General features: G+C 38.6%; 1 long non-coding RNA gene across 1 annotated transcript; it reads left to right on the forward strand.

The window, feature by feature from the left end:
- Positions 1–33,805: 33,805 nt before the first annotated feature.
- On the forward strand, positions 33,806–41,733 carry LOC137269907 (uncharacterized). The gene is made up of 3 exons (XR_010955075.1): positions 33,806–33,894; positions 39,587–39,931; positions 41,656–41,733. It is a non-coding gene; the product is annotated as an uncharacterized lncRNA (long non-coding RNA).
- Positions 41,734–72,089: the final 30,356 nt, after the last annotated feature.

Here is a 72,089-nt window from a genome sequence, read left to right on the forward strand (position 1 = left end):
TTTATGCTGTTACACTTCTCCATTCACTTAAAATTATGCATAACCTTGTTATTTTATATTTTATTTTTTATATACTACTTTTCAATAAGGTTGGTTTTAAGTTTTGTAGTTTTGGAGATACTGGTGACATTTTTTTCAAAATATCAATCTTTACTTTTTTAAAAAAAAATTCCAACAATTAACATCATTATCGATTCATTACAACTTTTCCAGTTGTCAAACTAAGCACAATTCTTCTGTGAAATAGACCTATGAAGGTCTTGGGGTAGAATAGGCCTTCAGCGACCCATGCTTGCCATAAAAGGCAACTAACAGGATCGGGTGGTCAGACTCGCTGACTTGGTTGACACATGTCATCGGTTCCCAATGGCACAGATCGATGCTCATGTTGTTGATCACTGGATTGTCGATTATTTACAGACCACCGCCATATAGCAGGAATATTGCTGAGTGTGGCGTAAAACTAAACTCATTCACTCACTCACTCAGAGAAATATGTGACAAAGAGTAGCAATATTTATCACAAATATATATTGGTCTCATAGAGTACACACTTCACTAAGGTTGCACAGTGTTCGCGAATAGGGTCTGACCCTCTGACAAATCTGGCATATTCCCCAGTGGTCAGGTAGAAATCACCAACCCGTAAGCCCCAGTGTCTGACTCAATATTTCACAATGTCTTTGTGTCAAGTTGTTATTTGTGGCATGTGACACTTGTTTGCTATTTATTTATCTTATGTTTGTTATCATATAATGTTAGAAATTTCAATGTCAGTTATAAGAAATGTTAAATATATAATGTTTGTTGAACTTAATTCTGTGGGTCCTGTGAATTTTCAGTGGGTCAGACAGACATCTGAAACTTACAGGACCCAATGTCATGTTACTTTGATGTACACCATCGTGAACACTGGTTGCATGGATTGATAGAAGCATCTAACTCATTTACATAATCACCTTATGCATACCATACATTACATCTCTATCAGAAATATTTGCAGAAAAATAAATACTGAAATGAGCAAAAGTAGCAAAAACCTTCTTTAAATAACTTTTCCTTCAGCAAAAAAATGGGGCGATGGGGTAGCCTATTGGTTAAAGTGTTTACTCACGGTGGAGACCCGGGTTTGATTCCCCACATGGGTACAATGTGATATTGCTGGAATATTGCTAAAAGTGGCTTAAAACTAAACTCAGTCAATCAATTCAGCAAAAACCTTATCCAGTTTTGTAGTTGTTATTACTAAGACTTAAGTACCTATCTCTTCTACAGATTAGCTGTTGTAATCAACATTTGCCTAGTTCATTAAATGAAAATGCATGCAAACTTGCGATTTATGACAAACATTATACTGACAAATATTAAACAGTAACTAATTTCATAGTTGGTATTTTATGATTGTTTTTCAGCTACTAAAATATTAATGTGAACAACTTTTAGCTGTAATTCAGACAAAATAAGCTTAAACTAAGCTTATTTATATTGTTCCACTTGCCATGTTGACAGGATTGAGAACAGTGTTTGCCCATGACATGAAAATCTAGGAGTTGGCTTTCTAATATGAGAGGGAGTCATGGATATGTTTTGTGGAGTCAACTTCAGTATGGAACTTTCATCAAGACATCAATTGTGATTGATTAAATACAATAAATAAACAAAGCAAAGCAGGTCAAATAAACAAAGTAATTTTAAACAAAGGCAAATTACAAGCTTAGATTGTCTGAACTTATGGTCCAGTAGCATTGCATCAACAGTGATGCAAGCTTTTAAATTCACTGCATATATATATATGAGATAGTTTGTGCATCAAATATGCATGTTTTCTGTGTAAGGTCAAACACTGGCTGAGACTGGAGTTGTAAAGTGATGTGTGATTGAATGGGTTAAACACCTGGAGCTCTAATCACATTATACAACACATTAAGCAACACAGAGGCCAGCCTGAACCTTAGGGATGTAAATATTCCCAAAAGGGAAACAATTTGCATGTACTTTTATCAAGTAAAATTTCTCCACCAAATTCATTTTGAAACCTATTATCAGCTTATTAAACTGTTGACAGATATCCACAATGTTTAAACAAGGACCCTTTAAAAGAACATCAACCATATTTTGGATATTGGCAGAATCTGATGATAATTTGATAACAGTAAAACCCAAAGTGTCTCTGCATTGATACTAAATATCCTGCCACATGATTATGTGTAAAAGTACACTACATCTGCAGAAAGAAAAGAACATAAATTGGTTTTTATTTCCATCTTTGAGCAGTGCACGCTTAAAGGAATCATAAGTGTGGAAAATTATTTCATCCTAAAAGGCTGTAGGGTAGCCTAGTGGGTAAAGTTTCATCACTTGTCACAACAAAGACTCTGGTTTGATGTACCAAATGGGCACAATGTGTGAAGTCTGTGTCTGGTGTCCATGCCATGATAATGCTGGAATTTTGTTTTAAGCATCGTAAAACTAAACCCACTCTCTCATCACAATACTTCATGGTTTACAACTTTTATTGATGAGAAATAATGTTACAGCATTTTTGGTATGAATACACAATGCTAAATAGAAAGTGGTCAAATGTATCCTGTTATATTTGTAGTTACACTTTTTCTGTGAAGCACCTATGTAAGTACTTTTGTTAATAGACAGTCACATGATGTTTAGCTGCCGTAGAAATTGGCAGCTTATTTGAGCTTATATGATTGTATGACCAACACCCATGGAACTGAAGGGCAGTTAGGAGGATTAGATGGTCAGAATTGCAAGTTGATGCATATCCCAGTTGTGTAGATTAATACACATGAAATCATTCCTTCATTATTTATGCACCATTGCCACATAGTTTGAATATTAATGAGTGTATTGTTAAACAACAAACAACATGTGACTGACACTTATTTTTCTGCTTACAACAATCTATCTCTATTATCGACAGTGCGTGATTATTGGACCAAGTCATGTCTATGTAGAATTTAAATTAAAACATTAGCAGAATTGTATGATTTCTTTTGGAAATATTTTACGAATCTATTTACTTAAGCAAAGTCACTGGCTCTGTTGTTCTGTTTGTGATGCCAAGTCATTTCTTTTTTTGTAGAATCAAGTCCATCAAGAACCCACACAATCCTGCACAGGTTGAAAGCCACAGTTAATATATGCTCTGCATGTGCAGTGTGTCAACCCCTGAAGAGTTTCTGTTCTTCAGTGCTTTTTGAACTCTGATCAGAAGAAATGGACCAACAAAGATCTGGATGTCAACCGATGACTAAATCATCCCTGTGGTGGACCTTCCTCACAGAGCTGTTCAAGTTGTCCAGACCTGAGAGGGTAGCAGGGGTGTGTTCGGATGAGCTGTTCAGATAGGCCAAAAACTTTGTTACTCTTCATTTCTACTCAGGTGGCAGACATAAGAGAGAGTACAATATGAACAATGGGATAAGCAAGATAAAGGTACAATTTATCTTTAAGATTTAAAGGCCAATAATGTAAAGATCCGACTGCATATGTATGTATATATATATATATATATGTGTATGGTTGTGAACCAGGATTAGAGAGAGATGTTTTTGTACCAAACAAGACAGTGCATGTAGTTAGGGAGACCTCACATTATACATCACTGTATTCCAGCATAAGGGCAGCCGGACTTTATATACAGTTGTAAGCCAACATTATAGAAACTAGAGAGCATATATTGTTGTAGACCAGCATCACAAAGACCAGACATTATCTATTCTTGAAAACCAGCATTTGGAAGACCAAACAGTATATGTAGTTGTATACTAGCATTTGGGAATCCAGGATTAAGGAGTCCAGACAGAAAATATGGTTGAACATTGGCAATATGAAGACCAGACTGAATACACAGTTATATATCAGGGATGTTGAAACCAGGCAGTGTGTATAGTTGTATGCCAGCATTAGAGAGACCAGACTGCATACATAGCTGTATACAATAATTATCGAGACCACGCTATATATACAGTAGTATAGAAGCTGTAGAAAGACCAAACACTATATACACTTGTATACGAGCATTACTGAGTATAGACTGAATGTATAGTTGAATACAGGCAATATGGGAATCAGGTAGTCTGTATAGTTGTATACCAGCATTAGACAGACTAGGCTATATATGCAGTTGTGTACCAGCATTAGGGAGACCAGACAGTGTATATAGTTCTATACCAGTATATATAGTTGTATACCAGCATTAGACAGACTAGGCTATATATGCAGTTGTGTACCAGCATTAGGGAGACCAGACAGTGTATATAGTTCTATACCAGTATATATAGTTGTATACCAGCATTAGACAGACTAGGCTATATATGCAGTTGTGTACCAGCATTAGGGAGACCAGACAGTGTATATAGTTCTATACCAGTATATATAGTTGTATACCAGCATTAGACAGACTAGGCTATATATGCAGTTGTGTACCAGCATTAGGGAGACCAGACAGTGTATATAGTTCTATACCAGTATATATAGTTGTATACCAGCATTAGACAGACTAGGCTATATATGCAGTTGTGTACCAGCATTAGGGAGACCAGACAGTGTATATAGTTCTATACCAGTATATATAGTTGTATACCAGCATTAGACAGACTAGGCTATATATGCAGTTGTGTACCAGCATTAGGGAGACCAGACAGTGTATATAGTTCTATACCAGTATATATAGTTGTATACCAGCATTAGACAGACTAGGCTATATATTTGCAGTTGTGTACCAGCATTAGGGAGACCAGACAGTGTATATAGTTCTATACCAGTATATATAGTTGTATACCAGCATTAGACAGACTAGACTGTATATGCTGTTGTATTACAGCATTAGAGACACCTGACAGTATGCACAGTTGTATGCCAGCTTTAGGCAGATCAGACAGTATGTACAGTTGCATACGACTATTTTAGGGACCAGAAAGTATGTACCATTGTATACCAGCGTAAGAGAGACCAAACTGTATAGTTGTGTACCACAATTAGGGAGACCAAACTGTATATACAGTTGCATGCCAGCTTTAGGGAGACCAGAAAGTATGTATTGTTGTGTGCTAGCATTAGGGAGTTCTGACAGAATAAGTTGTTCAATACCAGCAATATGAATCTGTGTTTAGTTGTATATCAGCAATATGGAGACAAGGCAGTATACTAGTATCTGGTTGTATACCAGCTTTAGGGAGTCAAGACAGTATGTACAGTTGTATGCCAGCATTAGGAAGTCCAGACAGAATATATTGTTGTATTCCAGCTTTAGAGAGACTAGACAGAATATATACTTGTATACCAGCATTAGGAAGTCCTGTTTGAATATATGTTTGTATACCAGCTTTACGGAAACCAGACAGAATATCTAATGGTATACTATCTTTAGGGACACCAGGCTGAATATATAGTTGTATGCCAGCATTAGGAAGTCCAGACAGAATATATGTTTGTATACCAGCTTTGGGGAGTCCAGACATACTGTATAGTTGTACACCAACTTTAGGGAGACCAGACAGAACATATGGTTGTATACCAACTTTATGGAGTCCAGACATAATATATAGTTATATACCAGCATTAGGAAGTCCTGACAGAATATATGGTTGTATACCAGCTTTAGGGAGACCAAACAGAATATATATATGTATACCAGCTTTAGGGAGACCAGACAGACTATGTGGTTGTTAAAAAGCTTTAGGGAGTCCAGACAGAATATATGGTTGTATACTGACATCAGGAAGTCCAGAGAGAATATATACTTGTATACCAGCTGTGGGAAGTCCTGACAAAATATATGTTTATATACCAGCTTCAGGGAGTCCAGAGTACTGTCCTCTATAGATACATTGGTCTAATCACTAGTTTTACATTCTACTCTGTGATATCCTAGTTAGTTTTACTGTCCTTTGTTGACGGGTTGTCACAATGTATGTACTAATAATTCAGTAGTATTTATATAGTTAATCATTCTCGTCACGATATGACTTCAATATTGCCGATGTGACGTTAAATATTATCGCACTCACTCACTCATTTAGGGAATCCAGACAGAATATATAGTTGTATACCAGCTTTTGGGAGACCAGACAGAAAATATAGTTGTATAGCAGCTTTAGGGAGTCCATACATAATGTATAGTTGTATACAAGCTTTAGGGAGTCAAGACAGTGTATATAGTTGTATACCAGCATTAGGGAGTCCTGACAAAATATATGTTTGTATACCAGCATTAGGGAGTCCAGACAGAATATGTGGTTGTATACCGACATTAGGAAGTCCAGACAGTGTATATAGTTCTATACCAGTATATATACTTGCATACCAGCATTAGAAGGACTAGACTATATGTATGTAGTTTTATACCAGCATTATGGAGATCAAACAGTGCACAGTCATTCTTAGCCTTGGATGACCCCTCACGTTCTTAGACATACATTTTAATGTGCTAGACAGTTTGATAAGTCACTGCTGACTGGTATAAGAGAGACCAGACTCAATATATGCATGTCTACATATTATGTCTACATGCAGCTGTATGGCAACATGAGAGAGACCAGACAGTATGTGTAGTTGTAGACCAGATTGCAAGAGAACAGACTCTATATATAGGTGTATACCACCATTATAAGAAAGACCAGACAGTATGTGTAGTTGTAGACTAGCTTGCGAGAGACCAGACTGTATATATAGGTGTATACCACCATTATAAGAAAGACCAGACTGCATGTATAGTTGTATACCAGCATAAGAGTGACCAGACTGTATACATGTATTTAGTTGTATGCCAGCACAGGACTCGATTTAGTGCTTTGTTACTTGCACTGGTGCAACCCAGTATTACAAGTTGCACCTCATTGTTAGTCTACCTTCCACCAGGGGCAAGTCCATTTTTGAGTAGGTAAACTTCTGAGCAAAACATCTAAATAATTCAAAAGCATATTTCTTTCATTGCACATTGCAATGGAAGCAGTGCATGTGGAATTTGTCTGGTGCCACTAGGTTTTTATCATAGGTTGAAACTGGTGCTGGAAGGATAACACATCTAACAGCTAACCCTGCAGCATGAGAGAGATTAGACAGTATATGTAGTGTACATTTGCTGTAGAAATAAATGTTCAGTCTATTAAAATAATATGCATGTTCTTTTGTATATCCTTTTGTTTTCTTTTCGAGTTGGGTAAATACTTTCTTTTGAGCACTAGTTTAGTAAGACAGCAATGAGCAATCAACATATTGTCAGCTAATTCCATGAAGGAAGGATGTTGTGTTTATGACACACTCCGGCGCAGCGATGACTTACCCTAACATCACTGCCACAGGCTAATTTACATATCACGTGACCAGACTTTCTCTTGTTTGTAAACAAATGCACATATTCGTAAATAAGCTGAGACTGGCATAACGCCAGCATTTGGAGAGGTTTTCATATTATTTTACACTGCCAAGTAAACATTCTTCTACAACTCTGCCAATAATGTTTATAACAACACATATTTATATTTCAAACCGGCTGCATCATTTTTTCTCCATAAGGCTTCCATGACAGCATGTGGAGCCAATCCATGTAACCCATGTAAACAAAGGACGCTGCGCAAATCGAAATAGTGTTACAGGCTTTAGGATATTTTCTCAGTGAAACTGAACCATTTTAACAACGATATTATAATTAGATGTGTAGACTCATAAAAAATAAAACAGTTATGAAATGTGCACATTATATTGAATAACCTGTGTAAGATGTGAGGAATCGTCACATCTCTCTGGCCTGTGGCAGAGATACTATGCTGGCTCGCCGCATGGAACTCTGGGTGGGAGAGTGACTTTATGACAGAATATAGATGTATTCAGTAATTATTAGTCAATCCTGAAACATAAACATCATGTTTTGACACATCAACTGTGCAAGAGAAAAGCAATTAATTATTCAACATGTTATCTTTTTTAAATTCTGCTGATTATTTCTCTTGCTATACTTCCATGTCTGTATTACATGTAATACATTTGCCACGTACCTTAATTCATAATGTTCAGTGTTTACTGAAAATCTATACATGAGAACCCTTGTCGGGTAATCTGAGTGGTGTCACCACTAATTATGCCTTTTATTACTGATCAAAGTAAATGATGACAAAAAAAACAGGTGTAGGTTTTTATCACCAAACAATTGTAGGATTGTAGGACAAAAATCCTTTAGGACAAAAACCCATGAGGACAAACCCCCATGAGGACAAACCCCCAAAATGAAGGCTGGTGGACAACACCCACTAACCCCAACATGTTTGAACTACTGAGTGATTGGCTCAGGTGTTTTTACTGAATCACTAAACCATAGAGATTTACAGGCTTCAGTAGTTAACTTAGTATTTAGTATGTGAAACCTATTTGGGATGAAGCTGCATTATTGATTATAATTAACTTAGTCATTTCTGTGGCATATTGGATGCTCTTGCCTTTCTCCCAGTGATTGAAATAATTTTTCAACTCAACCTGACAGCCAGGCTGGTGGCCCATATATGTTGCCTGCCCATCTTGAAAGTTGCCTGCCCACCTTTTTAACTTACTTTTTTGCAATAACTTACAAAAAAGGCACCATTTTGTAACAAGTACAAACGAGTAAGTAACCCTCTCTTAGCTTACTAAGCCAACCAGTTTTAGTGTCCTGTTGCTATCATCACTGGCTGAAGAGTTGTCCATGTATAATTATGGAATATACTGGTAGCTTTCATTGATCTTTCTTAAATCAAAATATAACATGACAATTAAAATGGAATGATCGGGAACTGAAAGTAGGTCAACCTTAAAAATTTCAGGGAGACAATCGGGCTGGTGGAGAGAATTTCCAGGCAGCCCCACTCAAAATTTACCGGCCACAGGCAGTCTGGCAGGCCGTTATTTCGATCACTGCTTTCTTCCCATGGAAGATATCATTGGCCATGACAGTGCTTCAGTGTGGCCTGTTGTCCGGCCTAGGGGTCCTAGAGAGACAGGTGCTTGTTGTCAGCTCTCCTCCACCAGTATGCCCAAGAAGCATGTCCAGCCAAGCGAACCATAAACCACAGGACTTCAAGGTTGTTGAGTCTATGTTCTGTTCGAAAAGATGCTAAGATCTCCATTGAAGTCTTTAATCTTCACTATTCATTTGGACCTTTAGTTTTAGAGGGTTTTGTGCCCCTTAGTTGGGGCTCTTGTCTTTGGGTACTCATCACAGGGATTTTTTGTCCACAGGGATTTTGTCTGCACACCCACCAAACACGGGCTACAACAAGGGAGTGGAAATAGTGATATCATGAGAAACTTAGGGTCCACACGGTTTCGAGAAAATCAACAAAACTTCATTGGTGCATACTGTTACATAATGATATTTTGTTACCCACATGGCATGAATTGATAAGTTTGTAAGGTAAATCCACCAGTAGAGACTAGGTTGCAGTGATCTTAACTGGGACAAATTTCATAGATAAATATCACAAAACACGGTCTGATCTTGTGGGCACTAAATTTAGATTCATATAATTATTTCTATACTTGTACCACATATAGTGAATTTAGAAATAAGTGTCTTTCACATCCACAGATATGGTCTAGAAACTATATCCTCTTTAGTAACATATTTAAAGTAATATAGCGCAAAGGATCTGTTAAAACTGTTCATCAGTTCATTACAAAAAAACAACCGATATACTTTAGCTGGTTTAATGACATTATGACTTCAAAATTTAGAATGTAAGAACTCTGTATGTTTACATATTCATTTGATTTTCATTGCAGCACTTATTATCATATTGTTAATTGCATCTTTGCTTTATTTCCTCACTTGCTCACTCACTCAATCATTCACATGTTAAGAAAACTGCTGAACTGGCAAACATGTGTAAGTTGAGCACCGACCTGATGATTGACTCCTATACTCATTGTGAGCAAAGGGGACAAAGTGTAGCAGGATGAGAGTGTTATAAATAAGTAAGGTGTGTGCAACTATGCGCAGAATCAATTTCATTCATCTGCTGTGCCAGATGAGTATGCCATGCACCCCGCGCTTCTCATAAAACATGCTCTGTGCAGGTCCAACTTATCCTTGTTTGCCAGTAATTTAGTATATTTCAACTTCTGTTAACCTCTTTGTGATCATGTTCCAAGACCTCATCTTGATTGAGTATATATCACATTATCAACTCCATCTTATAATAATAGTCTGCTTATATGGTGCTCCAGGCACATTAGCTGCTCACTGGGCTATGTATATTACTATTCCCGGTCATTGGACTCATGGTACAATCCGATACTTTTTAAACTCTGTGGGGATCATACAGCCATGCTGCCTGTCCAGCGCAATGAACTAATCACTCATATTGCCAGCACATCTTCAAAGGTAGAAATTTTGCAGTTGGGTGAATTGGGACATTGTGGGTTGTATTACCTTGTCCAAGGATACTACACAAATTTGCCCACTTTGGCACCTGAACCTTGGTGCCTCCACTGTGGATCAAACCCAGGCTTTCGGGGTGATAGGCAGCCACCTTACCACTGCACTATTGTGCTCCATCGATGGCAGCCCAGAATCTGAGCACTTACTTGAAACATCAGAAGGTTGTTTGCCAAATTGCCCAAATGAACACATAACTGACCTTGTATCCACCAACCTTGTATCCAGCAATATGTCTTCAGCAACTAATTTTGGCCAGTTAGGTGACTTGGTGTATGCATATCATTGTATCCTATTTATGTACATAAATGAACATGGTATCATTCACTGGATTCTCTGGTCCAGACTCAACTATTTTAACAGACTGCGATATGTCCAGCCACTGTTACACAGCCACATTAAATTGATTTTTAAACATATCTGGGTATTAATAAAGTTAATAAAGTTTTAAAGAGGAAAGTCAATTTCTGATACTAATAACAGAGTTACTGTTATCATAAAATATTACTGAGATATCGAGAAAGCATTTTGTTAAATCTCTAAATGTGTATGATATATGAAAATAAATTATCACTCAGTCATATCAAAACTAAGTTCAAGATATGATGAAAAGATTCATACCTATCCAAAAACACATGCCAGACGTTGACATTCAGGTAGAGATGTATTTGAATGAATTTTTAAAAATCTTCAAGTCTGACCATTTCTGAGATCTAATATCAAGATATCCTATGTGCATTCTTAAAATACTTTCTGTAAAATTACTAAAAATATATGTAAATCCTTCTGAACTGCGAATGGGAGAATTATGCCTGTAGTGGCCGTTCCTACAGTGGCCTCCGAGTTTACACGCCTTGTTTGTTATTTTGTCTCTCTTCACGTTGACAGTGAGCGTCAGGAGTATCATGAGTGTTGCGAGAGACAAACCAAGACTCGCACCGGTGCTAATCCGAACGACACAAGTCATTGTTACAACTGATAAGTGAAAATTTGGTAAGCAAAAATACCAGAGAGGTCATGTTGCCTGCGGCAAGTGTGTGTTCGGTGATGTTGAGAGAGAAGCCTGACAGTAGACACCAGTAGCCAGTAGAGATACTCAAACTTTGAACCCATCAATGAAACAGTGGACCAGGTTCAGTCATCCTTTTCCTGTTGCCTACAACCATTTGGACAACGATCCGTAATTATACACACCTCACTGACAATCACACAGAACACTTAATAGAGCCGATCACAGGTGCGCACCTAAATGCTATTGAAGTGGGTTTTTTAAATAATAATAATTAAAAATAATTAAAGCCACAGTATTCCTCAAAATTAAAGCTGAAAGCATAAAAATGACCGGTACATGTATTTCCGTAATGTTGTGCACAACACTGCACACAGGCCTCACAAAACCATAACAATATTAGGCAAGCGCGACCTCTGTAATGCAGTTGGGCAACAGTATTGCAACGCCACAGTTAAGCATATGGAGAGGTCGTGATTGCAACAATATTTTGAAACAGAAAGTTACAAAATATGTCTGAAAACTCCCTGTGACGTCACCGTGGCTGGGCGTGCTTTCCTCCAGTCCGGCCAGTATCCATGGGCAAACAGGGCAGTAGTGTTGCATCTAAAGGCTGCTTACAGCATACATGAAACATATGGAAAACGATTCATAGTTGTGACAATATTCTATTTTTGTTTCTTTTTAAATACGTAAAATTGTTCATAAATAATTACTGACACATTTGAACATATTTTAATTCTAGGGAAAGAAAACTGATTGGCAAACAATGTCAGTGGACTTAGAAATTAGGGAGTAACATTTACCTGACTCCGTTTTTTATATAACGTACGCAAAATGCAGTAGGAAACGGTAATATTTCATTATACAGCTTGTGTTAGTTATCTGAAACGCACCTTCATGTAAAGCATTTATAATTAGCGATTTCATAAGGTAGGCGGTCGCGTGACCTCATACTGCCGTCGCTACATCAACACAGAAATACAAGTTTAGCAAATAAACCAATTCACGAAGTCAAACCTGGATTTGGATGGCAAACTTGACGCAGATAATATCACGTACATACATACAACCTTTTCAATCGGAAAGTATTTGTAGCTGCGAAGTCGACAGGAATACTGGCAACGATTCCGGTCGAATCCCTTTTCGCCTGTAGATATCATGTAGGTAAATCTAGGGAGTGGAAAATGCACTCCTACTGAGAGAATGTAGCAGTAAGGCCTGTTTCACAATGTGCGAGATTCATCTCTTACATACTGTGACCTTTAATGAAATAGGAATGGCCCATAAAACAAAGAACAGAACAGCAGAGTAAATTACACTAAAATGGCAAACTATTGATTATATTATGGCGGAAAATAGTAGGCCGAATGAGTTTAATATTTGTATGATTTGTTTTCGAAATACGCGAAGATTTTTCATATCTTTCTACCTGTGAAGGCTAAAGAGTGATTAAAAGTGTGAAGAAAAATCCAAATATCAAAGTCAAAGAACGAATATTTTTTTCCTTTTTTGTTTTTACCATTACGTATCAAAGACTTGTGGTGAGTCTTACGCGGAACACCAAATTCATTCTTAAAAAGTTGCCCAAAAATCGTCTGCTTCTCTCTCGCACGCCAACGAAACCACACTAAGATTACGTAATTCTGTTGCCAGAGCACTGGCAGCGAGCCGCGGTGACGTCATGTTAGGTAAGATGTTGCACATATATAAAATGTGTAACAAGGTCGTCAGTTTGCTGATTTCTCGACATGCCGGTGCGTTACTGTCAATGTGCTCCCAGGCGACCCCTCAGTTCTTGCTAAATTTATATTGTTTGTGAGTCTACGAAGCGAGCGTTGTGGAAGCCTTGCAGGATTTAATCGGGTGGTTCGACACCTACCTCGCTTCCAAGATGGAGGATGATATTTGCATTTGTTTTCATAGAGTTCAAAACCCCAAAACGTATGACTAGTTGTAGTAAATGACTGATAACCAAAAGAATTTAGCCTGTCACAACTTGTGACATAACGACTTCTTTGTCGGAAGCGAGATTGTGATCGAAGTGACCAAAATATTTAAGTGCAGTTTTATATTGACACCCACATCGCTTCCAAGGGTGAAATTGTTATGTTAGAAGCAATGTGATGCAAACCCTATTGTTCACCAACAAATACATATTTTACTACCAGTAGAAAGTAGTTTCGATTTTGTAACTCGGTGTAAACAATCCTCAACAGCAATTTGATTATGGTTTGATTTCTTCAGGTTTGCAGATCAAAACTACTTAGTCAGTTTTAAATATATTTTTTAATCATGACCAAAAGGACTTTGCAAAACGATATATAACCATTGTGACAGCAAGTGATTTTAGACGGAATCGTCTATGAAAGCAAGTTATATATCGGAAAATAAGCAACGTAGGTATAAGATTAAATGGCAGTAGGTTGTGAAAAATGAAGCTCTCATATTTCAAAACAACTGTCACGACTGCAGATTTAGACAAACATACAAACTTATAAACAGGATCATCTATCCCCGGAAATGTAAATGAATACTACAACAACCCACAAAGGTATATATACCTCACATTACGTCACGGATGCGCGTCCCTCAGATGAAAAATTCGTTCGCGGGAGAAAATTGAGCACTGTTGTCAAAAAGGTCGATTGAAGGTAACTACATGTCGAGATGAGTAGCTTTACTGACCGGGTTTCATTTATAATGATGTCAAGAAATTATTTATGTGTTTATAAATAGAATATGTTTGAGTAGCATTTATAATGAAATGAGCAGGAAAATGCAATGGGAAACTGTAAAGTCATACATAACGTAAACCAATATTGTCAAAAGTTTCAACTTCAGCTGCGAAAACATTCATAATGGATAATATATACAATAGAACAGATTAACGATATCTGAAATGAATTGTTTGTAAATGGTTTAGGCAAAACGTTTAACATCACTAGACTTTTAACATCACCAGAAAGTTGACACAAGTTATTCACCAAAAGACATATACAATGGGGTACCTTTATTTACAGATAGTAATTTTCTCATAAAGAATGTTTGTACACTTTTAATTTCCCCCAAATGCCCAATTCATATCCCCAAATTTCACAACCGTACAACCAGATTGGTTTCACCATTGAATCAAAGATATTTAGTTCACATTGTATTGAGAAATCTAAAATTCGTCTTCTGCATAATACAAAATACATGGATTTAGTAGCTTTTTGACAGACGTTTGATTTGGGATCTCTTATTTATAAATGAGATGTCAAACTAATGGTAGTAAACCCCCGAGAGTAAAGAGTACACGTACGTGCAGTCTGCTTATGTTACATATAGTCGTGCCTTTCAATTTACACAGCGCGTGATCCCAACAAACATGGTCTGAACTTTGCTACATGTATTTATGAGTTATTATAAATTGAATTTGACGCTTATGGTGAAATTTGAAACAGACGTAAAACAGTATTTGTGCACTGACCGCAATTCATTAATGCATCATGTTAAAATACCACAGGCTTAGGTGAAGTAAGTTGATGAGTGAGTGAGTGAGTGATTTCATAATTTTTCTGTTTTCCTACCCCTCTTGTGTGGAGATATTTATCCTTATCCTGGACCTAAATATCATTAAGACTTGAACATCACAAATTCAATGGTTCGTCGTGTTATGGACAAATTAGGCATTGTAAGTGCAGAAATTACAACATGTGATGTATTCTGTTTGACTGAAACGTGGCTATGAGAAGACATTCGAAGTGAGAAAATTCAGATCCCTGGTTTCCAGTTATCGTTTCGAAAAGACAGAAGACCACGTGCTGGAGGCGTTGCGGTTCATGTTAAAAACACAGTTATGCGCTAAAGTGATAAAGCATTTCCAACTTGCCGATTTGGGAGACATGGATGCCCACTGAACCTGCAAAAATTTAATTGGTAATTTTTTGTTGTCATGACAAACGTGTCTACTATTGGAACTTAATTGATGAGTAATAGGTAGTGCAGTTGACCTTGACATGTTTACAGTAGTTAATGGCGATTTCGCTCCAGATGTTCTATGTAAAACCAGTCAAAAGATCGAACATGGACAAATTATGTACGGCTTGAACTAACTTACAGAGCCCACAAGAACTACCTCCTGTTCTGTACCTTTGCTCGATCTGGTGTTCATATTGCATGCAGACAACGGAAGACTTTCAGGTGTACGTTCTATAGAACCATAGTGTAGATCATTACACAATATTTGTTAATACCATTGAAATGGGTCCCTAAAACCACACCTTTAAGGTGCCAATACAACATTACTCTCTGACGAATGTAAATGGCATAAATCACGACATTAATGGCATAGACTCTGACAATGTGTTTTCATCTGAAGATATTAGTACACTCACTGAAGATTTTACTAGTAAAATTAAAGATATTCTCGATAATAATATACAGAATGGGACTGTCACCCTCACGAAAAAATATTCGCTGTGGTTAAATAATGTTATTTGTTCTGTTGTTGAAAAAAAGTCGAAATATCATTCCTTAATTTATTAAAAAATCGAAATAGACTTGCAAATTTAAAATATGCAGGAACAAAGTAATATCATCAGTCAGAAAAGTCAGAAGACATTGTGGATTGAAAATAATTAAAATAATAAATATTCCAAACGGTACTACAATGTGGTGGCGTCTAGTCAAGACGCGCGCAGTAGGCGAACTGGGGGCGCATTGGGCGAGCTGGCTAAAGCGCTAGGCTAGTGATCCAGCGAGGTTGAGTTGTCAGGATCGAGCCCACATGTGACCGGCTGTAAAAGCCTTGGAGTCAACATTGTGTGCAGACTCTTTCAGTGTTGTCACAACCCCTAGTGTACAGTACATAACACTGTGCACGTGAAAGAACCCACGAATTCATTTGTATATGATCAGATTGTGGCCACAAAAATACGCGCAAACACCTAGTTGCAGGTACAGCAAGGTACAGTGAACTTGGGCAAAGTACTGTGACTATGTGCCCCAGTCCACCCAGCTGTGAATGGGTACCTCGTTAGGATGAGAGAGCCTCAATAAGCACGGTGCGCCAAGTGTCAGCAAGAGTTATATACTCCCCAGGGAGTTGAGACTGAAATACGATGTGCTGTTGGGATTGACATCCAGTGATCGAGGGAATAATACCAGCGCCTTGAGCATGCACTGGTGCGTGGATATGTGCGTTATATAAATATCCTATATCATAGATCATATCACTATCAAATATATGAAAAAGCAAACCGAAAATGTGTTGTTTCTGCTAATTGTATCAAATAACATTTTCTATGATGACGTTAAAGATATTACCAATGCCCTGAATGGAATTATCGTTGATGAGACGAAGGTGAAAATCCCGATGCTGAACTACAACTAATGCTACAGGACAAGGTCGTATAGGAAGCGAACTACTAAAATTAACAGCGACTACCCTAGTTCATATTCTTAACAAGTTCTTCAAACTTATCTCTCCTAAATTTATGTTTCCCGACATTCTGGAAACAAACATCAGTGCGCCAATTCATAAAAAGGTGATGCACATGGATGCTGAAACTATAGATCTGTAACACTTACAAGTTGAGCAGCCAATTTTTCTTAAAAGAGTAGTTGATATTTTAACCTCAGGTCTGAGTTTTGGTAACTTTCGGGTTTCAGAATTTGAATTGAATCGATTTTGATTCGAATCCCGATCTTTATTTCTTTTTTCAAATTCGGGATTTTTCTTTTACAAAGGAGAATTGCGTTAAAGACACCGCCTATGTGACACCAAGAGGCGAGTATTGATTCCCTAAAACATAAATATCAAAAGGCCATAGATGAATTACTGGAATCTGAATCATAAACAAAGAAGTCCTACCATGGGTGTTATCTGCTCAAGAAGTATGCAGTTTCAATGCGGTGGTGTGAAGAAGTTGCTTGGGAAGAAAGAAGATCTGTGTATTTCGTCTCCATTGAAAACGCCTTTCGCATCATCCAGAGGGACTGTATTGCAACAGGACAGAGTGATAGAGACAATATGATAAAAGAAGGTACCAAGGAGTATGCCAACATCACTCCTGAATCCCGTAGGTTATTCAACTCTCCCTGCATCCAATGCCAGCAGAAAACGAAAAAAGGCAACTACGCGGGAGTTGTTATTCTCCCCATCATCTCTAAGGACTTTGGTTCACATGCTCAAGTCAATTTTGATTGGCATGCAATCCATGTGTGAAGGGAAATTCAAATGGATTATGCATTGTCAAGATCATCTCAAGTTCTGTGTGCTGAGACCGTTGACCACCACGAAGTAGTGTGTGAGTTTGTCCACATCTTCTTGTTCATTGGTGCACCACCTATCTTGCAGAGTGACAGTAGTTCATAGTTTAGTTTACTGCTGTTGTCACTGAGGAGGTGTCACTGATGTGGTCTTGGACCATGATCACGGTAACCCCAATCCCAAGGTTCCATCTGGCAACAATACCAATGATTGGACCATGGGACTCAAGGTTGAAGATATGTCTACTGAATAAAACCCAAAAAAACAAACCTTACCTCCTTACTCTCAGCACTTCAGTTTGGGTGGACGCGGCGTTGTTGAGTTCAGATTGAGCTGGATTCAAGAGGTGCCAGATAAGCAGATGCAAGTGCTACATGGCTGGTAAAAATGTAACTCAAGGTGTCATTTTCTTGTCATAAAGAAAACTGAAATGATCTCCAAACATGTCCATGATTCTTTTCCTTGTGTACATCAAACATGTATTGTGTTGAATGCAGATATCACTGTAGCAAAACGTCACCATCCTGGTAAATACAAAACTCCTTTTTTTCACATCTTCTTGGAAGATCGAAAAAATAGAAACTCCATTGATCATTTAGTTCAACTAGAATCATTCGTTAAAAATTCCATTGTAAATAACCACCATGCTGTATCAATATTTTTAGACCTTGAAAAAGCTTACGATACAACATGGAAATATGGTATCTTAAAGGTCACATGCAACGTAAAACACAACTTTGCAAATTCTAATACCTTTCAGTATGCACTTACGGACACAAATCATCAAAAATGCCAATTCAACCTATAAAGTTGAAAAAAAACGCGATGGAGTTCAAACGATTCACTAAATTTCCTCCAGCGCTTTTTCTTCTCCTCCTTGGCAATTGGTTAGGCCACAAGTTGACCTAACACTGACAAAGTTTAAAAAATCATATACTAATGAATTACAATATAAACAAGAATTTGTTCAATTAAGACATAAATATAATACATACATACATATTTACACATGGGTCCAAGGGTCATTGGATCCAGAACAGTATCTTCTAGAATACCTGAAAACATATACGACAAAACGTTATGGATGTCAACTTCTTTATTGTTTGATGAGGTTCTTGAGAGGCATTTAGAAGTCGGTATTCTAATATACGACAAAACGTTATGGATGTCAACTTCTACCTGATAACAGCAGAAACAAACGCAATACTAACGGCTCTTAAATATATTCAAAGGCATCCTAAATATAAGCAACATATAATCTTTTCTGACTCTCTTTCTTGCGTCCAGGCAATTAAAAACTTATCTTGTAAACGTCCACTTTTAATAGAAATTATGGACTTATATACTCAGTCCATATGAAGACGCACCACTCACGAAATCTGGAATAGCTCCACGGATTGATATGTGAAGTATATACTTATGATGTATTTGAGATAATGAATGATTTAAGAAGACATGTGAACATCATTCAATTTCATTCACGATAATGTTAATGCGCGAGAGAGGCTTAACTGGTGTAGGGGTCAAACAGGAAAGTCAATAATGGGTGTGGCCGCCATTTGCATTGACACATGCGGTGCATCGTCGTCGCATGGAGTTGATCAGTCACTGGATAGTGTTCTGAAGGATAGAACTCCACTCCTGAACAAGGGCCACCTCAAGTTCTCGGATGTTGTCCATCTGGCGTCGAAGTGAAAGACGTCGTCCAATTTCATCCCATAAGTGCTCGATAGGGGCGAGGTCGGGTGCCAGAGCGGGATGTTCTGCTGTGCAAGGTACTGCATGGGCACCCTTGCAGTGTGTCCCCTATCGTTGTCCTGTTGGAACGTGTGGACATCGTGGTGTTGGTTGAAGAACGGCACGACATGGTTCACCCTTCCTCTGCAGATATGGAGATGGGTTCTGTGACGGTAGCATATTTCACCCCACACCATAACGCTGCCACTACCACAACGGTCCGACCGTCTGAACGACTCTATCGGCGTTATACGTTCACCACGTCTCCGCCAAACATGTATACGGCCATCTGCGTTCCTTAAGCGAAGTCGTGACTCATCAGAAAAGATGACACTGTGCCATTGTCGTAGTCGCCAATTCTGGTGGCTGTTTGTCCACTGTAGACGCTGGTTTCGGTGACGATCCGTCAATATGGAGCCGAAATAAGAACTTCGTGCACGCAGGCCTACAGCTCGCAGACAGTTCCGTACGGTGTTTGGGTGAATGAATCCACGTTGGCCTTGGACTTGAGCAGTCGGTCTTGTCGCTGGAAGTGTTCAGTCTCGGACATGATCCCGTACTATCTGACGGTCCTGACGTGCCGTTGTCACACGTTGTTGACCCGCTCGAGGACGGTCACGAGTGCTCCCCGTTTGCAGAAACCTTTGATGGAGTTTTGCGATCGTTGTGTGTGCGCAGTGTTGTCGTCAGGCAATGTCCCTGGTGCTGGCGCTATTTTGAAGCATGACTATGGCACGTCCCCGTTCAGGGGCTGGAAGTCGCGGCATCGTGTCGGCGTTTCACAAGTGTCAGTGAAGAAGTGAAATTCTATTCAGATTCACATGCTTTTAAAGACAATATGTGCACAAATTCAGAGTGAAATTCATTTTTCCCATGGTGTGCGTGCAAAATGTTGCGTTTTTGCGAAATATTGCCTAGCGTTACAGTTAACATGAAATTCTCGCATTTCATGCACCTGGCATGTCGGGTGACGTCACTGTAGTGTTGTTGTTGTATAAAAATTATATTGAAGTTCATTTGAACTTAAGTATTGACCTTTTTTTCAAGTTGTGCGTTTTCATGTGTACTCAGTGTATAATGAAGTTGCACTAACCTCATTGTGCGTCACAGAACTACAGGTGGCGCAGTTGCTTGTGCTACTGACATTGGATCCAGAACAATATCTTCTAGATTACCAGACAACAGTTCTATTTTTACAGCAGAAGCTAATGCCATACTAACAGCTCTCAAATATATTCAAAGACACCGTAAACGTAAACAATGTGTAATACATTCCGACTCTCTTTCTTGCCTTCAGGCTATCAAAAATATTTCTTGTAAACATCCACTTTTAATTGAAATTATTGAACTGTATAATACTCTTGTTACTGGCCAATACGACATCGTCGGTTGGTTACCCAGTCACGTAGGTATTTCTGGGAATGTGATGGCTGATCTTGCTGCAAAAGCAGCACTCAACAAATCTGTGACACCACTTCTTCTTCCATACTCTGATTACAAAGCAAGCATTAGAACCTACATCTGTGACCTGATGCAGAAGAAGTGGGACACCCAAGTAGGTATAAATAAATTGCATGAAGTAAAACCGTATATTGGTTATACCCACTTGGGTTGTCAGTCCAGATTTGAAGAGGTTATGTTAAGACGATGTCGTATTGGTCATACTAGATATACTCTTTCATACCTATTGAAAGGTGAGGATCTTCCGTTTTGCATCCCTTGTGATGAGAGAACCACGGTCAAGCATATCCTGCTTGACTGTGTTGAATTCTCCATCACAAGGGACAAATATTTCAATGTAAAAACAATTAAGGACCTTTTTAACACCGTAAGTTCTCATTTAATTCTTGGCTTTTTAAAAGAAATTGATTTCATTACTCAATTTTGATTATTATGTTCTGTAGATAGCTGCATTTTAATTCATGGTAGTTTAGATTAGTAACTTGAATTGTTAGTGGCTGTACCCTCAAAGGGGGTTGAAGTACCGTAAAATTATTGTCCTCCCGAGAGGGTACGTAAGTCCCTACACATTTCCTGTTCGTTTAAACTTCAACTGTTTTTAATCGTAGTATATGTGTATTTTTAATATTTGGCTAGATGGGACTAAATTGCTAACAGCTGAGGGGATGATGTAAATCCAACTAGGGTCCATGCAGGTAACAAACGTACTGTAAGTCCCCATTGTCCCTAGTATGGTGATCTACCTTTAGTTGTTGGCAATCTATAGCCGGATTTTATGTTGTATTGTCCGAATAGTGATATTAGTTTTATCTTTCCACGCTAGTTTTAATCATACTTGTGATATTCTAGTTGTTTTACTGTCCTTCGCCGACAGATTTTATAATATACATATAATCCTTTTCTTTGTTAAATGTTCTCGTCACAATATGGCTGAGATATTGCCGATGTGACGTTTAATATTAACTCACTCACTCACTCACTCACAGAACTACACTACATAAGCATAAAGAGCACATAACAGTTTTAACCAGTGAGCCAGGTGCATTGTGAATCATTTTACGATCTTATCAAACAGGGGCAGTTTGTGATTCCATAGTTAAGGTATGCTGCCAACACCTCGACATAAGGTATAGAAAGACGGTATTATTGAAGTTTAAAATTAAATCTCTCTTGTAAATACCATTTCCTTATGAAACAAGGAATTGGAATTCGGTTTAACCAGAGCTGTTTGTGGTGTCAATTTTCATTTTCACACGAGACAATTCGGATCGGCTGAAAAGTAGGCCAATGTCTGAATAGGTTAATGAGACTTATGTTTCGGTATGAAGCCACGTGGACATTTCTGGGAACACAATGGCCGATCTTGCTGCCAAGGTAGCACTCGACGAATCTGTGACACCACTTCTGATTCCATACCCAGACTATAAAGCTACATTTAAGAAGAAGAACCCCCAATGCCCAGCCCGAATCCGATTCAAATTCAGGACTCGAATCCGGAATGTGAACAAATAATCCAGATTCGGAACTTGAATCCCCATTCTGAATCCGTTTCAAAACACACGCACAAAAAATCAGATTGGGGATTCGAATCCCAAATGTTAACCCCAAAAAATCAAATTTGGGATTGGAACCTCGAATCCGTTTTCAACTTCATGTTGCCAACATTCTTGTGGGTCTTCTTCCGAACAATCGCTCTGTTGGCCGCTTCTATATTTCTATATACATCAGTTCACCTCATGAAAGGGTCTGAAATAACCCCAAACCGTTGTGTGTCAAAAATTATTAAAGAAGATTTATCCACAAAAGATCTTGGTCATATATAACAACTTCTGGCACCCGTGGCGAGCCACCTCCTCGTGGTGGGTGCTGGGTAACGCCAAGAGCTCGCCAACACCCCCGTAGTGGACCCGGGGGGATATTTGGTCCACCAACCCGTTTACCGTTGGTTGCGGCCATGTGTCGGTGGAGGAGGGGATCCTGGTGGTTGAGGGCATGGGAGCAGGACCAGTGTTCCTAATGCCCAATACACCACTTTGGCCCTGACTTCACCTAGACGGGTGGTTGAATGGGCCCGGTTCAACCAATCGGCTGGTCATGCCAAGCCCTGTGCATAGATAATATGTAATTGCACAAAATTTTATTTGGAATTGTTTAAACTTTAGTCTTGGCACCCTTTGTTCAGAATATTATTTGACTTGAATTTTGTTTACATGAGTCTTATGCCCAGAAAGCGGTGGCTCATGGGCCAATCTGGTGGAAGAATAAATCTTTTGGTTTTTCTTCTGGAGTATATCATCTGATTATCCTTGGTGCTGCAAGTTGGAGACCCGCTTGTGTTCAGCATTGTTCTTTGTGATACTCCGTGGTGGGTGGGGAGCTCGGATGATGAAACATATATACTACCTATGGAATACCAAACCCCCCAAAACGAAATAAACGTCAACTTGACAACGATGATGACGACCAACGACCTTCCAACTCAATCGACTATTGGCCACGATTTTTAGTTTTAGAAACTGTAGACAAGACGCCACTGAAACTTAACCCTTTTGCCATTTCCAAGGGTATACATGGCATTGCAGGTGAGGTTAAAAACGTTAGACGCTTGCGTTCAGGCTCTCTGTTGGTTGAATGCAGCAGAAAACAGCAAGCAAAGAACCTCATGTCAGCAGAAGTATTTGTTGGAATTCCCGTCTCTATCACTGCCCACAGGACTCTGAATACCAGTAAAGGCATAATCAGAGACAGAGATGGATTGTTTTCTGATATGTCAGAGTTGGATATTGCTTCTGAGATGAAAGATCAGAGAGTGATTTGTGTTAAAAGATTCACGATCCGTAGAAACAATGAAACGGTCCAAACAAATACTTATCTGTTCTCCTTCTCATCGCCAAATCCTCCAAAGTCCGTTAAAGCAGGTTACTGTAGTATTTCAGTTGACGTATACATCCCAAATCCTTTGAGATGTTTTAGATGTCAAAGGTATGGGCACGGTGTTAACACTTGTACCAAGCCCATAACATGCGCCCACTGTAGTGAGAATACTCATGTCACAGAAGACTGTAACAGTGACCATAAAAAGTGTACAAATTGTTCGGGAAATCATTCGTCTTTCGCCAAAGAGTGTCCAGTCTGGAAAAAACAAATGGAAATCAATAAAATTAAATTCACCCAGAACGTCAGCTTTTCTGACGCCAAAAAACTTGTGGAATCTGCAGCACATACTGAATCATTTGCATCCGTTGTCAGAACTCCTGAATATACCTCAAAAGTAACAACCTCGTCGACACATTGCCAGACAGATTTGACATCGGTTTAAACAAACAATGCTCAGTTTGTTGCACCCGAACAGTCTACGCAAACCTTGACATCTTCCGTCAACACTCAGGTGGTATTTAAAGCCGGGTCACAGTCCTGTAGTCAGACTTCATCTGTATCTGGAGAACAATCTTTGTCTCAAGAAACTCACAAATCACGATCAAAAACAAGCTCGAAGAATATTGTTCAAAGTAAAACTGACTCAAGAACAGAATCTTCAAAAAAGAGTGGCAGACCTCAGAAGGGTTCAGAAAATCCTGTAAAATTATTCAATAAATACGGATCGCTTGAGGCCATGGAAGTGTCAGAAAACTTCCATCCCAGGGCACATAGTTTGTCGCCCTCGAAAAAGGTAAGGGGTAGATCCCCTATTAACCCACCAAAAAGATAGTTTATTCCAATAATATTCTACAGAGGAACTGCAGAGGATTGAGGACTAATTTACATGAATTACAGCTATTAGTCCAAGATTTTACACCTTCAGCGTTATGTAATATGTTCAGACATATTTAAAACAAGCAGATACATTTGACCTTCGTCATTTTAATTCATATCGTTGTTTTTCACCTGCGGGTAATAGGGCCACTGGCGGATCATCCATTCTTGTCAGACAAAACGTTATTCCAAGCCCTGTTCCACTTATTACTAATTTGCAGGCTGTTGCAGTGAGAATTACTTTACATGTAGCGTTTACATTGTGTTCTCTTTATATTTCACCGTCTCTGGCGTTTGCCAAAACCGATCTTCAAGCTCTATATGATCAGCTCCCGAAGCCCTGTATTATAATGGGAGATTTAAATGGGCACAACCCACTCTGGGGTAGTGTAACTACAAACACTAAAGGTAAATTGTTGGAGGACTTTTGTTCTGATAATGATTTATGTATTTATAATGATGGTTCCATCACGTATTTACACCCTGGTACGGGGACCTATTCTGCTCGTGACTTGTCATTGACAAATTCAGAACTACTAAATGAATTTGAATGGTCAGTCCACGATGACCTGTGTGGAAGTGACCATTTTCCTACTGTATTAAAAGCTGTAACTCCATCCGATGTTCCTCCATCTTCAAGACGAAATTTTAAAAAGGCTAACTGGGCTTTATATGAAAAACTGTGTGCTGAAAAACTTAAATCTGAACGTTTTATTGACGTTCCAGATGCTATTAAATCCTTTGCTGATCAACTGAACTCCATAGCTGATGAGTGTATACCAAATTCCTCTGCAGTTCCACACATAAGAAAACCATGGTTCAACGATGACTGCAAACAAGCTAGGAAGGCAAGGAAGAAAGCAGAACATTATTTCCGTCGCCATCCCATGGGGTATAATTTAAATAAATTCAAAATTTTAAATGCTAAAGCACGGCGTACTTTTAAACACAACAAACGCGAATCTTGGCAAAATTATGTATCTAAAATAAATTCATACCGATCCATCCAATTATCGGCCGATTTCGTTAACTAGCTGTGTTTGCAAGACCATGGAACGCATGATAAATAATCGACTTGTTTGGTACTTGGAAACAAATAACCTTATAACTGATATACAGTATGGTTTCCGTAAAAACAGAAGCACTGTCGATCACTTCGTGCGTTTAGAATCATTTGTTAAAAATGCACTAATTAATAAACAACATGCTGTCTCTATCTTTTTTTTATCTAGAAAAAGCATATGACACAACCTGGAAATATGGTATTTTAAAAGACTTATATGACTTCGGCTTGCGAGGTCGTTTGCCTCAATTTATTGCCAACTTTTTAAATAAGAGACAGTTTCAAGTTCGAGTGGGTTCTACCCTGTCTGATCATTACAATCAGGATCAGGATGTTCCACAAGGCAGTATTCTGTCTGTCACTCTTTTTAGCATCAAGATAAATAGTTTATCAAAAGTTTTAAACGATTCAATTGATGGATCGTTATTTGTGGACGATTTAAATATTTCTTGTCGTGGGAAAAACATGCATACTATTGAACGGCAACTGAAGCTTTGTTTAAACAAAATAAATAAATGGTGTCTTGAAAACGGCTTTAAATTTTCTAAATCCAAAACTAATTGTATACATTTCTGCAGAAAATATAAACCACATAAGGACCCTGAACTATCTCTAGATGGCACTCCCATCAAAGTTGTAAAGGAGGCCAAGTTCTTGGGCCTAATCTTTGACTCCCATTCAACATTTCTGCCTCATATTAAGTCCCTTAAAACTAAATGCCTGAAGGCTCTTGACTTGTTGAAAGTTGTTTCCAACTCAAGTGGGGAGGGGATCAAGCATCCCTCTTACACCTATATCGATCACGCGTACGTTCGAAACTCGATTATGGCTCCATTGTATATGGTGGAGCCTGCAAAAGCAACCTTAAACTTCTTGATTCTGTACACCATCAAGGCTTACGACTTTGTTTTGGGTCTTTCAGAACTTCACCTATTGATAGTCTCTACGTTGAGGCCGATGAACCATCTCTTATTCAACGTCGTATAAAATTGTCTTTACTATACATTACTAAATTATATTCTAATGAATCTAACCCTGCCTATAACTGTGTGTTCAATCCCCTTTATGAGGATTTGTATAACAAAAAGTCTTCTCTTGTTCCACCTCTTGGGCTCAGAATTAAACCCTTTCTTTCTTCTGCCGGTATTGAGCTGGAAAGTATATCGCCTTCCCGTCTTCTTTCTTCTCCTCCTTGGCAATTGGTTAGGCCACAAGTTGACCTAACATTAACATCATTTAAAAAATCAGAAACAAATGACTTACAATATAAACAAGAATATCATCAATTAAAACATAAATATAGCAATTACAAACCCTTATTTACAGATGGGTCCAAGGACGGTGGCACAGTGGCTTGTGCCACTGTCATTGGATCCAGAACAATATCTTCTAGATTACCAGATAATAGTTCTATTTTTACAGCAGAAGCTAATGCCATATTAACAGCTCTCAAATATATTCAAAGACACCCTAAACGTAAACAATATATAATGTATTCCGATTCTCTTTCTTCCCTTCAGGCTATTACAAATATTTCTTGCAAACATCCACTTTTAAAAGAAATTATTGAATTGTATAATGATCTTGCTACTGGCCAATACGACATCGTCTTCTGTTGGTTACCCAGCCATGTAGGCATTTCTGGTAACACATTGGCTGACCTTGCTGCTAAAGTAGCACTCAACAAATCAGTGACACCACTTCTTGTTCCTTATAGTGATTACAAAGCCACCATTAGATCTTATATCCGTGATCTGATGCAAAAGACGTGGGACACCCAAGTGGGTATCAACAAATTACATGAGATAAAACCTTACATTGGTTATACCCACTTGGGTTGTCAGTCCAGATTTGAAGAGGTTGTTTTACGACGATGTCGTATTGGTCACACTAGATATACTCATGTGTACCTTTTGAAAGGTGAGGATCCTCCGTTTTGTATCCCTTGTGATGACAGAGTCACGGTCAAGCATATTCTGCTTGACTGTGTTGAATTTTCCATCACAAGGGATAAATTTTTCAATGTCAAAACTATCAAGGACCTTTTTAACACTGTTAGTTGTCATTTAATCATTGGTTTTTTAAACGAAATTGATTTTTGGTGGAATTTTGAATGTTATGTTGTGTAAATAGATGTATTTCAATGATTGGTAGTTTGAATTAGTAACTTGAATTGTTGGTGGCTGTGCCCTCAAAGGGGGTTGAAGTATTGTAAAATTATTGTCCTCCTGAGAGGGTACGTAAGTCCACAAACATTCACAGTGAATTTAAGTCTACCAGGATTTTAATCGTAGTATTCATGTGATTTTAATTTCGGCTAACTCTTCGTACAATCTCCAACAGCTGAAGGGATGGTGTAAATCCAACTAGGGTCCATGTAGGTAGCAAAGGTACTGTAAGTCCCCATGGTTCCTAGAGTGGTGATCTACCTTCTGTTGTTGGCGATCTATAGTCTGTTTTTATATTGTATTGTCTAAATAGTGCTATTAGTTTTAACTTTCCATGCTAGTTTTAATTGAATTGTGATATTCTAGTTGTTTTACTGTCCTTCGTTGACGGGTTTTTACAATGTTTATATGCTCTTTTTCATTGTTGAATGTTGTCGTCACGATATGGCTGAGATATTGCCGATGTGACGTTAAATATTAACTCACTCACTATAACAACTTCTAAATGCCGCTAAAAGACATTGTTTCTCTATTTGCTCCCAAAAATATCATGAGACTCTATTATCGCGGTAGTTGATGTCGCCATCGAGAAGGACTACTGACATTTGACATTTTATACATATTTTCAATTGACGGATGTTTAATCTTCATTTCTGTCAAACAATGTTCCACATAATCACAATTCATTCAACATGACTACGGCAATACCGATTAAAGAAGCTGAAGCAACTCTCTACTATCGCGGTATTGCTATTTTCTTTTCTGTAGCACACAGTACAAGCAGATGACACTGTTAAACGTTTACTAAGACAAGTAAAGAATCGAAATAGTTTCTTTACCAAAAATTATCAAGAAATTTCAGTCACATTAGTAACACTATTAACATGTTTTTTAACCAAAGAATCTGAAACTTCGATTCATTTGGATAAAGGGTAACAATAACGTAACAAAATATTAAAAATATTATTTTACAGCCTTGAAACATACTTTGCAATTTGCTGCCGTGTGCGTCACTTCCTGTTATATATGCTGTAAATATGCGAATGATCTTCAAGCTGTCGCACGATTACTCTTGACGAAGTAAGTTTTGACAGAAGGGAAAAAAACGCCTAGCAACATTCATAAAATACTTGAATGAGTCACACTCAAGTTTCAAATTCACTGCCGAATACTAGAGAAACGGAGCCTGTCTAGACAAATGGGTAATGTGTAACTGTGCTCTCACAAACTGGAGCTGAAGATATTCGTGCTCTGAATAAGAACACTCACGTTCCCACCGCAAGGTCTTACTGACAAATGTTTTAGCTGATGTATGCAGTTTTGGTCCAGTTATCTCTTTTGATACGTTAAGCTACATTTTAGTCGACCGTCGGGGTACCCCCGTACTCATTTATTACCATGTCATAACACTATGACGTCATCAACCTATGTCCCATCAGAAAGCCACCGGCATGTCTGGACATGGCATATTGTACTACAAGTGTTTCACACTTTACAACGACACCTTGATTTGATACACAACATCAGGCACGTTTGTGTGTGTCTACGGATATTTTAGAAAGGATGACTGCCTACGTCACATCCGGAAATCACGTGCTTGTCACATCAACACGCTGCTGGATATGTATTTGGACATCAAAGACCCAGAGCTTCCAACCCCCACAAAGAAAAATCGCTTGAGAAGCCGGGGTCCAGGGGCTGCAGGCCGCGGCCGGGTCCAGGGCGGAGACCTGGTCGGGGGTCAGGGAGGCGAAGCCCCCCTGAAGCTGAAGAAAGTAGTGTTTTTAACACCCTAGAAGTGATTTAAAATGAGTGAAAAAGTGGCTTTGATTAATTTACGTTATATTTTTTTTTTAAAAAGCGTGAGATTATCAATGTCTGCCGTGAGAGCGTGACAAATGCTTAAAAAACGTGAGTCTCAAGCCAAAGGCGTGAGAGTTGGTAGGTCTGAAAACCTAGCTACAACCACTAACCGGCCGAACAAAGCCTTCGTCTCTACGACCGGAACAGGTCTGAAGTGAGCTCAGACAGTGCCACAATTTCCAGGGAACCAGTCGATATATGGACCCATGCAGTTAACAGATAAGGTTGGAATACTTGGTATGTACCAAACTGGTACACGTACCAAAGGAATGGAGGACACGTACTCATAGAACCATGCCCGATACACGGACTCCATCATACCTGGGGTTTTATAGGATGCTTGAAGAGTACTTCGTATCAGTAGCCAACTACACGGACATGGCTTACACTTCGATGTTTGCAGTTCACAAACAACGCAAACTCAGGGCAGTAAAACGGACTTATCCAAACCTCGTATTAATATACTGTCACATATAGTGGTATATGGTTCTAATATCAGGCAATGGTGTTCTGACGCTGGGACCGCTGAATACTTGTTGTAACAAACACAAACAATGTTGAACCAATAAGACAAGCACTATATTCTCATAGTGAACGAACAATGTACAAAATTGTTACACATGTTGTATACAACTGAGCCAATACAGCTCATTATTAAATGATCAATACTCAGTATATCTTATATAGCTAAGCGTTGACAGATGCAGGTGATGGTTTTCTGATTCGTCGATCTAGATAGTCCCATTAGTATTCTGTCGGATTCACGTCGGGAGAACATGCTGGCCACGGCAACATAACAATAGCCTTATGCTGAAAGTCGTCGGTTAGCCTTGCTGTATCATGTTGGTAGACAATGCTACATGAGTGTTGCTGGATAAACTTAATGGCAACACAGCTCGGCACAAAACTTTATACATATATCTTCGAGCATTCAATCTTGTTTTAGATCGCGCAGAGCTCACTCCACACCATTGTGCAATAGGCTCCAAATGGTCAGGCTTGATGAACGCAGTCAGGCACCAAGCGTTTACCTACTCGTCTGCGAGCACCAATCCGGCTGTCATTACCGTGAAATTAAAACCTGCTCTTGTGGGTGAATTTCACAAGTCGCCAATCACGCATCTGCCGCTTGTCTGGCTCTTGTCAAATGACAACTTCGGTTATGTCAATTTAAGCGTTGTCCATGTACCTTCACTAACTTTAAGGTCGCCGTTAAAAACGCTATCTCGGTTGAATTGTCCGGCCGTGGTAATCAGTTCGTAATTGTTTCATCTGGTTCCCCCAATGCTGGTCTTTAAACATACATACCATCTGGTCTCCCTAATGCAGGTTTTTAAATATATCTACCATCTGCACTCCCTTATATATTTTTTAAAAATATATATACCATGTGGTCATCCTAATACTGGGTTTTAAAAGGGTATCTACCCTCTGTCCCCCAAATGCTGGTTTTGAATAAAATTTACTCTCTGGTGCCCCTAGCGCTGGGTATTACAAAAATATCTACCATCTGGTACCCCAAGTGCTGTTTTTTAAATATGTTTACTGTTTGGACCCCCAAATGTTGGTTTTTAAATATATATATACCATCTGTTGTTTTATTTAATTATTAATATACCGTCTGGTCCCAACAGACCTTTTTTTTAAAAAATGTGTGTATATATATACTATTTGGTCACCCTGATACTTGTTTTTACATACGGTCTCTCTAATGCTGGTTCCAGATATATATTCCGGTCTCCCTTATGCTGGTTCTGTATATATGAGAATTAAGGAGACCGAAAAACACGTATATGTCACTTAAGTCAGTAAAAGTCGTTTTATAACAGAATATACAAGTGGTCTCCCTAATGCTATTTTTAGATATACTACTATATATCATCTCGTCCGACTAATGCATGTTTTTAAATGTGTGTATATATACCATTTGGTGCCCTAACGCTTGTTTTTAAACATATATAAAATCTGGTCTCTCTAATGCTGGTTTTTACATACGGTCTCCCTAATGCTGGTTCTGTATATATGAGAATTAAGGAGACCGCAAAACACGTATATGCTTTATTTTATGATTTTTTTTCGCATCATCGTTATTCTTGAGATGGTTTAGAGTTACAATAAATCATTAAAGTCAGTAAAAGTTGATTTATAACAGAATATACACGTGGTCTCCCTAATGCTATTTTTAGATATACTACTATATATCATCTCGTCCGACTAATGCATGTTTTTAAATGTGTGTATATATACCATTTGGTGCCCCTAACGCTTTTTTTAAACATATATAAAATCTGGTCTCCCTAATGCTGGTTTTTACATATGGTCTCCCTAGTGCTGGTTCCAGATATATATTCCGGTCTCCCTAATGCTGGTTCTGTATATATGAGAATTAAGGAGACCGAAAAACACGTATATGCTTTATTTTATGATTTTTTTTCGCATCATCGTTTTTGTTGAGATGATTTAGAGTTACAATAAATCATTAAAATCAGTAAAAATTGTTTTATAACAGAATATACATGTGGTCTCCCTAATGCTATTTTTAGATATACTACTATATATCATCTCGTCCCCGCAATGCTTGCTTTTAAATGTGTGTATATATACCATTTGGTCCCCCTAATGCTTGTTTTTAAACATATATAAAATCTTGTCTCCCTAATGCTGGTTTTTACATACGGTCTCCCTAATGCTGGTTCCAGATATATATTCCGGTCTCCCTAATGCTGGTTCTGTATGTATGAAAATTAAGTGACCGAAAAACATGTATATTTTTTATGTTATGTGTTTTTTGCATCATCTTTTCCTTAAAGTTTATTAAGATGATTTCGGGTAAAAATACACCATTAAAGTCAATAAAAGTTATTTTATAACAGAATATACACATGGTCCCCCTAATGCTGGTTTTTACATACGGTCCCCCTAATGCTAGTTTCAGATGTATATATATATATATAGTCCTTGATTCATCTCTCTGTATCCCTTGCTTGGTATTGGTGCTGCCTTCACCGAAACGTCGCACCCATTGCAATAAAGAGAGATCTTTACTATCCACAGACCTTAATCTGTTTCCTCCTTCTTAAAGACAATAGACCCTCAAAATTAAAAAATACAACCACCCCCTCCACACATACGCGCACGCACGCACGCACGCACGCACGCACGCACGCACGCACGCACGCACGCACGCCCTATTCTATGCACAACAGCAATGTTTTCGTAAGCAATTGGCCAATTTGTATGCACGCTCTTTGCTTGGTTGTTGATGTCTAAACTGAGCATGAACACAGTTTTTAGAGGTTTTTTTAGGAAGTTAGTATTCCAAATGCCGGCTTTGTGTATTGTCTTCACATCGTTTGGTACACGATGAAATGCTTGCGCACGTAATAAATTTGGACTTTGTTCAGCTGAAATCTTCGTTGAACTTCAAAATGATAAGTGTCACATTGGCGACGAAATCTTCGGATGATGCCAAGAACAAGGATGTGCGACATTGTTGACATTGTTTGACAGTAGGAGTATTTATAGTGACATAATAACACACATTGTTTGACAGTAGGAGTATTTATAGTGACATAATAACACACATTGTTTGACAGTAGGAGTATTTATAGTGACATAATAACACACGAGACTGGAGCACAATTCACCTGAAAGGGCATAGTTCCATCAACTGACATAAACTTGGCCATTTCTTTGCACTGCAAAGATGAAAACTGATTTTCGTACCGTTACCAGATTAATATCTGTTGTGTGTCTTAATGTCAGGTTATTATGATAAAGAAGACGTCTTTACGGTGGATTTCACGAACAACGAGGGCAGGTCTTGGACATATTTTACAGAATGGACATGCATTCCCAAATCCGGGCAGTGTGAGATCACACTTACACGAAGAATCAATGAACATTTGTGTAACATGATGCGTCACTTTGACACGCCTCCTAGTATGAAGCTGGCGAGTTTACGGAATCCCGACCAAAAGGTCACACTTGTCTTCGGACATGACACGGGGGCTGACGCTTTCAACATGTTTAACAAATTCACTGATCTGAGAAACACTGTCTTATCATTTCTGAAGAAAGTTACAACAAACGTGGAGGATATCACAGTGAGAGTACGGCTTACAGGAACGATTCAGTCAGCAAGGCAGCAAGACCAAGGTAAGACAACTGCATTTTGAACGTGTCTTTGCAGCTTTCGTTCAAATTAATGTCCACTATTTTCTAATTTTGTCCATCAATGTATACTTTCATATGTGAAACATGAAGCAGACTTATTGATTGGCATCCTTAAAAGGTCACATGCAACTTTAAACACAACTTTGCAGATTCTGGTAACTTTCGGTATGCCCTTACCGAAATGAATCATCAAAAATGCAAATTCAACAAATTCAACCTATAAAGTTGAAAAAAAACGCAATGAAAAAACACCCGCAAAATCGGATTTCAAACTGTTCACTAGTTTGCGCCTTTGGGAAAAAAGTGGCTACAACAGCTGTGCTGCGCTGCGATAAAAAAAATATGCTAAGTGAATAGGTTTGCGGAGCTTGAAACTGTATGCCTGCACGGAGTATGAGGTCGTGAGCAGTAGTCTAATCTATGTTGTGACACAAACAAGTAAATAGTCTACTCGTTACATAAACAAGAATATGCTAATTGTGATAAGCAGACTCCGTCACAGAGAAAACTCAATGACACATATACATCTGCCCACTTGTCTGCTAATGACAATATGCAATGCACAACGTCAATCACTGACCACAGGCAACTTGAACTTAACACCTTTTGGGCTTATAAGCCATAAACAAAGAGCCCCAGCTAACCAGCGCCAATGAGAAGGCTTCGTTACACTTGACTGGGTTCGGTATCGCGGTCGAGGGAGATAAACCCAAGCACAAAATATTGCACTTTTGATTTCCGATTATAGTCTTGTTTCTTTGGGGTTTTTTCTCAATCATCAATAGATTTTATGTATCATGAACAAGTGATAACTGTGTTTTTATTATGTTTTATTTGTTGGTTGCGTGTGACCTGTAAGACAGAAATTGCGAAATCTGAATTTGATGGACTATTTGAGTTTGGGGATGACGCAGTAAGTGTTGGAAAAAACACAAGCACATTTGATGCACATTTCAATGCTTATTTAATACAGAACAAATGTCAAAATACCATTATTTGCATGACATATCGCTGTAAATACAGCCATGACAACTACATCCATGAACTAATGAACGAACACTTGCCATTCAGACAGGACATGACAAGCGACATATGCAGATCACTAGACCAAGCTACATGTCACACCGCACGTCGTTACATGTAAAGTCTGCACACTGTATACACTTTCACTTCGTAGTCTGCAATAATGCATTAACCTACAAGTTTACATTTACTTCTTCAAAAAACATAAGATGTTTCATTTACAAATTGTAACATACACAAACAAACATTACACTGAATCAAAGCATTCAGGGAAAATGCAATACACCCTGCACAAAAGTATAGTCACGAAAACTTCGACTCGACCATGCAGTTTGGATATTCTTGTTTTCGCATCACTTTTTGTTGTTCTTTCTTTGTTGGCGGAGGCGGAATATCACACGATGCCTGTTTAGCCATCAAAACACATCTGGAAACAATAGATCCCATACTCACAAACGCGATTGTCCCTAAAAGGCATTTCCAAATACTTTCAATTTCATCAATAATACATTACTTTATTGTCGTTTTTGGAGAGATCATCAACCCTAGCATGATACAGACTGTCCGCCCTCTGATCACGTCAGGCGAACGGACATATTTTGTTTATTGCTCTAAAAGATTCAACAAGAAACTTCCTCACCAACTACTCTGCCATATCCTGCTTGGCACCAACACCATTTGATGGTGCAGCCACTAACCATTTCAGTTATTCATCTAATCTACCAATGATATTTTTTTTTCAAACCATTTAATAAAATTATCTAGCACTCCTATATCTTTCAAAGGTCACGTGCAACCACAAACTCAAAACATAACTGAAACACAATTATCACTTGGTCATGACATATAGTATACATTGCTGATTGTCACCAAAAAACTAATAACAAAATCATAAGCGTACAATAGCGAATCAAGCGTGCAATATGTTGTAATTGGCTTTACTTCACTCGAAACGAAAGATCGGTGAGACCGAACCCAGTCAGAGTGGGTGGGTGTGTACTAGTGTATGGGAGACTTTCCATTGCCTGGTTCATTTGTCGATACATTGACTTTTTTATTGTGGGTGCATATGGAGACACTTGGCATTTTAGAAGTATGGTGAGCCATAACATAGTATGACTCTTTATGGATAACACATTCTTTTATTGTATACGATGCGACGTTTCGGTGTGGATTCTTATACCGTTGACAAGCAAGAGTTATGTTAGGGTTTGTAAATAAATGTTCTCTTCATTTCCGTTCAAACCAGTTAAGAAATCCCGACGCGGTGAACTACTGCGTTAGTCCCGGTAAAAAGCAGGACTTGAAATGGACAATCTGAGTTTGCACCATTGTCCACTTGATCCAGTCATCCGAGAGAAATGGATGCAGTTCGTTTGCAAACAACCAACATAATAATATATCATGTGCCTGTCTGTGTAATTGCATAATGTGACAGAGACAGAAAGCAGTGTATTTTGTGTATGGTTTTATATCCTGATAGGTGTTTAGTTCAAATTGCATTGGGTCAGTGAGTGACGTTCTGCACTGCATATTGTCATTAGTAGACAGGCATGCAAACGCATATGCTTCAATAAAACAGGCTTCATATCACTATTGCCTGTGCGAGTTGCTGAAGTGTCTGAGGCTGAGGGTTACGGCGTCGCACCCGTCTGTCCAGGGCATCCCACAGAGGTTCGATTAAGTCCGGTGATCTCGATGGTCAGGGTAGCACATTGATATTGTGGTTCTGGAGGAAGTCTCTAGTGTAACGTGCTGTAGGGGACCGGGCATTGCCCTGTTAAAAAGACTCCCTCTGGAGATCAATGCTTAGAAGGAGGTGTTGGCGTAGGATTTCGTCACACTACCTTTGAGCTGGAGGGTTGCCCTGCATCATCACAAAATCACTTCTCCACCCCACCACCGAGGTCGCCCAATACGAGGGACATCTGCTACCGAATTTTGTCTTCGATATCTTTCCCAGAGTTGTGAAACGGTGCTTTGGTAAACATTCATGCGTCGGGGAACTGCACGTATAGACTAGCCAGCTTCGAGGAGACCAACGGCGATGTGACGGTTGGCTTCAGTTAGAAGTGGCATGTTGCGTTCGTTAACAATATTCAAAAATACAGTCACTGTGAATAATCGACAGACTGCTATCAACCTTTTATACCTATCATTGAGACTATTTGATCCCCAAAGTTCACGTGCATTGCATGTGAGTTGTGTATTCTGTGACACTACACGCCGGTATTGAAAATTTTACTGTTAAATACGCTGTCGGGTATTTTACGGATGGTGCGTGTTGTTGTGATGTTTCAAGACATACACACCATAGGACCAACAAAGACAACAAACTCTTTTGTAAAATTAATCACGCTTACTTCATTGCTGCCTGAAATTGCAATTTTTATTATGCGGTTCTTTTTGGGAGAGTATATATGCCATTACATGCACAGGCTGTAATGAACAGTATATTGCTCAATAAAGTGCTTAAAATTTCAAAATTTCAAAAGCCTTTCAAAATAGTCTTCATCGTAAATGTCGTCATTTTTCACACTACCCAAAATCGCGATTCAGAACTATCTGCTGTATGTTTTGAAATGTGAAATTCGGATAATTACTGGAGTATTGAATTTCAAAAATAGCATATTAATGATCACTGATATCAAGTTTTCATGTAACCAGTAATGATAATTCTGAAACGTCGCCGATGAACCCAGAATCGATTGGGATGTTTTCGAAAATACACTACACGAATGACGAAGTGCGCTTTCCGCCATATTGGATAGTGTTTACAAAATCACGTTTCGAGAAGGCCGGCATTGAGACGCCTATTACATCACGTATATTTCATAGTCAGCTGCGACAAATGCATCGATCAATTCCCCACACATCTTAGAATCAAATTACAAATGGTCTTTGTCACCATTGCCAATTGTCTAGGTAAAACGAAACGAAAGATAATTGGTATGAAAACGAACGCTGTGCTCGAAAGACGGCGCTTGTTTGAAATGTAAACAAAGAAAAAAATCCAATTTTACACTGCGTAGCATTTTCGGAATTATTCCAACATCCAGCCGTCTAATCATTGCTTACAATGGTTCAATACGCTTAGCATATTCAAGGGAAGAGAATCGTAGCAAAAAATAGCAAATTAAAAATAGATACAATGAAATAATTTGGTAATTCATAAGAAACTGTCACACTTTTAGTGCAGCATGACGCCATGACTGACGCAAAATCACGCACAACGACAACGGTACTTATCGGCATTTCTGGCTTCTTCCGTCATTTACAATGTAAACCATAAAAACATATAACAACAATACACAGATAGTCAGAATAATTCTGATTACTTACATCTCACATTTATGTACAAAAGATCCCTGAATCAAGGAAAACGTCCTCGCAAAATCCCGTGTACCCTTGTCAGCGAAGCCGCCATTTTGAAAGAAATCGGTCATCGGTAGTGATGTCACACGTCAACATTGTTGCACATATTAGGCAATTTCTTGGAGGTGAACGTCGGTTGAACAAGAGTAAACACAATGCCCATACCATTCCGATTGCACATTTAGTATTGTGATGTATATGTTGCGTATCGTTCAGATATTTTTTTCATTAAACTGATTTCAGTATCTACATATATCCATGTTCAACACCGTATCATATGTAGATATAAGGTATGCGTTTTTATTCTTTGAAAGGTTTTGGTTGTTTGAATAATATTTATTTGGGAACTTGACTCAGTACGTGTACTATACCACATTTTAAGCCTGTACACAAGTGTTAGAAGATCACACGTAGCCATTACTGCAACATGTGCTATTGTTAACTGTGATGTACAATATTCAATACGTTGACATAAATATTGCAGTTTCTTGTGAACAGGTTAATAAACAGCTATTTAATTCCAACTTATAACTAAAACTGATAATATTAACGAAGATTAGTTGTACATTTTATGAAATTAGATGAACACATATTTAGAGGAATTGTCTTGTTCATTGCATTGGTTTGTGTTCTTTTTATAGACAAAACAATTATGAATATTCATTGACCAGGTGCGAGTTTGTCAAAAACGTTTAATGATACATTATCGTTGTTTCAGATAATAAAGTCAATTCAAATTTGATTAAAGCATATCTGATGGCAGAATACCTAACTCAAACAATATTTCATATAGATCAAGGGCATGTCTTAATTTGGACAAACCTTACGTCCATATTCTAATTGTTCCATACTAAAAAAACCATCTTTTTGTTCCTTTCATTGCACACATATGAAGTGAAATAATTACATAATCATAAGAAGAAAAGTTCATATCCTCAATGAATATTCAATGAATATTCAGGTATTGTGAATTTTTCATTTACGCTAGATTGATGCCAGACAAGTGCACGTGTTGCTCACAATAAGATACGTAACCGCCTAATCGTTGATATATTCAGGACACTATTTCAGTGGTGAAACCATCCATTTTAGGTTTTGTCTAAAAAGTGTTGAACTATGACACAGAAGCCGACACCTTTTACACATTGAGTGGAAATTAGGTGAGATATATACTAATCAGCAAACCAGTGTCGGCACACATTTCAAGCAAAAGTCTCAAATTATCTCTGTGATATTGATGGGTTGCATACTCTCAGAACACTTTCTTTCATTGCAGAATACAGATGTATATTTGATTCGACGGCAGATTATTCTGAGGGCGATAAATCAGAAACAACGTGGTTTTGCAAACCAGACACCCTCAACCTTCAGGTCGACAACGAGACCAGAAACAGTCATTTTACTCGATTTAAAGAAAATATCACACGTTCTTTTGAGGCTTGTCTAGGGAGAGTTACAACTGGTTCTGTGATATTTACCTTTCATCATAGAAGCACAGAAGACGCCCTGGGGATGATCAGTAAACATGAAGATGTGAGAGCAATGATCCTGGAATGCCTCCAAGGGTTAGATTCTGCAGTGAAAGACATCCAGATTGAAGTCCAACTGCAGGACTTCGTAGGTAAGGGACGAGTTTACGTGCTGGACACGGAGCAGACTCTGTCTTGTTTTTTCCTGTCTTTAAACACGTGTATGTCAGGTGAGCTGGTAAATACATAAGTGTTTTGGATCAAATGAAAGTCAATATCGGGAAACTTGCTTGCTACTTTTGTGTAATGAGGCTGACAATGACGCTTGTCATTTACTATTGTGTCGTCCTATCGGGAATCGTTCAGTATATTTAAAATATCACCAATAGCACGTACAATTAAATGCTTGTAATATGTTTGGATATGTTATATGACATTAATCTTAGGGGTTTAATGAGAACAAATGTTTGGAAAGAAATTATGAGTCTTAAAGTGTATTAAATCTGCTTGTAATTCTATTATTATGTTTTCATAAAGAATTATGCATACGTTTAATCTAGAGCATAAGCATATGCTGTTCATTCGTACATTTTTACGAAAGGCCTGTTCAGAAATGATTAGATTCTTACTTGGCATCTTTGCTTCGAATCGCTTTTGTTTTGATTTTTGGAATGCCTGGTCCAGGCTCGACTTGTTTTACACACAACATCATACAGCTGTAACTCTGCCGAAACAAATACATACTCATGAAATAGCCACAGTTGTACACTCGAATGTGGTGATGGATGTGGAAAGGGTTTAGTCTCTTCTATTTGAAATATTGTTCATTTGGGTAATGTCATCATTTCTGCATTAGTACTCTAAACCAGGATCTTTGTTCAAATAATATAATTAAAAGTAAATATTCTAGTATGCATTTCGTCACTTCCGGTCATAGGTTATAGCTAAAGGCCATGGTTGTAGCATCTTTCATAAGTAAGTTATCTGTACTTTCAGTTTGGACTCCCAGCACATCATTTGTATATTAATACCATCAACTATATCGTGCCCATATTCCAACTCGGTGTGATGCAAGCCAGTTCGGCCTTTCCGTGGGTAACATGTCAGAGCAGTCATCCTAATGTTTCTCTTATACGTTGCTAACAACGCCGTAGCCTGGATGACGCTCTGCAGTAGTGGACTGGTCAGTGTGTGACTGGTCAGTGTGTGACTGTGTCCATGGCTATCTGTGACATGGTATCTCAACTGGCAGGGCCAGTACAATCAGGAACACGTGTGACATATAGTGATATATCCTGTGAAGATCACAGTTAAAATTGTCCTTCAGCATTACAGGCTTAACACGGGAAGCGAGAAACTGGATCGGGTGCCCATAGACTTGATACATGCATGCTGTATCCAAGATAGGGAGATCAATACCTGAGTCATTTCATTTTCTAGGCCAAGGTCGTTTAGTTGTCGCCCCTCGTCTATAACAGCCCTAATAATTCTGAGTGATTCGCCAAGTAATGTTTATATTGATTTAATCATAACTATAGCATACAAAGCAACATAAAGGCATGCTTCATTTTTATTGGCCATAGCTATGACGCTATGCTCCGTGATCCCTGGAAATAAAGAATTCTCCATATCCTCCAGGAATCTAGTAGAATTCTACGATGCACATTCCATTTTCACTCTTTATTAATGCTTTCGTTAAGAATGGTTAACTTGTGAAAACAGTGTACCTGCCTTTCTGATTATTTGCATGCCACTTTTGACGTCTTTACAGATGATGTTACAAACGGAATCAATCCAACTTTAGGTCTACTGTAATGTCCATTGTATGTTACAAATTGCTAAACGAACAAACTGCTGACTCAGAACTCTATTTCAGATCCACATTCATTGCCTGCACATGGTGTCCAAGATAGAAGATACGTGGACAAGCAGGTATCTGTGATCAACACGCCTGTCACTCATCTAGCTTATAGCATCAAGTTTAATGTTGCAATGTTGGTGGTATTTAACCACATATGTAAGGATTCGTAAAATTTCCCAAATGTATGTAAAAACCAGCATTAGGGAGACCGCCAACCTAATTTTCAGGCAACCGGTTATTGCATAAAACAGCACCACTTCCATAACTTTGGGGGGGTTATAGTTCATGTTGACATTGTCTTTAACATCATCAAACGAAAGTAATTTTTTGGTGTCTTTAAAATGCTACATTTACATCAGAAGCGACAGTCGCATATATATACAAGTATTTAAAAATACGCCTTAGGGAGACCAACCCAAAAAGGCAAATAAGTGCATTATTTGGGTATATATGTTTAATTCTGACCCAGTGAATTATTACAAGTGTTTTGATTTCTAATTTTTGTCAGGAAAACAAAACTGTAGGTTACTATTAAATGAAAACAAAAATTCGGACCGTGAAACGGCGGTCGTGTTGCCTCGAATCGAGACCGACCTACCGGCGACACACTTGCTTTTCTGTGAATGTTTCAGTGAAAAAAATAAACCCGGGACACATCGTTGTCGTCATTTTCAAAGTAAGACACAATTACACAACAATGTACAGTTTGGTGTTTTTTCCTTGATACTTTAAATACCGTTTGTGCGGTGCTTCAATCGTTTCGGACTTTTGACGATGGCGGCCATTTAGCTGCCGCTGCTGTTTTCGAGGGAATCTTTGGTTGCTTGTGCTGTGTCGACCTTACCGAAGATTTTTCCAAGGTATGTGTTATCTGGTTGTTGTTTTCATTCAATTATTTAATGTGAGGGTTAGTGTGTTGTGACAACTGAAAGATAATAAGCGTGTCATTTACACCCGGACATTCCTGCAGTTGACACGGGAGCTCGGTTTCAGTTTTCGTTCACTGACATTTGAGGTTGTCATGTTTTCGGACACTGACAGATTACAAAGAAACGATAAAACAAATTGTATGCATATAGTAGTTAGTACGGTTTTAATACCCACACGTAGAGCTACCTTTGTCACAATTTGAAAATCAATATGATTTTCGATGTATTGAACATTGACGATTGAGGTCATCAGCAATCAGGTTGAGGAAACGTATCTGCCTATACAATGTTGGCACAGCGGGATATTATAGGTCGTCCTGCCTATTTTGCTATAGGCCAATCGGATTATAGTTGGACTTATGTCTAATAATTTCACAAACTATCAATTTCCGCCCAAACAATCACAGAGATGAAAAGTTAATGGGCCTCCTCAGTCTAAACAAACCCAATGTTTTTGGACAAAATTGAAATTGATATAATGTTCAAGAATGGATGTTTCATTAAGAACACAATTTTTCAAAGATTTTCCTTCTGCCAACTAAGACTGACTCTATATGTCATTGATTTTCAGTGAAAATTGTCAGAAATGTTATAGACTTATATTTAATTAGAAATTTCCGAACTCCATGTGATGAAAATTGTCAAAAAGGGTTTGAATGAAAACCTTAGGGCATCAAAACTTGAATCGTATCAATGTTAAAAATTTCAGTGTCAGTTATAACAAATGTTAAATATAAAATGTTTGTTGAACTTAATTCTGTGGGTCCTGTTATTTTTTCAGTAGGTCAGACAGACATCTGAAACTTACAGGACCCAATGTCATGTTACTTAGATGTACACCATCGTGAACACTGGTTGCATGGATTGATAGAAGCATCTAACTCATTTACATAATCACCCTATGCATACCATACATTACATCTCTGTCAGAAATATTTACAGAAAAATAAATACTGAAATGAGCTAAAGTAGCAAAAACCTTCTTTAAATAACTTTTCCTTCAGCAAAAAAAATGGGGCGATGGGGTAGCCTAGTGGTTAAAGTGTTTGCTCGTCACGGTGGAGACCCGGGTTTGATTCCCCACATGGGTACAATGTGATATTGCTGGAAAATTGCTAAAAGTGGAGTAGAACTAAACTCAGTCAATCAATTCAGCAAAAACCTTATCCAGTTTTGTAGTTGTTATTATTAAGACTTAAATACCCATCTCTTTTACACATTAGCTGTTGTAATCAACATTTGCCTAGTTCATTAAATGAAAATGCATGCAAACTTGAGATTTATGACAAACATTTTACTGACAAATATTAAACAGTAACTAATTTCATAGTTGGTATTGCATGATTGTTTTTCAGCTACTAAAATATTAATGTGAACAACTTTTCGCTGTAATTCAGACAAAATAAGCTTAAACTAAGCTTATTTATATTGTTGCACTTGCCATGTTGACAGGGTTGAGAACAGTGTTTGCCCATGACATGAAAATTTAGGAGTCAACTTGGCTTTCTAATATGAGAGGGAGTCATGGATATGTTTTGTGGAGTCAACTTCAGTATGGAACTTTCATCAAGACATCAATAGTGATTGATTAAATACAATAAATAAACAAAGTAAAGCAGGTCATGTAATTAATTAGCACTGAGCAGTTAAGTGGCAAACAATAAACAAAGTAATTTTAAACAAAGGCAAATTACAAGCTTAGATTGTCTGAACTTATGGTGCATCAACAGTGATGCAAGCTTTTAAATTCTCTGCGTATATATATATGAGATAGTTTGTGCATCAAATATGCATGTTTTCTGTGCAAGGTCAAACACTGGCTGAGACTGGAGTTGTAAAGTGATATGTGAGTGAATGGGTTAAACACCTGGAGCTCTAATCACCTTATACAGACGCAACACTGAGGCCAGCCTGAACCTTAGTGATGTAAATATTCCCAAAAGGGAAACAATTTGCATGTACTTTTATCAAGTAAAATTTCTCCACCAAATTCATTTTGAAACCTATTATCAGCTTATTAAACTGTTGGCAGATATCCACAATGTCTAAACAAGGACCCTTTAAAAGAGCATCAACCATATTTTGGACATTGGCAGAAGCTGATGATAATTTGATAACAGTAAAACCCAAAGTGTCTCTGCATTGATAATAAATATCCTGCCACATCATTATGTATAAAAGTACACTACATCTTCAGAAAGGAAAGAACATAAATTGGTTTTTATTTCCATCTTTGAACAGTGCACGCTTAAAGGAATCATAAGTGTGGAAAATTATTTCATCCTAAAAGACTGTAGGGTAGCCTAGTGGGTAAAGTTTCATCACTTGTCACAACAAAGACTCAGGTTTGATGCCCCAAATGGGCACAATGTGTGAAGCCTGTGTCTGGTGTCCATGCCATGATAATGCTAGAAATTTGCTTTAAGGATTGTAAAACTAAACCCACTCTCTCATCACAATACTTCATGGTTTACAACTTTTATTGATGAGAAATAATGTTCCAGCATTTTTGGTATGAATACACAATGCTGAATAGAAAGTGGTCAAATGTATCCTGTTATATTTGTAGTTACACTTTTTCTGTAAAGCACCTATGTAAGTACTTTTGTTAATAGACAGTCACATGATGTTTAGCTGCCGTAGAAATTGGCAGCTTTTTTGAGCTTATATGATTGTATGACCAACACCCATGGAACTGAAGGGCAGTTAGGAGGATTAGATGGTCAGAATTGCAAGTTGATGCATATCCCAGTTGTGTAGATTAATACACATGAAATCATTCCTTCATTATTTATGCACCATTACCACATAGCTTGAATATTAATGAGTGTATTGTTAAACAAAAACAACATGTGACTGACACTTATTTTTCCGCTTACAACAATCTGTCACTATTATTGCGTGATTATTGGACCAAGTCATGTCTATGTAGAATTTAATTCAAACATTTGCAGAATTGTATGATTTCTTATGGAAATATTTTACGAATCTATTTCTTAAGCAAAGTCACTGGCTCTGTTGTTCTGTTTGTAATGCCAAGTCATTTCTTTTTTTGTAGAATCAAGTCCATCAAGAACCCACACAATCCTGCACAGGTTGAAAGCCACAATTAATATATGCTCTACATGTGCAGTGTGTCAACCCCTGAAGAGTTTCTGTTCTTCAGTGCTTTTTGACCTTTGATCAGAAGAAATGGACCAACAAAGATCTGGATGTCAACCGATGGCTAAATCATCCCTGTGGTGGACCTTCCTCACAGAGCTGTTCAAGTTGTCCAGACCTGAGAGGGTAGCAGGGGTGTGTTCGGATGAGCTGTTCAAATAGGCCAAAAACTTTGTTACTCTTCATTTCTACTCAGGTGGCAGACATAAGAGAGAGTACAATATGAACAATGGGATAAGCAAGATAAAGGTACAATTTATCTTTAAGATTTAAAGGCCAATAATGTAAAGATCTGACTGTATATGTATGTATATATATATATATATATATGTATGGTTGTGAACCAGGATTAGAGAGAGCTGTTTTTGTACCAGACAAGACAGTGCATGTAGTTAGGGAGACCTCACATTATACACCACTGTATTCCAGCATAAGGGCAGCCGGACTTTATATACAGTTGTAAGCCAACATTATAGAAACTAGAGAGCATATATTGTTGTAGACCAGCATCACAAAGACCAGACATTATCTATTCTTGAAAGCCAGCATTTGGAAGACCAAACAGTATATGTAGTTGTATACTAGCATTTGGGAATACAGACAGAATGTACAGTTGTATACCAGGATTAAGGAGTCCAGACAGAAAATATGGTTGAACATCGGCAATATGAAGACCAGACTGAATACATAATTGTATATCAGGGATGTTGAAACCAGGCAGTGTGTATAGTTGTATGCCAGCATTAGAGAGACCAGACTGCATACATAGCTGTATACAATAATTATCGAGACCACGCTATATATACAGTAGTATAGAAGCTGTAGAAAGACCAAACAGTATATACTTGTATACGAGCATTACTGAGTATAGACTGAATGTATAGTTGAATACAGGCAATATGGGGATCAGGTAGTCTGTATAGTTGTATACCAGCATTAGACAGACTAGACTATATATGCAGTTGTGTACCAGCATTAGGGAGACCAGACAGTGTATATAGTTCTATACCAGTATATATAGTTGTATACCAGCATTAGGACAGACTAGGCTATATATGCAGTTGTGTACCAGCATTAGGGAGACCAGACAGTGTATATAGTTCTATACCAGTGTATATAGTTGTATACCAGCATTAGGACAGACTAGGCTATATATGCAGTTGTGTACCAGCATTAGGGAGACCAGACAGTGTATATAGTTCTATACCAGTGTATATAGTTGTATACCAGCATTAGGACAGACTAGGCTATATATGCAGTTGTGTACCAGCATTAGGGAGACCAGACAGTGTATATAGTTCTATACCAGTGTATATAGTTGTATACCAGCATTAGACAGACTAGACTGTAAATGCTGTTGTATAACAGCATTAGGACAGACTAGGCTATATATGCAGTTGTGTACCAGCATTAGGGAGACCAGACAGTGTATATAGTTCTATACCAGTATATATAGTTGTATACCAGCATTAGACAGACTAGACTGTATATGCTGTTGTATAACAGCATTAGAGACACCTGACAGTATGCACAGTTGTGTACCAGCTTTAGAGAGACCAGACAGTGTATATAGTTCTATACCAATATATATATACTTGTATACCAGCATCAGACAGACTAGACTATAATGCAGATGTATACCAGCATTAGAGACACCAGACAGAATGTACAGTTGTATGCCAGCTTTAGGCAGATCAGACAGTATGTACAGTTGCATACGACTATTTTAGGGACCAGAAAGTATGTACCATTGTATACCAGCGTAAGAGAGACCAAACTGTATAGTTGTGTACCACAATTAGGGAGACCAGACTGTATATACAGTTGCATGCCAGTTTAAGGGAGACCAGAAAGTATGTATTGTTGTGTGCCAGCATTAGGGAGTTCTGACAGAATAAGTTGTTCAATACCAGCAAAATGAATCTGTGTTTAGTTGTATACCAGCAATATGGAGACAAGGCAGTATACTAGTATCTGGTTGTATACCAGCTTTAGGGAGTCAAGACAGTATGTACAGTTGTATGCCAGCATTAGGAAGTCCAGACAGAATATATTGTTGTATTCCAGCTTTAGAGAGACTAGACAGAATATATACTTGTATACCAGCATTAGGAAGTCCTGTTTGAATATATGTTTGTACACCAGCTTTACGGAAACCAGACAGAATATATAATGGTATACTATCTTTAGGGACACCAGGCTGAATATATAGCTGTATACCAGCATTAAGAAGTCCAGACAGAATATATGTTTGTATACCAGCTTTGGGGAATCCAGACATACTGTATAGTTGTATACCAGCTTTAGGGAGACCAGACAGAATGTATGGTTGTATACCAACTTTATGGAGTCCAGACAGAATATATAGTTGTATACTGACACTACAAAGTCCAAACAGAATATATGGTTGTATACCAGCTTTAGGGAGACCAGACAGACTATATGGTTGTTTAAAGGCTTTAGGGAGTCCAGACAGAATATATGGTTGTATACTGGCATCAGGAAGTCCAGAGAGAATATATAGTTGTATACCAGCAGTAGGAAATCCTGACAGAATATATGTTTGTATATCAGCTTTACGGAGTCCAGACAGAATGTATAGTTGTACACCAGCTTTAGGGAGACCAGACAGAATATATGGTTGTATACCATTTTTAGGGAGTCCAGACATATAGTTGTATACCAGCATTAGGAAGTCCAGACAGAATATATCGAAGTCGCAGAATTAGAAGGTTGTATCTGCAGATTTGCAAATATTTAAACTTCTGAGATAATCGAGAAAAACTGTTTTAAACACATACTTCTTGAAATTTTGATTTGAACCTTTTCATGTCAGTAAAGTCATAACAAAGGAGTATTTTCATGCTATGTACCTTATTCATTGTCCATTTTAAGAGGCATTATTTATTTTTTAAAGTTTAATTTCGTTTTTATTCTGACACATGTCTCAAAGTTCCCTAAAACAGTGGTCGTAAGTGACACATACTGCCTTTTGATGCTTTGTATAAATGTACACTAAGGCTGTAAATGGCACTTACGGCCTTTCAAGTCTACCCTATACGCAGAGATACGTCCAGCTGTGTATTCCCGTTTGTACACCATATTGAGGGATGCTTGTGCAGGAGTTTTTATGATATAATTGCAAATAAATCTGTACTGTGTGTAGTTTTAAACATTGTTAAACGTATCTGATGAACGGGAGGAAAAGATTGCTGGGATTTTACAAGTCTAGGATGAAAAACAAATTCAAGGTTATCATTTGCATGAATCTTTACTCAACTGAGCAATATCAATCGGTAACATTACTTCAAAAAGAGCAGTGACAACTGGATATAAATGAATGACTACGAGAAGATTTCTCAGCAACATTATCCACAGGCAACAAATAACCTAAATGTTTTTCCTTCTGAAATATAACCAGCCATTTGCAAACTGATACTCAGTTGACAAAACTGACAAAACTAGACAATTCTAAACATGGCTATGGTTTCACACAGACCAATTAAACTTAGTTACCATACATGATTCTCTGAAATAACAGTAACGCTTTTGAAACATTAAGTATATTAAAGAACTGTCAAACCTATTTGTTAAACGAATGATTAAAGAACAACACTTTCATAAACATAATTATTTCTGAGAAACCATTTCAAAGGAAGTTTTCAGCAATATTTTTCAAATATCTGAATCAGAGCTCTCCTCTTCGTCTGGCTCGGGGAGTCTGTCTTTGTTGTGGTCACCATGAGCCAGTGATGTATAGAAATACCTGCAGTTTTCTGGAATAAGGCCTTTGGAACACAAGTTTAACAAATCTCTGTATTTGGCATCGCTTATAGGTATGGCTGCAGAATACAAAGGTCTAACTTCAACACCTTTGAGGGATTTAGCACGTTGTCCAGCTGCATGTCTGATATTTGCCCTGTTGATTGAGAATGAGCTGTATTCATCTCCAAAATCATATCTGAAGAACACGTTCTGAGGTTCCTCCTTTCTGTACTGAAATGAGTGAATCTTTGTCCACTCAACTTTGGTTCCATCAGTAGCTCTGTTTCTGTTTGTCACCAGAGTATCAACAATAGATTTGAAGTTGTAGACACTCCTGCGGTCAACCTCAATCACTTTGTAGTGAGGAGGTTTTTGCTTTGCATTTCTGACAGCAGCCATCCACTCCATTGGAGTGTACAATTCTGCATACTTGGTGTACCTCTCTATTGTTGCATGTACAGAGTCCCCTTCCATTTGTGAATGTCCTCTTTCAAAGTAATTGTGTGTTATTGTCTTGATGGGAAGATTTGTGACTGAAAGCAAACACATTGTCGAAAACTGAATGTTTCTTTGTTGACCGGTGCAACTGTCTGAGTAGTAGATAAGTTCGTCGACAGGTCCCAAGGCTTTGTTATATTCAAACAGACAAGAAGCAATCTCACAACTTCCCCTTCTGGCTTTAGTTTCATCCCACATGTAGCAGTTAACATTGTGTGTTGCCATGTCATACACAGATAAGTTATATGTAGCAAGTTTCCTGCTGTAGTAAAAGTCGGAAACTGAAGATTTGGGAGTAATGAGAACTTTCTGCAAATCAAAATTTACAACTTTTATTGCACTGTTGGATTTTGCCCTTGTCTTGTCAGCTTCCTTCATGGTGCGTGCTTCCATTTTACGACGTGTGTGATCCTCCATTTTGGGTTTGTTGATCACTTTGTCCTCTTGAGACATGTTTTGGTATGAAAAACAGAACGCACAGTTATCCTTTTTGGGCACATGGAAACCCAAGTTGAATTCAGTTCTAAATATTGAGCTGTATATGTGTTGTTTGACGGGAATGTGATTGTTTCTTTTGCATTCTTCTCTGTACAGTCTGTACATATTTGAAATTGAGAGATCCTTTGAAAGATATTGTCTTTGAGAAGATAGCCTGCAATAGTGAGAGTCTACTTTCGGAAAAGACATTATGTGATCCCGAACTCGAGTGCGTTCTACCTGTGGGATTTTGGTCTTTGGACTCTTCTTCCCTCTTTGGTCAACAGAGTGAATGTCATTTCTTTTCATAATCGTGTAATACACGGTCTTTTCACCTATGCCTAATGTTGACAGGAAAAATGCTTTGCACACCTGTAGCATATTTGTGTCGGATGGGAGATGGTACTCATACGTCTGACTACGTCTTGAAGCTGACTCTTTTTTCGTACGTCTGCTTTTCTCAGTTGCCTTTACGTGACGTTTCAGAAAATCACGCTGTCTTTCATACGATAATTTCCAATAGGATGAGAAAACATGGTACCTGTCTTCATCTTTGAATGCTCTGCAGAAATATTTGCATTTGCATGGACATTGTTTACATTCTCTCATTGGGACTCTTTTTCCTCGAGTATTTGTGTACTCCTCTCCATTGTTTCTTTTTCTTTTCCGTTCATTTGATTTCCATTTTTCAGGATTGCGAGTACGACTTCTTGACAACCGAGGCTGCTGCTTATCATCATTTGTGTCAGCTGTGTTTGGTCCTTTATCAGCTAACTGTGCTCCTTCTTTATCTCCATTAGTATCAAAGATTTTTTCTGTGTTTTCAGAAGACACTTGTGGAAAAACTTGAAATGTTCTAGTTAGGGAAGACATCTGGCGTTTACGCTTCAATATTTCTTTCAGATTTATGCCACTGTCATCTGTAGAGTCAGATAAAGAATCTGGTGGTCTGTACTCATCACCAGATGATTCACATTCGTCCTGTGAATATGAGTCACTGATATTCTGGAGTGGTTTCATTTTACAAATGCTGGTTGTATCCCCTTCTGCTGTGTCATCAAACGACGATAGCAAAGTGAGTTCGCTAGATGCAGATGTTTTATCATAAGAACTAGATTCAAGAAGGTCTGAATTGAAACTTATGTCTTCAGGAGTTGATGAACCACTACATAACTCCATGGAAGTTACAGGATACCCACTACTGTTGGATGTAAATAGCGCATTAGACAGCAAATGGCTCAGGGGTATGTCATCATCTGAGTCAAATTGGATGTCATCATTACTTGAGGTTTCCTTCATCAGTGTACACTGCCTGTTAGAAGCGTCATCTCTATCATTGAATGACCAAAGATTTACTTCATTTGAGGAAACTTCTATGACATCTGAAACTGGAATCTTATTGATGTCAACTGTATACGGTTTGTTTTTCAGATGTCAGATGTCTGACTATGGCTTGAGAAAGTGCAGTAATTATTACTTGGAGGATTGTCAAATGGTAGAGAGTGCTGATCTTCTCTGCTTTGCTCAGTAAAGCTTGGTATGTTATCAACATGGGTTTGAAGCACTGGAAACTGATTCAGATCGGGACGCTCTGCATGCTCACATGTACTATCTTGGATACAATATTCACTGAATGTCGTATTCGTGGAGGTAAGAGTCTTCTCTGCTCTAGTGCCATCCTTCTGCTGCTCCTCACAGGTAAAAATGTTCTCTGCTCTACTGCCATCCATCTGCTGCTCACAGGTAAGATTATTTTCTGCTCCAGTCTCATCCATCAGATGGTCCTTACGGGTGAGAATCGTCTGTGCTCTGTCATCCACTTGCTGTCCATCACTTATATAAATCTTCTCTTCACCTCTCTCATCCATCTGGCGGTCCTTACGTAGAGGTATTTTCCCCTCTCCAGTCTCATCCACCTGCTGCTCCTCGCCGGAAAGCATCGTCTCTGCTCGCTTACCATTCACCTGCTGCTCCTCACAGGTAAGCATCATCTCCACTCTGTTACCATTCACCCGCTGCTCCTCGCAGGTAGGCATCATCTCTGCTCGCTTACCATTCACCTGCTGCTCCTCACAGGTAAGTATCATCTCCGCTCTGTTACCATCCACCGACTGCTCCTCGCAGGTAGGCATCATCTCGGCTCTGTTACCATCCACCGACTGCTCCTCGCAGGTAGGCATCATCTCCGCTCTGTTACCATCCACCGACTGCTCCTCGCAGGTAGGTATCATCTCCGCTCTGTTGCCATCCACCGACTGCTCCTCGCAGGTAGGCATCATCTCCGCTCTGTTACCATCCACCGACTGCTCCTCGCAGGAAGGCATCATCTCTGCTCTACTGCCATCCACCGACTGCTCCTCGCAGGTAGGCATCATCTCTGCTCTACTGCCATCCACCAACTGCTCCTCACAGGTAAGAATCTTCTCTGCTCTACAGCCACCCATCTGCTGCTCCTCAAATGCGAGAATATTCTCTTCGCTACTCTCATCCATCTGATGGTCCTTACGGGTAAGAATCTTTCGTGCCCCACTGTCATCAAAGGCAAGAAACTTCTCTGCCCCATTGTCGCCATACACTTTCGGGGCAAGAGCCTTTGAAATACTGTTTTCAATTTCCTCAAAACTTGTGACAAGTGCTTCAACAAAACTATCATCTGACATCTCATCTTCATTGATGTTACTTGTAGCAACAGTACCATTCTGTTGTGGAAGACTGGTTGATAGAGAGTCACTAATGGTGACGTCAATATTTTCATTCAAGCAGATACTAGCTTCATCCAAACTGTCATCAGACATGTCAGTAGCACCGATATAGGTCGCAGTAATATTCAGTGAAATATAATCTTCACCTATCTCACAAGTTTCAACCTTCTTCACACGTGACTGTTTTCCCCTTCGTTGCTGACCCACTGGTTTGATCTGTTAATTAGCACATATTATGGATTTGCAGTCAATAAGTCCAAAAAGACAAGGACGGCAAACGTACAACCTTTTTACTGCACATTAATGTAACAACTTGTATGCCTACTTTAAAGTCTTCCAGATCTGTTCAACACAAAAAGCAGGAGTTCCCAGTTAACAATTCCTACAATGTCAGTTTGGGGACGTGTTAAATTCGTCCCAAAGACCAGTGTTTTACAATTTCCTAGTTTTCATTAGCATTAACCTGCAACAAAAGATGAAATTATTAGTGTATATGTATCTGTTTGAAAAACTGTGATATGACTTCCAAATCAGGTGACAAAATGTCGCAAGTGTCAGTTACGACCCTGAAGTAATATACCAGAATCAGCAGAATGTTTACAGTTACGACTTTATTATCTGTCAAACTTTCCTCACAAAATTGACAATGATATAAACATATATTCCACATGTGTCTGTAAATATGCAATAGCAAACATACACGCAAGATTATATTTCAATTATTTAAGTCTCTGCATTGCTTGTAGACCGTACTTACCGAATTTCTGTCACAGTTCACACAGTGCGTGTTTCCTAGACTCGATGGTCACCTGATTTTGTAGATTCATCGCTGTGGTATTGCAAATCCACCAAAATCAAAACCTGGATACTTTGGTCCATGAAATGTAATATTTTATCTATACCATTTAAACTGTTCTTTCGTAGAACTTCAAATTTGACATAATTTGCACATGTTTAATTGCAGTGCATCTAGTTAGTCGGAAGTACCACTTACAACTCTTTGTTTTTCCACCTCATCCTAAACTTAACACCAGAGGGTCGTAAGTGATGTGAGAGTGTCACTTACGTCTTTTTAATTCTACGTTCAACAGTGCATGAGTACTTACGACCTTTGATAAATTCAATATATCAGAAAAATGACTTGAGATAATTTCACGATTTTTATTTAGAATATGCACAAGACTAATACAAGTAAAAAGAGAACAAAAAAGTTTTTTGGGCGTAAGTGTCAGATACGACTATTTAATTCTGCGACGTCGATATGTTTGTATACCGGCTTTGGGGAGTCCAGCTTTAGGGAGACCAGACAGAATATATGTTTGTATACCATCTTTAGGGAGTCCAGACATATAGTTGTATACCAGCATTAGGAAGTCCAGACAGAATATATGTTTGTATACCAGCTTTGGGGAGTCCAGACATACTGTATAGTTGTATACCAGCTTTAGGGAGACCAGACAGAATATATGGTTGTATACCAACTTTATGGAGTCCAGACATAATATATAGTTATATACCAGCATTAGGAAGTCCTGACAGAATATATGGTTGAATACCAGCTTTAGGGAGACCAAACAGAATGTATATTTGTATACCAGCTTTAGGGAGACCAGACAGACTATGTGGTTGGTTATAAGCTTTAGGGAGTCCAGACAGAATATATGGTTGTATACTGACATCAGGAAGTCCAGAGAGAATATATGGTTGTATACCAGCTGTGGGAAGTCCTGTCAAAATATATGTTTATATACCAGCTTCAGGGAGTCCAGAGTACTGTCCTCTATAGATACATTGGTCTAATCACTAGTTTTACATTCTACTCTGTGATATCCTAGTTAGTTTTACTGTCCTTTGTTGACGGGTTTTCACAATATATGTACTAATAATTCAGTAGTATTTATATAGTTAATCATTCTCGTCACGATATGGCTGCAATATTGCCGATGTGACGTTAAATTTTATCGCACTCACTCACTCATTTAGGGAGTCCAGACAGAACATTAGTTGTATACCAGCTTTTGGGAGACCAGACAGAAAATATAGTTGTATAGCAGCTTTAGGGAGTCCAGACAGAATGTTTAGTTGTATACCAGCATTATGGAAGACCAGACAGAATATATGGTTGTATACCAGCTTTGGGGAGTCCATACATAATGTATAGTTGTATAACAGCTTTAGGGAGTCAAGACAGTGTATATAGTTGTATACCAGCATTAGGGAGTCCTGACAGAATATATGTTTGTATACCAGCATTAGGGAGTCCAGACAGAATATGTGGTTGTATACCGACATTAGGAAGTCCAGACAGTGTATATAGTTCTATACCAGTATATATACTTGCATACCAGCATTAGACGGACTAGACTATATGTATGTAGTTTTATACCAACATTATGGAGATCAAACAGTGCACAGTCATTCTTAGCCTTGGATGACCCCTCATGTTCTTAGACATACATTTTAATGTGGGAGACAGTTTGATAAGTCACTGCTGACTGGTATAAGAGAGACCAGACTCAATATATGCATGTCTACATATTATGTCTACATGCAGCTGCATGGCAACATGAGAGAGACCAGACAGTATGTGTAGTTGTAGACCAGCTTGCGAGAGACCAGGCTCTATATATAGGTGTATACCACCATTATAAAAAAGACCAGACTGCATTTATAGTTGTATACCAGCATAAGAGTGACCAGACTGTATACATGTATTTAGTTGTATGCCAGCACAGGACTCGATTTAGTGTTTTGTTACTTGCACTGGTGCAACCCAGTATTACAAGTTGCACCTCATTGTTAGTCTACCTTCCACCAGGGGCATGTCCATTTTTGAGAAGGTAAACTTCTGAGCAAAACATCTAAATAATTCAAAAGCATATTTCTTTCATTGCACATTGCAATGGAAGTAGTGCATGTGGAATTTGTCTGGTGCCACTAGGTTTTTATCGTAGGTTGAAACTGGTGCTGGAAGGATAACACATCTAACATCTAACCTTGCAGCATGAGAGAGATTAGACAGTATAAGTAGTGTACATTTGCTGTAGAAATAAATGTTCAGTCTATTAAAATAATATGCATGTTCTTTTGTGTATCCTTTTGTTTTCTCTTCGAGTTGGGTAAATACTTTCTTTTGAGCACTAGTTTAGTAAGACAGCAATGAGCAATCAACCTATTGTCAGCTAATTCCATGAAGGAAGGATGTTGTGTTTATGACACACTCCAGCGCAGCGATGACTTACCCTAACATCACTGCCACAGGCTAATTTGCATATCACGTGACCAGACTTTCTCGTTTGTAAACAAATGCACATATTCGTAAATAAGCTGAGACTGGCATAACGCCAGCATTTGGAGAGGTTTTCATATTATTTTACACTGTTAAGTAAACATTCTTCTACAACTCTGCCAATAACGTTTATAACAACACATATTTATATTTCAAACCGTCTGCATCGTTTTTTCTCCATAAGGCTTCCATGACAGCATGTGGAGCCAACTCATGTAACCCATGTAAACAAAGGACGCTGTGCAAATCGAAATAGTGTTACAGGCTTTAGGATATTTTCTCAGTGAAACTGAACCATTTTAACAACGATATTATAATTAGATGTGTAGACTCATAAAAAATATTTCCAGGCAGCCCCACTCAAAATGTACGGGCCACAGGCACTCTGGCAGGCCGTTATTTCGATCACTGCTTTCTTCCCATGGAAGATATCATTGGCCATGACAGTGCTTCAGTGTGGCCTGTTGTCCGGCCTAGGGCTCCTAGAGAGACAGGTGCTTGTTGTCAGCTCTCCTCCACCAGTATGCCCAAGAAGCATGTCCAGCCAAGAGAACCATAAACCACAGGACTTCAAGGTTGTTGAGTCTATGTTCTGTTCGAAAAGATGCTAAGATCTCCATTGAAGACTTTAATCTTCATTATTCATTTGGACCTTCAGTTTTAGAGTGTTTTGTCCCACTTAGTTGGGGCTCTTGTCTTTGGGTGCTCGTCACAGGGGTTTTTTGTCCCCAGGGATTTTGTCTGCACCAAACACGGGCTACAACAAGGGAGTGGAAATAGTGATATCATGAGAAACTTAGGGTCCACACGGTTTCGAGAAAATCAACAAAACTTCATTGGTGCATACTGTTACATAATGATATTTTGTTACCCACATGGCATGAATTGATAAGTTGTATATGACAGTTTGTAAGGTAAATCCACCAGTAGAGACTAGGTTGCAGTGATCATAACTGGGACAAATTTCATAGATAAATATCACAAAACATGGTCTGATCTTGTGGGCACCAAATTTAGATTCATATAATTATTTCTTTACTTGTACCACATATAGTGAAATTAGAAATAAGTGTCTTTCACATCCACAGATATGGTCTAGAAACTATATCCTCTTTAGTAACATATTTAAAGTAATATAGCGCAAAGGATCTGTTAAAACTGTTCATCAATTCATAACATAAACCAACCCATATACTTTAGCTGGTTTAATGACATTATGACTTCAAAATTTAGAATGTAAGAACTCTTTGCTTTATTTCCTCACTTGCTTACTCACTCACTCATTCACATGTTAAGAAAACTGCTGAACTGGCGAACATGTGTAAGTTGAGCACCGACCCGATGATTGACTCCTATACTCATTGTGAACGAAAGGGACAAAGTGTAGCAGGATGAGAGTCTTATAAATAAGTAAGGTGTGTGCAACTATGCGCAGAATCAATTTCATTCATCTGCTCTGCCAGATGAGTATGCCATGCACCCCGCACTTCTCATAAAACGTGCTCTGAGCAGGTCCAACGTATCCTTGTTTGCCAGTAATTTAGTATATTTCAACTTCTGTTGATCTCTTTGTGATCAAGTTCCAAGACATCATCTTGATTGATTATATATCACATTATCAGCTCCATCTTATAATAATAGTCTGCTTATATGGTGCTCCAGGCACATTAGCTGCTCACTGGGCTATGTATATTACTATTCCCGGTCATTGGACTCATCGTACAATCCGATACTTTTTAAACTCTGTGGGGATCATACAGCCATGCTGCCTGTCCAGCGCAATGAACTAATCACTCATATTGCCAGCACTTCTTCAAAGGTAGAAATTTTGCAGTTGGGTGAATTGGGACAAGGATACTACACAAATTTGCCCACCTTGGGACCTGAACTTTGGTGCCTCCACTGTGGATCAAACCCAGGCTTTCGGGGTGATAGGCAGCCACCTTACCACTGCACTATTGTGCTCCACCGATGGCAGCCCAGAATCTGAGCACTTACTTGAAACATCAAAAGGTTGTTTGCCAAATTGCCCAAAATGAACACATAACTGACCTTGTATCCACCAACCTCATGTTGAGTATAGGGATCAGCATGTGACTTACACAGTCACATCCAGAAAGGTTGATTAATATTTGACACTTGTGAAGATCAAGGGTATAGAAAATATGTCTTCAGCAACTAATTTGGGCCAGTTAGGTGACTTGGTGTATGCATATCATTGTATCCTATTTATGTACATAAATGAACATGGTATCATTCACTGGATTCTCTGGTCCAGACTCAACTATTTTAACAGACTGGGATATGTCCAGCCACTTTTACACAGCCACATTAAATTGATTTTTAAACATATCTGGGTATTAATAAAGTTAATAAAGTTTTAAAGAAGAGAGTCAATTTCTGATACTAATAACAGAGTTACTGTTATCATAAAATATTACTGATATATCGAGAAAGCATTTTGTTAAATCTCTAAATGTGTATAAAATATGAAAACAATTATCACTCAGTCATATCAAAACTAAGTTCAAGATATGATGAAAAGATTCATACCTATCCAATTGGCCAAAAACACATGCCAGACGTTGACATTCAGGTAGAGATGTATTTGAATGAATTTTTTAAAATCTTCAAGTCTGACCATTTCTGAGATCTAGTATCAAGATATCCTATGTGCATTCTTAAAATACTTTCTGTAAAATTACTAAAAATATATGTAAATCCTTCTGAACTGCGAAAGGGAGAATTATGCCTGTAGTGGCCGTTCCTACAGTGGCCTCCGAGTTTACACGCCTTGTTTGTTATTTTGTCTCTCTTCGCGTTGACAGTGAGCGTCAGGAGTATCTTGAGTGTTGCGAGAGACAAACCAAGACTCGCACCGGTGCTAATCCGAACGACACAAGTCATTGTTACAACTGATAAGTGAAAATTTGGTAAGCAAAAATACTAGAGAGGTCATGTTGCCTGCGGCAAGTGTGTGTTCGGTGATGTTGAGAGAGAAGCCTGACAGTAGACACCAGTAGCCAGTAGGGATACTCAAACTTTGAACCCATCAATGAAACAGTGGATTTTACCAGGTTCAGTCATCCTTTTCCTGTTGCCTACAACCATTTGGACAACGATGCGTAATTATACACACCTCACTGACAATCACACTGAAAACTTCATAGAGCCGATCACAGGTGCGCACCTAAATGCTATTGAAGTGGGTTTTTTTTAAATAATAATAATTAAAAATAATTAAAGCCACGGTATTCCTCAAAATTAAAGCTGAAAGCATAAAAATGACCGGTACATGTATTTCCGTAATGTTGTGCACAACACTGCACACAGGCCTCACAAAACCATAACACTATGAGGCAAGCGCGACCTCTGTAATGCAGTTGTGCAACAGTATTGCAACGCCACAGTTAAGCATATGGAGAGGTCGTGATTGCAACAATATTTTGAAACAGAAAGTTACAAAATATGTCTGAAAACTCCCTTTGACGTCACCGTGGCTGGGCGTGCTTTCCTCCAGTCCGGCCAGTATCCATGGGCAAACAGGGCAGTGGTGTTGCATCTAAAGGCTGCTTACAACATACATGAAACATATGGAAAACGATTCATAGTTGTGACAATATTCTATTAGTGTTTCTTTTTATATGCGTAAAATTGTTCATAAATAATTACTGACACATTTGAACATATTTTAATTCTAGGGAAAGAAAACTGATTGGCAAACAAGGTCAGTGGACTTAGGTAAATGTTACTCCCTAATTTCTGACTCCCTTTTTTATATAACGTACGCAAAATGCAGTAGGAAACGGTAATATTTCATTATACAGCTTGTGTTAGTTATCTGAAACGCACCTTCATGTAAAGCATTTATAATTAGCGATTTCATAAGGTAGGCGGTCGCGTGACCTCATACTGCCGTCGCTACATCAACACAGAAACACAAGTTTAGCAAATAAACCAATCCACGAAGTCAAATCTGGATTTGGATGGCAAACTTGACGCAGATAATATCACGTACATACATACAACCTTTTCAATCGGAAAGTATTTGTAGCTGCAAAGCCGACAGGAATACTGACGATTCCGGTCGAATCCCTTTTCGCCTGTAGATATCATGTAGGTAAATTTAGGGAGTGGAAAATGCACTCCTACTGAGAGAATGTAGCAGCTAGCAAGGCCAGTTTCACAATGTGCGAGATTCATCTCTTACATATTGTGACCTTTAATGAAATAGCAATGGCCCATAAAACAAAGAACAGAACAGCAGAGTAAACTACACTAAAATGGCAAACTATGGATTATATTATGGCGGAAAATAGTTGGCCGAATGAGTTTAATATTTGTATGATTTGTTTTCGAAATACGCGAAGATTTTTCATATCTTTCTACCTGTGAAGACTAAAGAGTGATTTAAAGTGTGAAGATGAAAAATCCAAATATCAAAGTCAAAGAACGAATATTTTTTTCCTTTTTACCATTACGTATCAAAGACTTGTGGTAAGTCTTACGCGGAACACCAAATTCATTCTTAAAAAGTCGCCAAAAAATCGTCTGCTTCTCTCTCGCACGCCAACAAAACCACACTAAGATAACGTAATTCTGTTGCCAGAGGACTGACAGCGAGCCGCGGTGACGTCATGTTAGGTAAGATTTTGCATATATATAAAATGTGTAACAAGGTCGTCAGTTTGCTGATTTCTCGACATGCCGGTGCGTTGACGTCAATGTGCTCCCAGGCGACCCCTCAGTTCTTGCTAAATTTATGTTGTTTGTGAGTCTACGAAGCGAGCGTTGTGGAAGCCTGCAGGATTTAATCGGGTGGCTCGACACCTACCTCGCTTCCAAGATGGAGGATGATATTTGCATTTTTTTTCATAGAGTTCAAAACCCCAAAACGTATTGCTAGTTGTAGTAAATGACTGATAACCAAAAGAATTTAGCCTGTCACAACTTGTGACATAACGACTTCTTTGTCGGAAGCGAGATTGTGATCGAAGTGACCAAAATATTTAAGTGCAGTTTTATATTGACACCCACATCGCTTCCAAGGGTGAAATTGTTATGTTAGAAGCAATGTCATGCAAAACCCTATTGTTCACCAACAAATACATATTTTACTACCAGAAGAAAGTAGTTTTGATTTTGTAACTCGGTGTAAACAATCCTCAACAGCAATTTGATTATGGTTTGATTTCTTCAGGTTTGCAGATCAAAACTACTTAGTCAGTTTTAAATATATTTTTGAATCATGACCAAAAGGACTTTGCAAAACGATATATAACCATTGTGACAGCAAGTGATTTTAGACGGAATCGTCTATGAAAACAAGTTATATATCGGAAAATAAGCGACGCAGGTATAAGATTAAATGGCAGTAGGTTGTGAAAAATAAAGCTCTCATATTTCAAAACAATTGTCACGACTGCAGATTTAGACAAACATATAAACCTATAAACAGGATCATCTATCCCCGGAAATGTAAATGAATACTACAACAACCCACAAAGGTATATATACCTCACATTACGTCACGGATGCGCGTCCCTCAGATGAAAAATTCGTTCGCGGGAGAAAATTGAGCACTGTTGTCAAAAAGGTCGATTTAAGGTAACTACATGTCGAGATGAGTAGCTTTACTGACGGGGTTTCATTTATAATGATGTCAAGAAATTATTTATGTTTATAAATAGAATATGTTTGAGTAGCATTTATAATCAAATGAGCAGGAAAATGCAATGGGAAACTGTAAAGTCATACATAACTTAAACCAATATTGTCAAAAGTTTCAACTTCAGCTGCGAAAACCTTCATAATAGATAATATATACAATAGAACAGATTAACGATATCTGAAATGAATTGTTTGTAAATGGTTTAGGCACAACCTTTAACATCACTAGAGTTTTAACATCACCAGAAAGTTGACACAAGTTATTCACCAAAAGACATATACAATGGGGTACCTTTATTTACAGATAGTAATTTTCTCACAAAACATTTTTTTACATTTTTAATTTCCCCCAAATGCCCAATTCATATCCCCAAATTTCACAACCGTACAACCAGATTGGTTTCACCATTGAATCAAAGATATTTATTTCACATTGTATTGAGAAATGTAACATTCGTCTTCTGCATAATACAAAATACATGGATTTAGTAGCTTTTTGACAGACGTTTGAATTGGGATCTCTTATTTATAAATGAGATGTCAAACTAATGGTATTAAACCCCCTAGAGTAAAGAGTACACGTACGTGCAGTCTGCTTATGTTACATATAGTCGTGCCTTTCAATTTACACAGCGCGTGATCCCAACAAACATGGTCTGAACTTTGCTAAATGTATTTATGGGTTATTATAAATTGAACTTGACGCTTATGGTGAAATTTGAAACAGACGTAAAACAGTATTTGTGCACTGGCCGCAATTCATTAATGCATCATGTTAAAATACCACAGGCTTAGATGAAGTAAGTTGATGAGTGAGTGAGTGATTTCATAATTTTTCTGTTTTACTACCCCTCTTGTGTGGAGATATTTATCCTTATCCTGGACCTAAATATCATTAAGGCTTGAACATCACAAATTTAATGGTTCGTCGTGTTATGGACAAATTAGGCATTTTAAGTGCAGAAATTACATCATCTGGTGTATTCTGTTTGACTGAAACGTGGCTATGAGAAGACATTCGAAGTGAGAAAATTCAGATCCCTGGTTTCCAGTTACCGTTTCGAAAAGACAGAACACGTGCTGGAGGCGTTACGGTTCATGCTAACAACACAGTTATGCGCTAAACTGATGAAGCATTTCCAACTTGCCGATTTGGGAGACATGGATGCCCACTGAACCTGCAAAAATTTAATTGGTAATTTTTTGTTGTCATGACAAACGTGTCTACTATTGGAACTTAATTGATGAGTAATAGGTAGTGCAGTTGACCTTGACATGTTTACAGTAGTTACTGGCGATTTCACTCCAGATGTTCTATGTAAAACCAGTCAAAAGATCGAACATGGACAACTTATGTACGGCTTGAACTAAATTACAGAGCCCACAAGAACTACCTCCTGTTCTGTACCTTTGCTCGATCTGGTGTTCATATTGCATACAGACAGGTGTACGCTCCATAGAACCATAGTGTAGATCATTACACTTTATTTGTTAATACCATTGAAATGGGTCCCTAAAACCACACCTTTAAGGTGCCAATACAACATTACTCTCTGACGAATGTAGATGGCATAAATCACGACATTAATGGCATAGACGCTGACAATTTGTTTTCATCTGAAGATATTAGTACACTCACTGAAGATTTTACTAGTAAAATTATAGATATTCTCGATAATAATATACAGAATAGGACTGTCACCAAGTCTTTGAATGTCATTTAGAAGTGAAAATACATAAGAATGAAGATTTTTTTTTGAAGTTGATATCCATAAAAAAAGGACTGTCACCGTCACGAAAAAATATTCACTGTGGTTAAATAATGTTATTTGTTCTGTTGTTGAAAAAAAGTCGAAATATCATTCCTTAATTTATTAAAAAATCGAAATAGACTTGCAAACTGGGATAAATTTAAAATATGCAGGAACAAACTAATATCATCAGTCAGAAAAGTCAGAAGACATTGTGGATTGAAAATAATTAAAATAATAAATATTCCAAACGGTACTACAATGTGGTGGTGTCTAGTCAAGACGCGCGCAGTGGGCGAACTGGGGGCGCATTGGGCGAGCTGGCTAAAGCGCTAAGCTAGTGATCCAGCGAGGTTGAGTTGTCAGGATCGAGCCCACCTGTGACCGGCTGTAAAAGCCTTGGAGTCAATATTGTGTGCAGACTCTTTCAGTGTTGTCACAACCCCTAGTGTACAGTACACAACACTGTGCACGTAAAAGAACCCACGAATTCATTGGTATATGACCAGATTGTGGCCACAAAAATACGTGCAAACATCTAGTTGCAGGTACAACAAGGTGCAGTGAATTTGGGCAAAGTACTGTGACTATGTGCCCCAGTCCACCCAGCTGTGAATGGGTACCTCGTTAGGATGAGAGAGCCTCAATAAACACGGTGCGCCAAGTGGCAGCAAGAGTTATATACTCCCCAGGGAGTTGAGACTGAAATACGATGTGCTGTTGGGATTGACTCCAGTGATCGAGGGAATAATACCAGTGCCTTGAGCATGTACTGGTGCGTGGATATGTGCGTTATATAAATATCCTATATCATAGATCATATCACTATCAAATATATGAAAAAGCAAACCGAAAATGTGTTATTTCTGCTAATTGCATCAAATAACATTTTCTATGATGACGTTGAAGATATTACCAGTGCCCTGAATGGAATTATCGTTGATGAGATGAAGGTGAAAATCCCGATGCTGAACTACAGCTAATGCTACAGGACAAGGTCGTATAGGAAGCGAACTACTAAAATTAACAGCGACTACCCTAGTTCATATTCTTAACAAGTTTTTCAAACTTATCTCTGCTAAATTTATGTTTCCCGACATTCTGGAAACAAACATCAGTGCGCCAATTCATAAAAAGGTGATGTACATGGATGCTGAAACTATAGATCTGTAACACTTACAAGTTGAGCAGCCAATTTTTCTTAAAAGAGTAGTTGATATTTTTACCTCAGATCTGAGTTTTGGTAACTTTCGGGTTTCAGAATTTGAATTGAATCGATTTTGATTCGAATCCCGATCTTTATTTCTTTTTTCAAATTCGGGATTTTTCTTTTACAGATTCGGCACGTGCATGGGGTATTCGGTATTGTAACCCTTAGTATGCATTTCTTTTACACATTTGGAAATCGGGACTTCAGGTTACGCAACTGTACTCTTTGCACCTTCACCCTTTAAACGTATCTATCCTCGGCGTTGCTGTCCTCCGCCGGAGATAGTCAAAAAGACCTGAAGCGCCCCACCTTTGCTTGCATGCATGAGCTCTCGTTGAAGAACGAAGAAAGACCAACACAGTCAATAATTTGAAACACACTTTAAAGAGGAATTCTGCAAGGAGGAAATCTGTTTTTTTTCTAATTCTGGTAATTATGTGTATGGCGCATTCCTTCTTACTGCTCATGGGAGAATTTGAAATAGACAAAATCTGAGGGCAAAAATACATCAAAAACAAGATAAGGTCAATTAAGCAAGACTTGTTTGTTCTGTAATTCTGGTAATTGTATTAAACACTCCTCCTTACTGATTATGGGGTGTGATTGTAAGACGTTTATCCATTCTACGAAGCCATCTATAGGCTTTGTTCATTCAGAAACAGTATATAACATCCGCACCTCACAAAGGAGAATTGCGTTAAAGACACCGCCTATGTGACACCAAGAAGCGAGTATTGATTCCCTAAAACATAAATATCAAAACATAAATATCAAAAGACCATAGATGAATTACTGGAATCTGAATCATAAACAAAGAAGTCCTACCATGGGTATTTTCTGCTCGAGAAGTATGCAGTTTCAATGCGGTGGTGTGAAGATGTTGCTTGGGAAGAAAGAAGAACATGAAGATCTGTGTATTTCGTCTCCATTGAAGACGCCTTTCTCATCATCCAGAGGGACTGTATTGCAACAGGACAGAGTGATAGAGACAATATGAAGGTACCAAGAAGTATGCCAACATCACTCCTGAATCCCGTAGGTTATTCAAGTCTCCCTGCATCCAATGCCAGCAGAAAACGAAATAGGACAACTACGCTGGAGTTGTTATTCTCCCCATCATCTCTAAGGACTTTGGCTCACATGCTCAAGTCAATTTGATTGGCATGCAATCCATGTGTGAAGAGAAAATCAAATGGATTATGCATTGTCAAGATCATCTCAAGTTCTGTGTGCTGAGACCGTTGACCACCACGAAGTAGTGTGTCAGTTTGTCGACATCTTCTTGTTCATTGGTGCACCACCTATCTTGCAGAGTGACAGTAGTTCATAGTTTACTGCAGTTTACACTGAGGAGGTGTCACTGATGTGGTCTCGCACCATGATCATGGTAACCCCAATCCCAAGGTTCCGTCTGGCAACAATACCAATGACTGGACCATGGGACTCAAGGTTGAAGATATGTCTACTGAAAAAAACCCAAAAAAACAAACCTTACCTCCTTACTCTCAGCACTTCAGTTTGGGTGGACGCGGCTTTGTTGAGTTCAGATTGAGCTGGATTCAAGAGGTGCCAGATAAGCAGATGCAAGTGCTACATGACTGGTAAAAATGTAACTGAAGGTGTCATTTTCTTGTCAGAAAGAAAATTGAAATGATCTCCAAATATGTCCATGATTCTTTTCCATGTGTACATCAAACATGTATTATGTTGAATGTAGATATCACTGTAGCAAAACGTCACCATCCTGGTAAATACAAACCTCTTTTTTCACATCTTCTTGGAAGATCGAAAAAATAGAAACTCTATTGATCATTTAGTTCGACTAGAATCATTTGTTCAAAATTCCATTGTAAATAACCACCATGCTGTATCAATATTTTTAGACCTTGAAAACGCTTATGATACAACATGGAAATATGGTATCTTAAAGGTCACATGCAACGTAAAACACAACTTTGCAAATTCTGATACCTTTCAGTATGCACTTACGGAAACAAATCATCGAAAATGCCAATTCAGCCTATAAAGTTGAAAAAAAACCGCGATGGAGTTCAAACGGTTCACTAAATATGCTCCAGCGCTTTTTCTTCTCCTCCTTGGCAATTGGTTAGGCCACAAGTTGACCTAACACTGACAAAGTTTAAAAAATCATATACTAATGAAATACAATATAAACAAGAATTTGTTCAATTAAGACATAAATATAATACATACATGCATATTTACAGATGGGTCCAGGGGTGGTGGCACAATAGCTTGTGCCACTGTCATTGGATCCAGAACAGTTTCTTCTAAAATACCTGATAACATATATACGACAAAATGTTATGGATGTCAACTTCTTCTTTATTGTTTGATGAGGTTCTTGAGAGGCATTTAGAAGTCGGTATTCTAATATACGACAAAATGTTATGGATGTCAACTTCTACCTGATAACAGCAGAAACAAACGCAATACTAACGGCTCTTAAATATATTCAAAGGCATCCTAAATATAAGCAACATATAATCTCTTCTGACTCTCTTTCTTGCGTCCAGGCAATTAAAAACTTATTGTAGAAATTATGGAGTTATATACTCAGTCCATATGAAGACGCACCACTCACGAAATCTGGAATAGCTCCACGGATTGATATGTGAAGTATATACTTAGGATGTATTTGAGATAATGAATGATTTAAGAAGACATGTGAACATCATTCAATTTCATTCACGATAGTGTTAATGCGCGAGAGAGGCTTAACTGGTGTAGGGGTCAAAGAGGAAAGTCAATAACGGGTGTGACCGCCATTTGCATTGACACATGCGGTGCATCGTCGTCGCATGGAGTTGATCAGTCTCTGGATAGTGTTCTGAGGGATAGCACTCCACTCCTGAACAAGGGCAACCTCAAGTTCTCGGATGTTGTCCATCTGGCGTCGACGTGAAAGACGTCGTCCAATTTCATCCCATAAGTGCTCGATAGGGGCGAGGTCGGGTGCCAGAGCGGGATGTTCTGCTGTGCAAGGTACTGCATGGGCACCCTTGCAGTGTGTGCCCTAGCGTTGTCCTGTTGGAACGTGTGGACATCGTGGTGTTGGTTGAAGAACGGCACGACATGGTTCACCCTTCCTCTGCAGATATGGAGATTGGTTCTGTGACGGTAGCTTATTTTACCCCACACCATAACGCTTCCACTACCCCAACGGTCCGTCTGTCTGAACGACTCAGTCGGCGTTATACGTTCACCACGTCTCCGCCAAACATGTATACGGCCATCTGCGTTCCTTAAGCGAAATCGTGACTCGTCAGAAAAGATGACACTGTGCCATTGTCGTAGTCGCCAATTCTGGTGGCTGTTTGCCCACTGTAGACGCTGGTCCGTCAATATGGAGCCGAAATAAAGACGTCGTGCACGCAGGCCTACAGCTCACAGACAGTTCCGTACGGTGTTTGGGTGAATGAATCCACGTTGTCCTTGGACTTGAGCAGCCGGTCTTGTCGCTGGTAGTGTTCGGTCTCGGACATGATCCCGTACTATCTTACGGTCCTGACGTGCCGTTGTCACACGTTGTTGACCCGCTCGAGGACGGCCTGAGTGCTCCCCGTTTGCAGAAACCTTTGATGGAGTTTTGCGATCGTTGTGTGTGCGCAGTGTAGTCATCTGGCAATTTCCCTGGTGCTGGCGCTATTTTGAAGCATGACTATGGCACGTTCCCGTTCAGGGGCTGTAAGTCGCGGCATCGTGTCGGCGTTTCACAAGTGTCAGTGAAGAAGTGAAATTTTATTCGGATTCACATGCTTTTAAAGACAATATGTGCACACATTCAGAGTGAAATTCATTTTTCCCATGGTGTGCGTGCAAAATGTTGCGTTTTTGCGAATAATTGCCTAGCGTTACAGTTAACATGAAATTCTCGCATTTCATGCACCTGGCATGTCGGGTGACGTCACTGTAGTGTTGTTGTTATATAAAGATTATATTGAAGTTCATTTGAACTTAAGTGTTGACCTTTTTTTCAAGTTGTGCGTTTTCATGTGTACTCAGTATATAATGAACTTGCTACTGGCCAATGCGTCATCGTATTTTGTTGGTTACCATGTCAAATCATCGATTACATAACAGTCTCGTTTCCTGTTTAACTGGTTCCGTCTTTTTGTGCAACTTAGTGTGATAACCAATCCAGAATGTTTAGACTCTGTCATTTAACTGGATGCATAAATATTAATCAGTATGATTTGATAAGTCTACGCACTTGTATATTGCAACACTAAGCTCCTTCTAATCCTTCCAATCCTACAGTGTGCTCTGTCGTTCAGCCTGCTCTGACAAACGGAAACCTGGAAATCGTGGAAATCTCAAAGCGAGGCTCTGCCGCTAGATAACTTAGTGATATTTCACTAACCTCATTGTGCGTCACAGAACTACACTAAATAAGCATAAGGAACACATAACAGTTTTAACCAGTGAGCCAGGTGCATTGTGAATCATTTTACGATCTTATCAAACAGGGGCAGTTTGTGATTCCATAGTTAAGGTATGCTGCCAACACCTCGACATAAGGTATAGAAAGACGGTCTTATTGAAGTTTAAAATTAAAACTCTCTTGTAAATACCATTTCCTTATGAAACAAGGAATTGAAATTCGGTTTAACCAGAGCTGTTTGTGGTGTCAATTTTCATTTTTTCACACGAGACAATTCGGATCGGCTGAAAAGTAGGCCAATGTCTGAATAGGTTAATGAGACTTATGTTTCGGTATGAAGCCACGTGGGCATTTCTGGGAACACAATGGCCGATTTTGCTGCCAAGGTAGCACTCGACGAATCTGTGACACCACTTCTGATTCCATACCCAGACTATAAAGCTACATTTAAGAAGAAGAACCCCCAATGCCCAGCCCGAATCCGATTCTAAACAGGAAATTCAAATTCAGGACTCGAATCCGGAATGTGAACAAATAAACCAGATTCGGAACTTGAATCCCCATTCTGAATCCGTTTCAAAACACACGCACAAAAAAATCAGATTGGGGATTCGAATCCCAAATGTTAACAAAAAAAATCAAATTCGGGATTGGAACCTCGAATCCGTTTTCAACTTCATGTTGCCAACATTCCTGTGGGTCTTCTTCCGAACAATCGCTCTGTTGGCCGCTTCTATATTTCTATATACATGACTTCACCTGATGAAGGGGTCTGAAATAACCCCAAACCGTTGTGTGTCAAAAATTATTAAAAAGGTTTATCCACAAAAGATCTTGGTCATATATAACAACTTCTAAATGCCGCTAAAAGACATTTTTTCTCTATTTGCTCCCAAAAATAACATGGGACTCTATTATCGCGGTAGTTAATGTCGCCATCGGGAAGGACTACTGACATTTGACATTTTATACATATTTTCAATTGACTGATGTTTAATCTTCATTTCTGTCAAACAATGTTCCACATAATCACAATTCATTCAACATGACTGCGGCAATACCGATTAAAGCTGAAGCAACTCTCTACTATCTACGGTATTGCCATTTTCTTTTCTGTAGCACACAGTACAAGCAAATGACACTGTTAAACGTTTACTAAGACAAGTAAAGAATCGAAATAGTTTCTTCACCAAAAATTATCAAGAAATTTCATTCACATTAGTAACACTATTAACATGTTTTTTAACCAAAGAATCTGAAACTTCGATTCATTTGGATAAAGGGTAACAATAACGTAACAAAATATTAAAAATATTATTTTACAGCCTTAAAACGTACTTTGCAATTTGCTGCCGTGTGCGTCACTTCCTTTTATATATGCTGTAAATATGCGAATGATCTTCAAGCTGTCGCACGATTACTCTTGACGAAGCAAGTTTTGACAGAAGGGAAAAAACGCCTAGGAACATTCATAAAATACTTGAATGAGTCACACTCAAGTTTCAAATTCACTGCCGAATACTAGAGAAACGTAGCCTGTCTAGACAAATGGGTAATGTATAACTGTGCTCTCACAAACTGGAGCTGAAGATATTAAGACTATGTTTAGGTGTTCTGAATCAGATTTTAGCCACACTCACGTTCCCACCGCATGGTCTTACTGACAGATGTTTTAGCTGATGTATGCAGTTTTGGTCCAGTTATCTCTTTTGATACGTAAAGCTACATTTTAGTTGACCGTCGGGGTACCCCCGTACTCATTTATTACCATGTCATAACACTATGACGTCATCAACCTATGTCGCATCAGAAAGCCACCAGGATGTCTGGATATGGCATATTGTACTACAAGTGTTTCACACTTTACAACGACACCTTGATTTGATACACAACAACATCAGGCACGTTTGCGTGTGTCTACGGATATTTTAGAAAGGATGACTGCCTACGACTCATCCGGAAATCACGTGCTTGTCACATCAACACGCTGCTGGATATATGTTTGGACATCAAAGACCCAGAGCTTCCAACCCTCCAAAGAAAAAAACGCTTGAGAAGCCGGGGTCCAGGGGCTGCAGGCCGCGGCCGGGTCCAGGGCGGAGACCTGGTAGGGGGTCAGGGAGGCGAAGCCCCCCTGAATCTGAAGAGAAGTAGTGTTTTTAACACCCTATAAGTGATTTAAAATGAGTGAAAAAGTGGCTTTGATTAATTTACGTTATTTTTTTTTTAAAAAAAGCGTGAGATTATCAATGTCTGTCGTGAGAGCGTGACAAATGCTTAAAAAACGTGAGTCTCAAGCCAAAGGCGTGAGAGTTGGCAGGTCTGAAAACCTATCTGCAACCACTAACCGGCCGAACAAAGCCTTCGTCTCTACGACCGGAACAGGTCTGAAGTGAGCTCAGACAGTGCCACAATTTCCAGGGAACCACTCGATATATGGACCCATGCAGTTCACAGATAAGGTTGGAATACTTGTTATGCCCCAACTGGTACACGTACCAACGGAATGGAGGACACGTAATCATAGAACCATGCCCGATACACTGACTCCATCATACATGGGGTTTTACAGGATGCTTGAAGAGTACTTC

This window comes from Haliotis asinina, unplaced genomic scaffold (genome assembly GCF_037392515.1).
Source record: "Haliotis asinina isolate JCU_RB_2024 unplaced genomic scaffold, JCU_Hal_asi_v2 scaffold_18, whole genome shotgun sequence".
In the NCBI taxonomy this organism is placed as follows: domain Eukaryota; kingdom Metazoa; phylum Mollusca; class Gastropoda; order Lepetellida; family Haliotidae; genus Haliotis; species Haliotis asinina.